The sequence below is a fragment of the Lagopus leucura genome, unplaced genomic scaffold (assembly GCF_019238085.1).
Source record: "Lagopus leucura isolate 7727_CA_CO unplaced genomic scaffold, USGS_WTPT01 Super-Scaffold_100002, whole genome shotgun sequence".
Taxonomy (NCBI): Eukaryota; Metazoa; Chordata; class Aves; order Galliformes; family Phasianidae; genus Lagopus; species Lagopus leucura.
Window position 1 is genome coordinate 77,318,365 of NW_024962263.1, and position 72,089 is coordinate 77,390,453.

At 40.3% G+C, this 72,089-nt stretch overlaps 1 protein-coding gene across 2 annotated transcripts; it reads left to right on the plus strand.

The window, feature by feature from the left end:
- The first annotated feature begins 43,022 nt into the window (after window positions 1-43,022).
- MED30 (mediator complex subunit 30) lies at window positions 43,023-58,665 on the plus strand. Of its 2 annotated transcripts, XM_042870103.1 has the most exons (5): window positions 43,023-43,102; window positions 43,570-43,775; window positions 45,916-46,074; window positions 49,245-49,355; window positions 58,243-58,665. In XM_042870103.1, exons 2-5 carry the CDS (start codon window positions 43,602-43,604, stop codon window positions 58,336-58,338), a joined length of 540 nt encoding a protein of 179 aa, XP_042726037.1. In that variant the 5' UTR covers window positions 43,023-43,102; window positions 43,570-43,601; the 3' UTR covers window positions 58,339-58,665. The 2 variants fall into 2 exon arrangements, with proteins under 2 accessions (XP_042726037.1, XP_042726039.1); XM_042870105.1 differs by lacking the exon at window positions 45,916-46,074.
- Window positions 58,666-72,089: the final 13,424 nt, after the last annotated feature.

Here is a 72,089-nt window from a genome sequence, read left to right on the forward strand (position 1 = left end):
CCAGTTTTGGCTAACACCCCCAAGTTCTTTTACTCTGTGCAGCTTTCCAGCTACTCTGCCCCTACTCTGTCTGTAGCAATGCATGGGGTTATTGTAACCAAAATGCAGGACTAGGCACTTGATCTTGGGAAAGCTCACACAGTTGACTCAACCATCCATACAGACTATCCAAACCCCTCTTTAGGGCCTTTTTGCCCTCAGGCAGGTCAACACTTTCTTCCAGCTTGCTGTCATCTACAAAGTTACGTGGGGATCCAGTTGCTCCTCATCTCCAACAGCTCTTTTGGGCATCAACATTCAGCCAGATTCTCAAAGTCACTCAACTACATCTGATCCTGTTGGTGTATACACGGACCTAGGCCTGAAGTGACCAGTAGAAAGTTTTCTGTGCTTCCCACTGGAATAGCTTATGGCTGGAGTCCTCATTTGAGATATAGGAAATCATGGTGGAACTCTTTATTCTAGCCCCCACCGTACAAGTCAGCGTGAGTCAGGGTTTCACTGTGAGACTTGCTTTCTCGTCAAGTGCACATTTAATTAATTTAGAGAGTGAGAAATTTGCAAGAATAAAGCTGGTTAGTGAGGGCAGGTTCCCTGAGACACAGGATCAATCATCCAGAACGGAGTTTTTAACCTGAGTTTCCTGTGCAAGTTAAAAACCAGGAAGCTGACTGACCTCAGCAGTATCCTCCATCCCTTAACAAACACCTCAAAGACATGTCTGAGAATCGATCTTTCAGTGTCTAAATAGCCTGGGAATTAGTCATTACAAAACTGCAATTAGGTTTAGACAAGGCCATTTAAAACTCACCTCCTCTGAGGATGGAGAGCAGGCAGGAAGAGAGGAAAACAATGATGCCCCACTGTTTCCAACACCTTTAGTTTCAGTTCCAAAAACTAATTGATTTTGGTACACAAAGGTGTTTTGCTGAAACTGTTGTCCTCACATTCCTTAGGTGTTAAACAGTCCGTTTCCTACTTTCCCTTCTGCATTTCAGCCCCTTGCATCTATTTCCAAAGGTAGATGAGAGTTTCTTATCTTAAAATGTAGTTTAAAACTGAACTCTACATCCCATTAATAATGGGAACTTCTAAAAAATGTCATAGGAGCTTATCACAGAATCACAGAACCATAGAACCATGAAGGTTGAAAAGCCCATTAAGATCGTCTAACCATCAGCCCATCTCCACCATGCCCACCAACCCATGTTCATCAGTGCCACATCTACATGTTATCTGAACACCTCCAGGGATGGCCACACAATTACTTCCTTGAGCAGCCTGTTCCAATGCCTCACCACTCTTTCTGAGAAGAAATTATTCCTAATATCCAACTTGAACCTCCCCTAGTGCAACTTAAAGCCATTACCTCTTGCGCTTTTGCTGTTACCTAGGAAAAGAGACAAACTCCCTCCTCACCACAACCTCCCTTCAGGGGGTCATAGAGAGTGATATGGTTTCCTCTGAGCTTCCTCTTCTCCTTTCCTCAGGTGTGAATGAGTGTCAGTTTTGTGTATTAAATAAACAACTGTACTCCAGTTGTACTACTTTAATTTGCGTTGTGCTCCTTAGTTCATATTTAACTCTTCCAAATATTTGTCTGACAAAGACAGAAGCTTTCCATTGCTTCAGTCCCATTGCCATCAGGGCTAGGATGAATCTAGAATTAGAAGTTCCTAACAATTTTTGACTTTTCACTGTGATTTTCTTTTTTTATTTGCAGGTAACATTTCCCATGCTCTACAGTACAAATGTGGCCAGATGAGACAGTTATTTGTCCAGATGAATCCTTTCCTGCAGTCTCAGTGGGATGCTACCTACTCACTCAGCACTGTAAATGCTGAGCTGCTCTGCAATCAGTTATTAATAGTGCCTATTAGCCCTCTGAGGTGTTTACAGCATGACTGCAGAGGTCTGTACATTAGAAAGTCTGGGACACAGTGTGAAGGAAAGCACGCCGAGCCACCTAACAGCACGCAGCTAACAGAGGCAGCAGGCTGTGCAAAGAGGAGCCAGGAGCTCAGCTTAGATCAGCAGATAGGGCAGTGGTGACACCACGAGGCATGGTTCCTGCAGCCACTGGAGCAGCTACCCTGGAACACAGGGATGGGTACCATGGGGTTGCAAACAATGGAAGTTGTGTAGAATTCTTCTGGTTTTAAGCCTTTTTCTTTTAATAAGCTCTGTTGCAATATAATTAGCAGTGTTTGTTTCTAGGAGGCTGTTTGGATGCTGTGTACAGTTGCTGCAGGATCCCTGAGAGCTGACCCTCTTAAATTCAGACCTGAAAGACGTGGAAATGATATTGAGGATAAAATAACCCTGTCCAAGAATGTGGGAACTGCAGACTTCTACCCAGAACAGGCAATGCACTGAATTTTGACATGACAGAGGACTATTATAGAGAAAAAGAAATGTTAGATTGAGCGATAAGCTCACTCTCTAACAATAAAAAAATATTTATTATTCTGTTCAGCCTGTCAGGCCATAATAGAGAGAACAAAGTTGTGTAGGTGATGCAAATCACAGGACTTCCCATTTTTGTGATGATAAGTGTATGGAATAGCACATAAAAAGGATTTAATATATATGCACATATTTGACTATCTTAATCCTCTTAACTACTTCTCAGGCCAATCTCTTCCTGCATGATCATTAAAAGCAACCAGGGAACAGAGGTCCTATTCTAAAATCTTTACTATGAAATTCTATATATATGTTGACGCTGAGATTTTTTTTAATGTACTGACTTCAGCATTAAGCCAGAAAATACGACATCACTGAATCTAAATGAATACTTTCATAGAAATATATTAACAATCTATCTTGCACCAACATACATTTTGAGGAGGAAGTATCTATGAGATACAGCTTATCAGATAGCTCCCAGCCCTGGGAACCTAAACAAATAGACTTAGTTTCTAGTTTTAGGAATTGCTACTTTGTGCCTCTGTTTTCCCATTCGTAGGGCAGATAATGAGATCTTCCTCCTATAGAAGGCATTTTAAGATCTACTGGGGCAACTCTAATTAAGAAATAGTGATATTTGTTATTGCTATTATTTAAAATAATGAAAATGAATAACCCTTTGAATTAATTTTGAATTTTCCCAGCCTTCCCATTTGGATTTCTTGTTTATTATACCAGACCTACGCAGAATCACTTAATAATGTCATATATAAACAGTGTGTTATTATCATGATTTTTAATATGTGAATAATATAGTCAGTCCACAATAAATATAAGTCAGGATCCCACACTGCTATTAAAACCACTGATAGAAATGTCTGCTTAAACTGCACATAACACAGCCTGTTCAGTAACTGCCCAAAGAACGTAATACCCCTGAAGAAGCAGAATGAGGCACGAAGATGCCAGAAACTGCTCTTTTCTGTTCACTGCATGGATCTATAATAACCCTGTGTGGAGCTGCTCTCCATTCAGCATGGCCAGAATCTTGGATGGGAGCAAGCCCAGGAGCTGCTTGCTGGCTCTTCCTCCTGAACTCATCCTCCTCTTAACCCATAAATTCACAATCCTTGGGTATCAGAAAAAGGAGGGAGGGCAAATGAAAATAATCAATTTGTAGCTTCTGATGTACAGGAGAGAAGAAAGAGGGAAAACATTTGCTCAATCTTGTGTGGCTTTGGCTCGCAGTTATTCGTATTAGTCAAAGAGGGCAATCTTACCCGCCTGAGCTCAGTGTCAGTTTTCCAAGCACAGCCCAGGGTTTCTGTACCATTTTCTGTCTGATAACTCAGGCCCTCTCTTTATTTCTCACAATTGCTGCGCATCTCTGCTCAAAGCTCTGTGTGCTGACTTTTATGTCTCTTTCCTCAGAGAGACTTTGAGAAATCAGAGCTCTTCAGCCTATCAGAAGTTCAACCTATTTTCACTAATGTGTGTTACCTGATGGTTCTCAATTATACTTTAATAGTCTCTTATGAGGGCTCTTATCAAAAAATCTTTTCAAAATCCAAGTGTGCTGTTTCCACTGGGTCACTGATATTAATACTCAAAAGAGCTCTAACAAGATTGAGAATCACATTTTTTTCCTATCGAGAAACAGCGCTGCTTTGATCCTGAGAAGCTCTGCTTGCTGGAGCATTGTGCTATTCTCGCCCTAATTGAATCCTCAATCAGGTTCCCCACTATCATAATAAAGTTCACTGATCTGTAATGCCTCAGATGGTCCTGAGCTTCGTTTGAAGATAAGCACTATGCTAATAAGTTTTAAGTTTTCAGACCTCCTCGCTGTAAAGGCTGTAATGTATCCTTGTCAGAGTTGCTCCCATTTAATGCTTTGTTTGTTTTCCAGTCGCTGGATGGGTATCAGTCAGCCTGTGTGATTTACTGCTCCTGGGTCTCACAGGCTGTTCCACAGATAACTTTCTCCTTAGGAGATTCAGTCTATTGAAGGCCATAATTTGATTTCAAACACAAAATGCTCTTTAAATAGATTTTGCCCACATTCTATCATAAAGACTGATGCACCAGTGTACATTTTGCCATTATAGCTGATAGAAAAGCAAAAATCATGAGTGGAACTTTATTAAAACATGCTTTATTTTTCTTTTTTTTTTTTTTACCACATTATAAAACTCACTGGGAAACCACAGAGGAGAATTTGCTATGGCAAGACCAAGCCCAAGAACACAGGAGCATCCCCGTGAGTTTCAGCACTTTAACCTGTGAAGAAAAAGCCCTTACAGTCGGTCTGAATTCTCATTTCAGGTGCTGTCTCTTGTCTGTAAAAGAAGCCCAAGGCAACTCCCAGCTCGGGTCTGTCAATCACATCCCTTACGGAAAGATGACTATGTGGAAGAAAAACCCCTATAGAGCTTAATTTAGAGTTCCTCGGTCAGGATTCTGCACTGAGGTGTGCCTCCTTCTCTAAGAGCCCACTACTTTCTGCTCACCATGCAGGCAGCAAGGCAGTGCCTTCCTCAGGCACCAGCTCCCCAAGGTGCACTATCCCGTATATTTAGGAAAACAGTGCTATGTCCCATTTTTATGAGTAGACTTTTTCTGGTGTTTCTTAAACGTGATACTTCTTGCTGGAAGACCCTTATGATGTTGTTGGGCTGTCACTATTTTTAAGAACCACTCAGTTTGCTTGTAATTTGTTGGTAGTGTGGCTGCACAGCTGAAGGGGAAAATATGAGCTGAAACAGATACATTGATCTTCAACATTACGTGGGAGAAATACATGCTCTTTTGTCCATAAATAAAATCTGTTAATTTTCCCTTTAAAAATACTTGGACTTTCACATTTAGAAAGTAGGACTTGGGAAAACTAGGGACACAATAATAGAATCATAGAATCATTAAGGTTCAAAAAGACCTCAAGATTATCTAGTCCAATTTTCACCTGCCACTAATACTGCCCACTGAACCATGGTCCTCAGTGACACATCTACATGTTTCCTGAACATCTTCAACTGAACTGAATGGAGATGTGAATCCAAGCTGGTGCTCCTTCCTGTCTTAGGGCATATCTCCTCAAATTTGATCAAGGAATACAAGACTTTGAGAAATTACACATCCTCAGGAAAGATGTTATTTGAATTTTATATATATCTGACGAGAAGATTTGGATATGAACAATCTTCAATCTGAGGGTAAAGACTGCTGAGCACAGTTACTGAGCACATAGGCTAGACGTGTGCCGGGCATGGATCAGTGCTGTGCAATGGCAGAAACTGGTGTTTGTCATGGTGATATCTTCCAACATCTGCAAACTGTTGCCCTGAGAAACAGCAGAAGCAGCTGCCCCAGCTGCAGTGCTCCTGTCAGTCATTGAGCAAAGCACATGGAGCAAACCTTGCAAAGCCACTAATGCTGAATTCCTCCTTTTCCAGCTGGCTGAATTTGCAGCTCTGAGGCACTGATCGTATGCACACCACTTCAGCTAAAAACAGTGGTAAATGTGATCAGAGCACATTAATTAGAGATGCTCCAAATGTTTTGGCATGACAATACTTCATCCAAGTCAAAATATTGCACAGGTGGCTTTCATGGTCTCTATTTTTGAGGAGAAGTGGGTAGAATATGTGGGTAAGGGCATGAGCACAGCACAATGGCAGGAGGGTCAAGTCCCTGATTCTGCAGAATTTGAGGTGATTGTACCACATGGAAAGTCTTGCTCCAAGGAAGGCAGCTGTGCAAGGACATCAGCCTGAGGCTGTGTCTGCATTGGCAAGGGATGTAGCATGGAGAGGATGAACCAGAAAAAAAAAAGGGTTAGTGCTGAGTGACCAAGGCCCAAGTCATGAATGTTTGCAGGGTTAACTCTAGCATAGTTTGGTGGACTTAGTGTCTGTCAGCAGGCTGGAAAGCATCAGGTATCCTCCACAGCATATTCTTCAGTCACATTTCACCCAAAAGGAATTCAGTCAATGAGGATGATCAAGAGAATCACTTCAATTTATTTCTGATTCAGTTTATCTCTGATTCGATTTATCTCTGATCAGAATTAAAACACTGTATGTACCCACAGTGTCTGGCACACCAACACATTTTCTGACAGTTCCAAGTAAAATTTCAAAGTAAAATTCGAAGAGGTTTCAACTCAGTATGGATTAGAAACAAAATCAGAATGTCAAAGGGCAGTCAGTCTGTAACAGAGATGTTGTCCTGCAGGTAGCTCTACTGAGAGCCACTTATTGTCGTCTACCATGAAAAAATAAAACAGTTCTGTTTCTCAAATTGGCTCTTATTGATAGCTGAGATGTTAAACTCCCACAGACTTGATTCCATGACTGTAAATGGAAGATAGAGTATCATCTCCTAACCTCATGGAAGTGTAGCAAAATCAATGAACATTGTATAGAGTTCAGAGACTTCAGAGCTGAGGGGGGAAAAAATGAAGCTTAATAGAATTCTACAGTGAATGAGGTCATCTACTGAATAATGAGGGAAAGACAAATTATTGTCTATTTTTTTTTGCTAAGTATAATATCTTTTGAAAGAAGTCTTGGGCTTACAGAAAACAGACATTGATGACAACAGTCTTTGGAACTATATCATCTGTATTTGCTGCACAATTTTAGAGTAAAAAGCATGCGTTCTGTGATATGCATAAGAAGACCAAAGCTCAGATATCTTTATCCTATTGTGAAATATTCATATTTACAACCTTAACAAAGGTAATGTAGTTTTATGGTGTGAGATATCTGTCTGTCTATATAAATATCTCTCTACTAGTACAGCACACCAGAGAAGTGATATCTTTCCTGATAAATGTTTGTTTACATGTGAATTAAGAAAAAGCAAACAACTGAAAGAGTAGAAAATAGTAATTCCCACACATGTAAATACATTGCTCACTTTATGCATCCATTTTTGGGAACTGAAGATGTCACTAAGCACAGACACAGAGCTAGCTGTGTGCATATGTGCAGTTCCTCCAGGGCTGGTTGGCATAGGGCTGCTCTCTCTGCAGGACAGTCACACGGCTCTGCTGCTTGGCTGCCACCTGTGCTCATGGAAACACTCTGCAGGTACCCAGAGTGCATCCCTCAGCAGGAGCTCAGTGAGAAAAAAGGAAACACACTGACTTCTGGACTCCAAAGTAAAATTCTGAATCTCCAATACAGCTTTATTCGGATTGATGTGGGGCACGAAGTAGATCTCTGTAGAGATTAGATTCCCCTTCTGTGTGGCCCCTGCTTACCCCAGGACACTCATCAAAAAGTGCACAGCCTGAACTGCTGCTTCCCAGGGAATTTAGTGACTGTCTCCAGCCTTATACTCCATGGGCTAATCCTCCTGCCCCTGAACAGGTGGGATGTGCTGGTTCTGAAGGAAGGCTGTTTCTGTGAAAACTACAATAATGGAGGACAGTTCAAATTCAGAAGAAGAAATCTTAGAGAAGTGAGGTTTGCCTGAGTTACATACGTCTTGGGAGGATGCAAGGAAAGAATTGCTGAAGTTAGCAAATGAAGTATAAGAAATGTAAGAACAAGCAAATGAAGTTATTTATGTGTTGATGATCTTAGAGGACCCTTGCAACCGAAGCCATTCTATGATGCTGTGATCCTAATTATAAGAGCAGTGAGCCTAGGGAGTCATAGAGGCTCAATACTCAGCCAGTTCTGACCCAGATCCTAACAACTTTCTGAAAGAAATCACATGGCAGAAGTGCTCTGAGAACAGAGATTGAAGGGGGCATCCCATCCATATTTCTGCTCCCAGCTCTGCTCTGCTGTGAGTGCAGTGCTTCCTTTTCACAGCCTGCGGATGGAGTATCACCCTACTGCCTCTAAGGGCTTCCAGCCCTGAGGATGTTCTGTGCTTTCAGAGACTCTCAGAGCGAAGAGTACTCTAAAACTATCACATGCTACCAAAATAAAGCATGCATTCCTTCTAACAAACTCTCAGATTAATTCAAGCTCCAAGCAGCAGCCATTCAAGTGTCCTCTAAATGTGAATGGGAGTGAGGATTTCATTTTTATCACTACAGAGCATTAGGCATTTTGTTAAGCACTAGCCAAGCTGTATGCAATACAAAACTTTCCTCAACTGGAGAACAACACAAAGTATAATTCCTGGCTCTATTTTTAACTTTTTTGAGAATTTGAGTAAAGAGCATGGCATATCTATGGAAGGAACTGAACTATTTGTGCCCTACATAGTGTTCTTGGAAAAAGCTCAGCTTCCCCTGAAGCATGGCTGTTTCTGGATTGCAAGGCCAGAGTACAGTGGACAGGTGTACCGCTGTGAAGGCAGTTCTGAAATGGCTGCTGCCTGATGTCTTAGCCCAAGTCTCAGCCACGTCAGCCTTAAAATCTGGATCAATGTAAAAATATGTAAAGATCTTTTTTTGGATAAAATGCATAGAAGATCTTGATTCTGTTTCTTACTTGGAGAATTGGCTAGCAAACCCTTAAGCCTCATGATGATGCATTGATTTAGTGGTTAGTATGGATGAAAAAATAAAAGACTCAATAGATCAACAATTCGGTCTCCTGTCATTAGTAGGGGTGTGTTTAGAACAAGGACAAAGACTTCAAATGGTGCAGAAGCAAGCAGAAACAGTGACAGCAGCTTCAATATAGACAGTAATGCTAATAATAATGTCAACATTGAAGCTGCAGTTGCTTGGATTGCTGTGTGTGCTAGACAGGTCCATGGGGCATCCTGAGTAGCCATGCTGCTAGCTGCCAAGCTGGCTACTTTGGGTATTTCTGTCTTTGCTGCTGTCATGCATCTTATTGCAATACTTCTGGGAGTCTCAAAGTCCAGCACCGAGGCCCTTTGCTCAGAATATGAAAACTGCTGCTTGACATACAAACGGCACCTTAAAAAGAGAAAGCCAAGAAACAAGGTCAGCATGGTCAACAGACCCATGGAAGTTCATCAAGATGGCTAGGAGGATCATGCTCAGGAGGTTCCGCTGGCTGTGTGAGGCTGCCCAAGAACTACCTCTGCTGGAGCTGCTGTGTCTTTGCAGAACGATTAACTCCGTTTCTGCTACATGACAAACACAACTCCAGAATGTCCCGGGGCAATGTATGCTGCTTTTTACGCAGCTAAACAGTGCAGAATGGTTCACTACAAGATTTCCATTGAGACACCACCAAAGCTGTAATGTACAATCAATATTATTGACTGCTGCCTGGTTCCTGGCCCATCCCTAGGGTCCATGAAAGGAAGGAAGACCTGGTGGGCAAAAAGCCATCATAAAAAGCTTTTCATTTTTACACGTTGTCAAAAGAAAAGCATCTGCAGGCAACAAAATTCTTGCTATGCTTGCTTCCTTGCCATGCTGTTTTTTTCAGTGCAGATAAACTGAAGCCATGGTTATCACAAGTGTCTGGAGGAGTACATGATGGCTTCAGGGCTCAGGCAGTCTGGAGCACTGGTTCAAGTGCCTGAGGCAGGAGCCCATGGAGTTGGTTTTGTCAGAGCCAAATGAAACCTGGCCCAACACTGCCTTGGGCAGTGGCTCCTGCTTTGGATCTGGGACCAGAATCTCCACTTTCATGAGTGTTCCACACTTACATTTGTGGGGCTGGGTCTCAATTTGACTTCCTGTACATGTTTTGTATACAGTCCCACTGGGTATGGAAGAAAAATTTTAAAGCCTCTTCCTTGCTTAATGTATTTAATGCTAATCTCAAGAAAGACTGTTTTATCCCTGCAGCTGCCTAGATGTTAGGACACGCCTGCCATATGGCAGACTAAAGTCCCATCCAAGTGTTTTGAGTACCATTTAATTGCTTTTAATCATCAACCAAAAAGACACATCAAAAGGCCTTCCTTTGAAACAGAAAACTCTAAAATCTCAAATTGTTTCCTACCCAGACCGAGATGTGAGACTGCAGACTCACTGCAGACAGCAATTGGACTTTTTTTCTGCAGTCGGTTACTCTGGCTCCATGCAAGCCCTAGCAGTTGGATTTTCTCTCCAGGTGGCTGCGGGATCCTGAACAAACTGTAACACTATTCATGGGCACAGGAGTTAACAAGCTTACAACCAGGGTTTACAGGAGGGCTTTCTTCTTTTTCTATCAGAGCCAAAATTAACTGAGTTCTTCAGGTGTAACTGATTGGGACAGAAATTGCTGCAGCTCTATCAGAGAGAAAAGGGCATTGGAAACTTTTCTGCACTGTTTCTAAGGTCAAAAGACCCCAGCATTTGCACCATCCACTTGTAAAGGTGGTGAGGTTTTTCATATTGGAAGGTCTGAAGACTGCTGATCACCTCCCAGGGGCTTAAAGCATCGGCAGGGATGCAGCTCCCCAGAAAGGTTCAGGGGTGGCATTAACAGCACACAGATCGCAGCCCAAACACGGAACCCCACACACTGCCCTCTGCCGCGAGCCTTTCTTCATCTTTGAAAAACAACTGCAACATCATTTTGCAGAGAGGCAAAAGCCACTCTCAAACTCTCTCAGACCGCTGGGCATGGTGTCGGCATGGCTGCAAAGCACAGATCATTTGCTGCAGCAATTAAAGCTGGAGAAGGAGGAGGTCAGCGGATCAGTCAATAACCGGTGCACCTTTTCCTCGCAGCTGATACGCGGTGCTGCTTAAGCTTGGTGCTTAACGAAGGGCTGGAGTTTTCGGTAGAGCACTTCTGCCATCTAGAGGCTCATTGCCATTCCGAAATCTCTACCAGGGCGGATTTGTATATTCCAAACGTCCCTAATCAGGTATCAAAGCCGAGCAGAAAATGACAAGGTTAAGGCTATATCACATAAGACAAAACTAGAATGAAGAATTAGTTGGGAATGGGAAAGAGGTGTTCTGTGGATCACAGTTTCGTTGGACTGAAGATTTTATCTGTCAAGTATATTTCTTCATAATCTCTAATAGGAAACATTTTGAAGCAGGGAGGATAATACCTGAATCAATACCTAAGATATAGCATTCTGGGGGAAAAAAATAATAATAAGAAAAAAAAAAAAAAAAGAAACAGCATAAGACTCTGATCCCTTTTAGAGCTCTCTAAGACTGGGAAAGAACAATCCTTCTACTTATTGCCCACAAATTAATTTGACTTCTAATGAAGGCTGATCCTGTGATTAATAGAAGCCTCATACAAAATGCACAGCCAGCACACCACAATTAAATATCTCTCAGCACTTGAAAGTAAAGTACGGGGATTTACATAATGACTGCACCCAGCCTGCAGATCTCTCCTCATGCCCAGGCTCATGCTGCCATCAAGTTGTCACCTGGCGTCTTGACTCTGACCTTCAAGACATCCTCAGAACTTCTTTCAGCATGCCCAGCTCCTTATGCAGGTTTCAAACACTTCACAAGAGGGACAAGAATCATGTTAACTGAGCTGACGTATCTTTGCCCTGCAATCTGATGATGCCGATAGCACCAGAGTCGCCACTACAGCAGCAGACAGGAAAGCTAAGCTGCAGAAAGAGGTAAGACCTGTCTTCTATGCTTTTTGTGTGCAAAATACACCTGACAGGGTGTTGCCAAGCGTATCCAGAAAGCTTGTGTTTGGGCTATGCATGAGATAGCTTCTTGGTCTGAAGGCAAGTGGATCATGAGCCTATATGCTCATACCTGCTCTTGTGCATCCATCAAACTCATCCATCCATCACATGTAAGGCACTGCAGCCAGTCAACTGTCAGCTATCTCAGTTTAAAGTACAACCTCAACATTCATTTTCAACAGCTGCCACTTGCTTAAAGCCTGAAAGTTCACCAGGAAGATGCAGACCTGGTGATCTGTGCCAACAAACCTCCAGCTCCTGCTGGAACCTCAGAGCTGCTGTGGAGCAGTGCCCATGTCCCTCAGAAGCAGCTGACAGATGTGATTGGCACACACCTGATGTACAACAATAGGATCCACCTGCTAATGATGTAGCATTACAGATTTTTTTTCTTAGTTGAGTGGGTGAAGGATCCTGCTTGAATTTTTAGCATAGTGTTGGCTTATTGTAAACAGCATGGCAGGAAGACTCAAGGCACCATGTCATCTTCTTGGGAATGTGTTGAGCACTAAAGAACAAAAATCCTTAGTGCTTTACCATTGAGCTTGATTCTGCTTTTGAGAGAAGTTCATGCTCGCTGTCAGGAGCCAGGGGCCCTGGCCTCTCTCTTACCATGCAGGGCTCCAAGGGGAACAGATTTTGGGAACATTCCTGTGTTACCGTTCCCGGTGGCTTGTTTGGCATTCCTCATTGCTCTGCACAAGTCCTTTTCAATAACTTATCAATAACTGTACAGGATTTATATATAGTTATATACCCTAGCACTGTCTGTGGGCTTCAGCTCCTGCGTGTTCCATACAATCACCTATGCTCCAGGTCCTATAGATTCAGATGAAGTCTTTGAAGGTCTGAAGGAGTACTGATCATTAGCCATTTCTGCCACCCCAGGAACAGACTTAGTCATCAAGCACAGACACTGCCTTGAAGTTTGTAAGAGCTGAGAGGAAAACATGGGGGAGAGAAGAAGAGCATGGGGTGGCAGAGCTTGAGCCATCAATGTGCTTCCACACAATGCATCTGCCATCATTTGGTACATCAAGTCTAAGCCAGCTCACATCAGGGAAGAAACTCAAGTGCCAGAGAAGGACCTTGCCATTTGTGATGTGATCATGGATGCTGCAGAAGGCTCAGCAAGTACAAAGCGCATGTATTTCAGCAGCCTTGAGGAGCAAAGTCTCTGAGATTTCTCTCTTTTGAAGACATCAGGGACTCTTCTGGCAAGTGGTTAAACTAATCTACTTTGTCAGCCTTTAAAGAATTCACTGTGGGATCGGGCTACCTCCTAGTGCTCAGGGCCTGACCCTACTGAGTGCTTTAAAGTTTTAGGAAAATTCAACTTCCACCTCCACCAGATAAGCATTTCAGCTCTTCTGCCAAGCAGGAATCCCACTGCTGCTACCCAGGGAATAAAGGCCATAAACAAGCAGTGGAAATGTCCTGCAGAGAAACCTTTTTGTTCAGTGTTCAGAGAGTAGCTGACACAGTGGGGTAGCAGCAACACAAATCATCATTATTATCATCCTGAAAGACAGAGGGAAAAATGCAGACAGAAACTAAATGAAAAGGGAAGCCTGTTTCCAGGTCAGATTTAAACCAGAGGCTGCACTTGAACAAGCAGTGACTTAACTGCCAGAAGTTTTTGTCCTCTGCATGTTATAAAGCACACAGTTCAGATGTAATTGAACAGATGTAACACAAACTCCTCCAGGGCAGCAGAAGGAAGGTGCTGTATTACAAACACCAGCTGAAGACAACGAGTTGGATTTCAAGGCCTGTGTTCTAAGTCATAATGTATTGAATTATGCTATTGTCATTAGTATTGACTTGAAGTGATTACTTTCACCAAATTCAGTGATTCATACAAATAGTAGTGACAGTGACTTAATTCAGTATGCCTTCAGTGTACTTCAGAATGTAAAAAAATTGGGTATTAAAAAATACTGAAATCAAAGTCTGCTCACTCCATTTGGTTTATATCTGTCTGTGAGCAGACACATGTAAAAGCCTGTACACCATACCTGTGCAAACAGCACCAGCTCTGCTGGGAACATTCTTCCTTGTCTGACTCCAGCCCAGTTTTATTGCCTTCCCAATTGTGTTGAAAACATCATGCTTCTCATCAGATCCTTGCACTGGCTTGCTCTTACTTAAGTTTTCCTCTGGTTTCTTCCATACTGTGCCATTTTCAGCTGTGCAAAGAAAAAGCCCTCCCATGTGTGGTCACTTGTCATTCACTATCAAAGAAATAGACTAGGCAGCGTGATTAATTTTTCGTTTCATCTTTCAACCTTTATGCTGTTAAAACTTGGTAGGTATTCATGGCCCATCTAAGGTATGATTCCCCCAGATAACTGCACCTGACACAAGCTGGTTCCCTGGCTTCGTATCATGCTTTATTTCATGTCAGGTCCCGCAGAGAACAACATCTGAGGTATAGAGAAGATTTGAGAAGTCAGGGGGTGCTGCCCCCGGCTCAAAGCACTGTCAACACTGATATTACAACAAAGCTCCTTTCAAACAGAAAGGTGAGCTGTGCTTGCTGCCATGGCTTGTGTTTGCAGTCCCTGTCCTTGTTCTTTGTTTGAGGCCAGAGGACCAGGGAGTCCTCAGAGGGAAAAGAGGAAGAGCCATCGTGCTCAGCATGCCAGGAGCTGGTGGCTGATCTGAGTTCAACAGCTGAAGCAGATATTATGATTTAAACGAACCCTGTGCTTAGGAACAAATTAAACCAGAAAATGTATTACAGGCCCTGCTCTTCCATTTGATGAACTGCATGTCTATTGATTTAAATATATATTTTTCTTTCTCATTATCAGTTAAATGTATGAGGATGGTGACTGATTCATAAAGAAGCAGGTATTGGTTCTTTTACATTTGATGGTAATTACTTTTATTTAATGAATAAGGTCCAGGTTCAATAAAAGACCCATCTGGCTTCATGTAATAAATTGATTTTATGGGGCTGCTGTGAAGCGGAAGCCAGAGAGAATTTTTATTGAATCTAGGCCCTAACACAATATATCACAACTCTCATTTTCAGCTCATTTCATCTATTAATAAAACTCCATTTAATATCTTTGGATATTTTTCAAAGGTTTGTCCTTTATCCTCTTTGTCGTAATTAGCACAGAGGGTAATTAGTTTTTACATAGGCGTTCTCCTTCATCTAGATATAAGTCATCTAAATTATTTTCATTTGCTTATGGAAATGAGAGCACCACAATTTTATTTCTCCTTCAATTGCTCCCTGGCGATTACCTTAATTGGACTTACTATTTCTATGCTGCTATCATGGAGTTTAACTCTTCAGGCATTGTTGTGATGGACAACTACCTCTGACCTTTCCACAGAGGTTTTGGTGGATGGCTAAATCTGGCTCTGTGTGGAAACGCAGTGTGACACCACGGCCACCATACAACATAAGGCCTCCAGCCTCCATACCAAATACCCATGAGGAAGGTTGAGGGCAGCGGGGTCGAGGCCCGCAGATGTTCTGGAGAAGGTTTTGGTCAAGGAAACAGCAGAAATAAGATGTTAGAAGCATGATGGTGTATAATTTGGCACTGCTGATGATTGAGGCACATTTCTTTGGAAAAGGACATTAGAACTTCAATGACTATAACTGGTGCTGTCATTCCTGTAGGTATCAAAGCCTAAGCAGGTGTTCAAGAAAGGTCTGAAGGTGGAAAGCACAACGACTTCACCCACTCACAGAACGCGGCTGATGCTGCAACTGCAGCACTCCTGCCCTCTGCTGAGGATCCTGCAAAGCCATTTTGGCCATGCCTAAGCACAGCTCTGACCTCTGACCCTGTGTGGATCCTGATCCTGGCCTGCATCCCCATGTTCTTAGGCTACAGGGTGACCTTCACGAGCCCCACGTTGTTACAGCCCTTCAGCTCTGCCTGAGTGAGCACACATCCTCATCCCACTTGGATGATGCTGGCCATCAGGCTATATAAATCTATATTAGCATCCCATTAAATATGTTCTATAAAATTAATATTAAACTTCAAAATACAATAATACAATAATAATAACATACTATTTATTTAGCAAAAATAATATCTTAATTTTTATTCCAGTTTCTAAAGTAAATGGAGGAAAAAAGGTATTCAGACCGCAGAAGTTTTCCTCTCTTCTTCATTTGCTGCTGTCTTCATCTTCATGGCACTCTGCAGTATGCTTACCTCCAGGAGATAGGGAAGGACTGCAGGAAAAATGGAATGGAAAATATGAAACCATTTTAAAATTACTTTCCAATTCTCTAAAAGAACAATTCATTTTAAACAGCATGAGATGCAACATTTTCTGTCATTTCGGAATAAATATTGTTTAATCTTAAATATTTCTAGGAGTGCTTACTCTCATCCTTGCTGTGAAACACTCTAAGACTTCACAAAGATATTTTATTACTTTTTTAATTCTTGGATTCACACGTAAGAGTTTTTAAAAGACCTGAGAGCTTATTCAAAGTGTTTTGATTAATTATAAAGGAGCAAGTAACTTTCTGTTCCAGCTGAATAAAATAGACAATAAAACCTTACTTAGTATGACTGCATTTAATATCTACTCGACATCTTTATGTCACACATCCAGTGGCATATTATTTTAAATAATAAGGTTATTAGAAATACTCAGCTTGACTGTTCTCACATCAGGAGAAACACTTTCAAAGCTAATGTAGTAAAACTAAAAGTGCAAGGAAAAATAAAGAGCTATAAAATGAAATCCAAAATTAAAAATATGGGCAAGCTCATTCATTCAGGTATCATCTCTGGGTGTGTGTACCCAAAAATATATCTAAGAAAGGAAAAGATTCCCAGCTGATGTAGTGTTTAACAAAGCTAGCTATGATGCATCTGCAACCATGCTGGTATGGTCAACACACTGAGCTCAAGTTATGAATGACTGTAACTCACCAACTTCATTGCTGAGAAGGCAGAAAAGCCCCGTATGTCAAATATTCAAATCTCAGGTGATTCACTTCAGATGTAATGCTGAAGGGGGGAAACATTTGAAAGCAGATGCAAACTCAGTACAGAAAGCCATGGAGATCTAAAAATGAATATGAGATAAGAATTCAGTTACCCCTCAGAGCCAAACCTCACTTTCTGGAACTGTCTGTTCACTTAAAATTGAAAAATCTGAACAATTCTCCAAGACCAACTTTAGATACCAAATATTTATGTTGTGTGATCAATAGAATATCCTCCTGTGGATTCCTGCACGTTGCTTTGGGAATCAATTAAAGGCTCAGCATCTTCCTTCCAGTCCTGCAGGTTTCATCTCTCAGCCAGGGGGGCCAGGGATTGCCAGATGCCAGAAGTACAAAGCTGAAGATTAGTGGAGATACGAAGGGCAGAATGGCAAGAGAGGAGGTGGGGAGATCTGTTTCCTGCAACTATTCATACAATAAAGCATTATCGTGCCCTTATTCAGAACAAGAATGAAATGTATGCTGATGAAATTGCTGAAAAATAATACCATGGTTCAGTATGAACTAAGGAAGTAAGGGACCAGTGTTAAATTCCCCATACCCTTGGGTATGAACAGGTGCATGTGGAGTGGTACTGTGTCAAGCACTAAGGGTGGTGATTAGTGGCACAGACTCTAGTTGGAATCCAGTAAATAGTGGTGTACCTCAGGGGTCAGTACTGGGTCCAGCACTGCTTGATACCTTCATGAACGATCTGGACGATGGAGAAAAGGGTACCCTCAGCAAGTCTGCAGGTGACACAAAGCTGTGAGGAGTGGTGGGTACACCAAAGTGTCATGCTGCCACACAGAGACTCAGATAGGCTGGAGAAATGGGCTGAATCTCACAAAGTTCAGCAAGGGGAAGGACAAAATCCTGAACCCAGTACAAGCTGGGGGCCACCCAGATAGAAAGGAGGTTTGTAGAAAAAAAATCAGAAGTCTTGGTGAACACTAAGTTGACCATGAGCCAGCAAAGTGTCCTTGTTGTAAAGAAGGTTAATGGTATTCTTGGCAGCATTAGGAACAGTATGGTCAGCACGTTTGAGGGAGGTGATCTAGAGCCTTGTGCCCAGTTCTAGGCCTCCCAGTACAAGAAACCCATGGACATACTGGAGAGTCTAGGAAAATGCCACAAAAATGGTCAAGGGTCTGGAACATCTATCAAACAAAAGTGGAGAGAAGTGGGCCCATTCAGCCTGGAAAAGAGGAGGCTTAGAGGGGACCTTATCAATGTCCATAAATACTGGAAGGAAAGGTGCAGAGGATGGAGCCAATCTCTTTTCAGTGGTTCTCAGTGCCAGGACAAGAGGCAATGGACACTAACTGGAACAAAGGAGGTTTCCCCTGAACACCAGGAAACACTTCTGTGGTGGAGCGCTAGCACAGGTTGCCCAGAGGCTGTGGAGTTCTCCAAAAGCCACCTGGACGTGGTACTGGCCGCCCTGCTCTAGGTGCCCTGTTTGTGCAAGGGTTTGGGCTACAGGGACCCAGAAGTCCCTGACAATCTCAGTCATGCTGGGATTCTGTAAAGAAGAGTTCAAGTGAAAAGATCCTGTTCCCTGTAATAACAATTTTTTTCATCTCAACTATTTTTGCCACAAAAAATGAAGGAACTGTGACTTGGACCTACTGGAGAAGAGAAACCAACTGATAATTGTGCAAGAGGTATCCTATGTGTTACAGTTCTTGGACAAGGCAAGTTTACATGAGACAAGGTTTGGGTAGTGAGATACTACAGAAAATACTTTATGAGATGACTAGAGACCAGCACCTGGGACAGGGGTTGAGATGGAAAGAGACGAACTAATTTCAGAGACATACTATGGGCTCAGAATTTTAGTAGGAATTTAGCTTGGGGGAGTGAAAAGGTTTGGAGGCAGGAAAAAGAAGCAGATCTGAGATGACATCAATTCAAGGGTACTTTTCAAAGATATCTGCAGGGTCGTCAGCCTGGATACCCACAAGAGCTCCCAGATGAGACATCCCATTCCTCTTCTTATTAAAATTTTAAAAAACATTGTTTTCTAAGGATTTCTATTATAAAAACAATGTCACAAAGTAGGAATGAGTTCTTACTGCGTGAATCTATGTCCGTAAAACTAGTTCCCAGTGCTCTCAGATTGCTAATGGAGCTGGGCTTCTTGTGAAGGACTCAGCAGAAATGCACCACATATGCTCTGATTTCCCTTTGCAGGTGCTTACAGATGGAAGTTAGATGAGTAGCATAGAGTGGCTACCTTTTAGATAACTAATATATGTAGGTAGAAGCAGATTGAAGCAAATACCTCAAGATGAATTGATGAATTGAGTGTTAAGGCTTAGCATGTGATCAGGCTAGAAAAGGCAGTGAGACCAGCTTCCTGCACGCTGCACTTGCCTGGAGTCAGCCAATCTGGATAAGCAGTACAGTTCCAGTGATGGCAATGGATCGCCTTCTGTCAAACATGTCATTTCTTAAACTCATGGGTCGCTGCATAACTTTATCTTCAGATAATTTACTTTGCAGTACTTCTAAAATGTCACAAATTATTTTGATACAAGACAAAATCTTACTCAGAGCCAATCAAATGTCTATTATTTCCATTAATCTTCATGGAACACCCTTCACACAGGTGCATCCTTGTGCACTTCATAACAAAAATCAATTTCAATTGCAGTATCTACTAATGAATCTTCTTTAATTGCTGACAGTGGGATAAGCAACATCAGCTTCTTCTATGAAGCTGTGTCCAGCTGTTGCACAGTCTTCCTAGCTGCAAAAGTAATTGGCAAATACAGCAGCCTCAATGGCCTGGTACATCAGGTTTAAGCTGATGGCCCAGGTGTTTTCCCATTGCAGCTAAGCTGGTATTTTCCTGCTCCTGACTAAAAGCCTGACATTCCTTAGATTTCTGTGTACTAACGCTACTGTATGGAGGATGCTCTGGATGGCCAGTCAGTGACAAGACAACTGGTGCTCTGCAGTTTCTAGGCAATATGTGCTGGTATACTGATAGCTGAATATGAAGGCTTTTAGGCCCATCTCCCCTGTCAGTCTGCTGCACACACCTAACACCTAACAGTAAAATTGCAACAGGATGAGGCTCTTAAAAAAATACTTGGGTAAATCTAATGTAAAATTCATATACTGTAATGCATGAGAAGATATTGAGTCACCACATAATATAATAGTAAGGCTCATGGCCTTTTAAAAATGATCCTGTTTCTTTTTCCCTCCTCTGCTAGTTCAATTACTTAGCTCTCTGACCCAGCATATTAATTTCTTGTGGTCTTCTTTTCTGTCTTACTGCTTTACGCAGTTCAATTCCTAATTGTCCACATTACCATCACTTGTTACCAGTCCCACTTTCCCAGTTTTCTGCCATAAAAAAATGCTGATTTTGTTTAGACATGAGGGATGCTCCAAAAGTAACGCCTCCTATATTATGATGTTGGCCCGTGATGTCAGAGGTGGATGCTGGTGGTATGGCAATAGAGGCTGAACCTTCTCAACAATATTCCGTTACATTTTGTTGCCATCTGACAGATGGCAGCAGAGGAGCAGTCTGACAAAATGCCATCTGACCTGGAAGTGCGTATGAAGCAAAAGTGTGTCAATGGATTCCTCCATACAGAAAAAATGGCACCCACTGACATTCATTGATGTTTGCTGAATATTTATGGATACCAAACAGTGGATGCGAGCACAGTGAGGTGGATGGTGCACTTCAGCAGTGGTGATAGCAACAGTAGGCCACCTCTGCTGGTGCAGAATTTTATTAGCATGGCATGCAGGCTCCTGTTCATGACTGGTGAAAATACACAGCTAATGGTGGCAGCTATGGTAAAAAAAAAAAAGTTTTGTAGCTAAGAATTTGGTATATCAAATCATATTATTGTGCTCTTTGTGTATCTCTTGTAGTTTTCATGGAAATAAATGGAATCATAGAATCATTTGAGTTGGGTGAGACACTTAAAGGCAATCTAATCCAACTCCCCTGCAATGAACAAGGACACCTGCAGCTAGAGCAGGGTGCTCATGGCCCTGTCCAGCCTGACCTTGAACATCTGCAGGGATGGAACATCCATCACCTCTCCGGGCAACCTGTTCCAGTGCCTAACCACCCTCACTGTAAAAAATGTCTACCTTATATCCAGTGTAAATCTCTCCTTTAAGTTTGAAACCATTTCCCCTTGCCCTATCACAGCAAACACAGTCTTAAGAGTCTGTCCTATTCTTTCTTACAGTCCCCCTTTACCTACTGAAAGGATGCTATCAGGTCTTCCCAAAGCCTTCTCTTCTCCACGCTGAACAGCCCCAGCTCTCTCAACTTGTCCTCATAGGAGAGGTGTTCCTTCCCTTGAATCATTTTCATGGCCCTCCTCTGGATGCAATCCAACAGGTCTGTTCTCTCCTGCACTGAGGACTTCACAACTGGATGCGGTAACTCCAGGTGAGGCCTCACCAGCACAGAGCAGAGGGGCAGGATCACCTCCCTCGCCCTGCTGGCCATGTTTCTTTTGATGCAGCCCAGCATTCAGTTGGCTTTCTGGGCTGTGAGGGCACATTGCTGGTTCACGTCCAGCTTCCCATCCACCAGTATCCCTAGGTCCTTTTCAGCAATGTTGTGTCCAATCCTTTCATCCCCCAACTGGTATTGATAGTATATAGGAGGCATTACTTCTGGATCAATCTACATAAATTAAAACATTAAAAATCTTGGAATACTCTCACTGCAAAGAAATGCCTGTGCAGACATGCAAGCTGGTCCAACTAACTGAGATCAACATGCTCTGGTTTTGTGAGTCATCAATAGCTGTTACAGAAATATTACAGTGATAAGTAATACATGCTATTAGTGTGTCTGATCACATTATTGGCAGGCAGTCACATTCATGGTAGGTTATCAGAGGATGAAATTTCTATTCTGTGGGGAAAATCAGTATTTCTGAATTTGCTTTCATATTAAGTGAGAATAGAGATAAAACACAGACTTTCTTGGGAAGAAAATGTCAGAAAAGAAAAGATTTAGAAGTATATAAAAAAATTACTGAGAATGTTCTTCAGTGAATTATTTCAATATCGGTGAAGTGGCCTTCTCCCCTTCTGTTTAACCTTTTCTAATGTATAACGATATATAAATATTTTGACGAGTCTGATATAAAATATTTCACCTCTTCCAGAATTTGATCTTTCAATATTTTTTCATTACACGTTGAATAACCAATACATCTAATTAGCATTTTTATATCTTCAAATCAGAATTTTGTGATAAAAGTTATTGGCCAACTTACTACATTTACAATTACCCTGTTGATGTGTTGTCAATAGCAACAGTAATTTATTCTCCTTTAGAAATGGCAGCTGCAACCTGAATACCAGGTATTGAACTTGACTCACCCATGACCCCTCAGGTGAAGCTGGAAAACATGCACGTTCTGTAATTTTCCAGACCCAATCAACCTCTTAGAAGAGATGGATGACAACATTCAGAACAATTCTCATATTCCTCAGCTGTTCGCTTGCTTAATTGGTGTCAAGTCAACTTCGCTTAAAAAAAAACCCTGACATCAGAGAGTGGGAGGTAGAGATTACTTTTAACAATCTTCTTTGTTTCAAGCCTTAAACATATCAACTTCAAAATAGGTTGGAAACTGTTTATCTCAGTGAAAAGCCTTTCCTAGCTTGGATGAAGAAGAGGCAGTCCCTACCACTAAAAATAATAATAATAATTCAGAGGCTTTGGACTTCTTGACAGCAGTGAGATTCTTTATATTTTGTTTTAGGGAATTTATTTTTATTGGTTAATACAAGCCTGACGGTGATTTACAGAAAGTTCCACATCCTCTTTAGCTGCTGAGGCATTTGTTTCCTTGCCAGGCTGCAGTGCGAGCACCAGGTGGCACTCACATCTTGCTGTTCTCAAGGCAACCACCGGGAGAGGAGCAAAAGCTCTGCCAGGGTGGGCAGAGCCCTGGGGAAACTTCTGGGCAGGTTTGTGGGAGTTCTTGCCCTGCAAATGACATTTATATTCTGGAAAGGCGATCGGATAGAAACCTGTATTTTAACTCATATTGCTACGCCATCCCATGGTGAGGGCACAAGACAAAGTAGATAGCTTGGAAAGATGTGTCAGTGCATAGGACTTGATCGTTATTACGACTGCTATTTCTTTTTGCATTACTTTTAAAGATCATCTTCCCTAGAGAAAAGAAACAGACTAACAGTTTTCAGATATGTATGAAATTCTTTCCAAGTACAGCGCTCTTTGTATTCATCCCGAATAAGACAAAAAAGTAATGAGCTTAAATTGCCACAAGGTCAGACAATAGATAAAATGCTGTAGCAAAGAGAGTGAAGCACTAGAAATGAGTGCATGAGGTGGCTCTGGAGAGCTCATCACACCCTGTTCAGGAACAAATGGGACAACAAACTGGTTAAGGAGGAAGGGCAGTAGAGGAAGGATAGAGCACGCATCAGGGTTCCTCCTACAGCCATTTTCTCTGGCTAGGTGAGATAAAGACTGTACTCAGGTTCTCCAACAGCACATTGCACAATTATACTAGCTACATCATGTTGGATAAAATTCTTTATAATAAACACTTGGTAACTACAGCTCCTCAGATCCAAACTTGCTCAGTTAACTCCAATACATCCATACTAAAGGCAATCAAACCTTTGCATTGTATCCCATTCATAATATATCCTTAGAATTTGCATTCAGAGGACAGACTGGGATAAAGAAGCAGCTCCTTTATCTTGTAAATAATTTTTGTTTTTCCCTTTGGATACGTTCTGTTTAATATTTGAAAACATCTACTAGCCTGGTTGGCTTGATCTGTTTCTTCTGGCCCTTGGAAATTGCTCAGAAACAGATTCTGTTGTATATATGTGCAACAGCTTCCCACACTGTGGGCCGTAAGGATAAAACTCAACTTGAACTAAAAGAGAAAATAATCGTATTTCATGAACACCATAGTCTAACACTCCTATCACACAATCACAACATCACACAAGTGAACATTTTTCATATAATAACAAACATGGAAATTGTGAGATTATTTTCAGAGACTGGTCAGGTAAAACTATTTTTCTTTTACTAGATGACCATGATGCTTCTGAATGGAAATATAGAATTCACTGAGACATCAATAAAATCCTTATTCTTGGCATTATTTAAAATGTCTGTTGATGGATCCTATTAAAACTTGGCAGAGCCTTTCAAATTGAGATCGTTGTCAACTTTTTTGCATTGTTGGTGACTTTTGTTAAGTAAGAGCTTAATTATCCTTTCAGTGAAGAGAATTCTCCTTTTTCATACAGCAGGTTTCCAGTGTTAGGCTTTTCCTGGCACAGAAACTTCCAGTTCCAGATGTACATTCCCTGTGCTGGCTGCTCTGTTGTATATGCACAGCCTTCGGAATGAACCTGATGGCGAAGTGGCTGTTTGGGACTGCCACCTCTTTAAAAATGACTGAAAGGGAATGAGATAAAATGATACAACATGAAGCTACAAGTAGTGAAATGATCCCCAGTCTGAGACATTTGGAATGCTGGTAGTACAAAATGCCTTCGAGATATTAACTAATGCACACACAGCTTCATGGTACAGGCAGAGACTCTTCTTAACAAGCTGTAAGCCCAAGGCTACCTGGATTAAAAGTCACTCCAGGCTCTCTGTGCAGTTACACCATGTAGAGCTATGCTGAGTACAAGAAATCAAACCTGTACAAGTGCACCCTTCATCTATGCCATCAGCAGGGGAATGTGTCAAACTATTCATGTGAAGTGGAAAAACAGCTGTTCCTCATCATTTCTTTCCCTACAAACATACATATGCAAGGAAGCACACGCTAAAACTATCTCCTATTGAAGACACCAATTCTCATGCTATGTTTCAGTTTTACACATTGATTTTCTGATGTGTGTCTCTCTGATTTCCGCTGTGTAAACTGGTCACTATTATGGCTTATTGTGCTATGAATCAGCTCAAGGTTGACTGGAAAGCTGTAATAAAAAGTATGAGCGGCATTTACTTGTATTATGAATAATAAAGCTTTCATTAAAATTCTTCCCATCTCTCTCAGTTCCCTTCTGGCTGGATTAACCACATCACCCATATAGACTGCTGATTCGTTGGCTCTGATGTCTGAAGGAGGAAGAAATGGAATCAAGCGGTCCCAGGGAAGTACTTGACTGCAGTAAAGTGGCAGATTACGGCCATCAAGAGATTTTTCCATCAGACGCTGTAACCAACCATCTTAAAAATGGTTAATAAAAAGACTTGACAACAAACCCACCTTAGTTTTTGGAGAAGCAAACAAATTTTCTTGTATTCCTACAACCATTTTAGCCTTCCTTCTGAAGTTCCCACATTCTGGTACAGCATCCCTCACTAACATTCATCTATCTTTTAAGAATTCCATCTCTCTTTCTCACCTTTCTTAACACCAGTCATCCCATTTATCACACAGAGAAAACTGTAACGGTTTTATGAACAGCATACTAGTTTAGATTTTTAAATATATATGTTACCCACATCCATCACTGAATCAGCTTGAAAGAAGATGCAACATTTCATTAGACCAGATGGCGCAATTAAGAAAAAAAGAGAAGCCTGGATAGGGTGTAAAAATTGAACTTTTCCCATTTGGAGCAATAAATGCATTAGTTCCACTTTTCAACCCACTTTGATCTTTAAACACATTTTATTTTCTAATTTTGGAGAATTAAGAAAGTCAAAAAAGACATCAAATTTTTGAATTCATTGGAAAAAAAAAGCGCCAGCTGACCAAGAAGACAATGTTTTAATTAATGATCTTTTTCTTAATTTGCCATTCTGTTTTATTCAAATTTCAAAAGGAAAATTAAAATCTGCAGTAATTCTGTTCCTGTAATTTTCTAGTTATGCTAATTTAACAGCAGCAGGCAATTTATAGACAACAGCCACTAAAGCTGAGCTCATTCGGCTCACCATTCTTAAACAGTAAGTTCTACTTCAGCTTATCTTGAGACAGAATTGAAGCAATGTCTGTCGTTACTTTTTAATTAAAGCAAAGTAAAAAGAGAACACTGAGAGAGCTTGGCACCGGGATTCTCAAGTCTGTTTGCTGCACGAGGGCAGGAGAAGCTGTATGGAAGTGGGCAGTAAAAGTAGAAGTGAAGTGATAAACTGCATTCTGAAACAGTGCCTGCATCAGATAGCAAAGTGATAAGGACAAATATGACATTCATGGCATCAGACTTCTCAGGAAATTTTGGAAGATCTGAAAACTGATGGTGCCGTAATATGAAGTATATATATGAAGTAATATGAAAATGAGAATATTAAAAACAAACAGGAATAGAAGGTGGGGAATTTCAGCTGACATTTTCAGAAATGCATTTAGTTGGGGAAAGAGTCCCTTTGGATTAGAAAGTAACCAACATAACCTTTTAGAAAAAGAGTCAAGGGATCCGACAGGAAAATACAGAGTAGTCAAACTCACAATCTACTTTCAGAGATCAAAAGGAAGAATAGTTAAAATAGCCAGGCTCCTCTTGCCTCCAAATGCATCCTTTGTTAAGATTTCTTTGAAGATCTCTCTGACATGCTACTCCAGAGAGATGCATCCCTTAGCTAAGATGTCCTGGAGCACTTGATAACACAGCCCACCAGCAATGAATGTCTAATGTGAAGAAAGAAGCATAAACAGATAAGGCAGAAAGTGGAACAATGGGATAATAATAACAGGTTGTCATAAACGAATCCTTTGCCTGCTGAAAAGAATGTCTGCATACCTTAGAGATCAGTGTTAGAGATGGCTCATTGCTTTGTCAACAAGTCAAGAGGAAAAAAAATGGGAATTGAAATGATGCATCTTGTACAATAACAGAACAAAATGCATTTTAAGGCTGAAAAACATAACATATGTTATTCTCCAACATACCTCTCCTGGATACAGTATTCACCTTATACTGCCAGATAAAGAACAAACAAACCCTGGTGACATCAGATTAAACAGCAAAAGAATTTGCAGCCATCCCCTCAGAACCCAGCTAAGGTGGGAAGCCAGTGAGATTTTTATTTTTAGGGATGAATCCTCAGCTGATGCAAGTTGGCACAGGGCCACTGAAATCAAGATGCCAAACGTGAAAATGAAGAGCACAGTTAACACCTTATTTTGAAGCAGTACAGCAGTTCACAGTATGTGCACTGTTAAGCCCTAGATGACTTGAACAGGACTCAGCTGTTGAATTCAGCTCTCTGGAGCTGCAACACAGAGACTTTAACACAGTCACCATGAAGCACGTCCTTAAAGCCACCAGTGTTAAATCTCTGCTGCTTTCACAGAGCCTTATATGACTCAGTTCCTCTTCGCTGCTATTTGCTTGCATGTGTTCACTAATATTTTATACATCATCGCAACCTAAATTAGCCCGTAAGTGGCTTGGTGCAGGGAGTTCATCTCCTCTTTGTTAGTAAAGTGCCACATATACCCACAGTACAATATAAATAAATAATAAGGCTAACAAGGCTGACTCTATATGTAGGGACTTAGCAGTCAGACAACCTTAACATCAATCCGCCACTTTATTAGCAGCCAGTGAAGCTTGCAGATTCCTGGCCTAATGTGCACATGCCAGCCAGTTTCAGTTGGCAGCTTAGCTCCAGGTGACAAAACATCTTTTCTGACTTGCATAAAAATATGTGTGGAAGCAAAGAGAAAGCCCAGAAAATAATATCCACTCGAAAGAAAAATGATACAAGACAACAAAGGGATTTAGAAACTGGGGGAGGGAGAGATCTATAAAGCCCATGATGATTTGAAAGCGCAGAAAGATGTTGAATTCAGTGATGCTGATGGTGATGGATTGGGCATTTGGCAATATGCATCTCTTGTTGTTCCAAGCTGCTTGTCTGAATTCTTGTTCCCTTTTCTTTGTCTCTTTCATCTGTCAATACAGGGAGCATGAGAATGGAAACTGAATCCTTACCTGTCCAGGACTGAAAGCACACAGCAGGGAGGCAAGGCGGGAGATGAAGTGCCAGCTTTTGCCATGCCTATCTGCTAAATAATGCAAACACGTTAAGTAACACAAACTGTATCCTTTGTTTAGCATCCAATGCCCTCAACTCAGAGGTCCTGTTCCAAATTTTTGAAACTGACTAAAGGCAGAACTCTCAAAAGTGATTTAGCTTTTAGAATTACCTGATTTCAGGAACTCCAACCGCTGGCATTTTTCACAGAATGATGGTATGTTTAGAGAAGAGCACTTGGCACCTCTTGAAAGAGACCTTGGGCTGGGTATATGGCAGTGGAATCAGATCATATCATTAGTCACCTTAGGATCCCCTTGAGACAGATTAAGCATTAAAATGTCCCATAAATGAGACAAGATGGGGGAATTGAAACAAAGCTTGGACAAGATATTAGTGACGACCCTGATAAAAACAAGACCTTCATGTCCAGATGCTCAGTGAGGCTATTCCAGTCACTAGTGTCTATATCTCTTCTACACTAGAAGGTTGTACTGAGGCAGTTTTGCTGGCAATTTGCTTTCACATATTAGAGAGTCATCATAGAATCTTTTGAGTTGGAAGAGACCCTTAAAGGTCATCCAGTCCAACTCCCCTGCAATGAACAGGGAGTCCAAGTGGACTTTCTAATATGGATTCCACTGTCTCCGTGAAGATTTCCTTGAAAATACTATTTTTCATGTCAGAGTAATGCAGACTTACCTACACACTCTCATCCTCTAACAGTGCAAGAGCAGGGAAGGACCTGCACTGGCTGTAAAGGCCACAGTGGATATCTCAAATTGAAGTCTCTGCTTGTGTTATGAATGAAGGGTTTGAAAAAGCTGCCGGTGACAGGCTGTAAAGGGAATATTGTGTTTAAGGATCTTTGCTGGAATGAAGCAGAGTACTCATGTATTTATCTGTGCTTCATACAAGGACCATCAGCAGTTTATTAAGGGAAACGTTTATGGCACAAGTAGTGAAGAAGTTATTCTACATAGAACGAAATACAGCGTATGTGCATGGCAAGACAGACAGCACCAGAAAACAGAACAAAACAGAAGTATCACAGAAAATGCCCCTGTAGAAAAAATCAAATCTCACTCAGATACAAGTCCTGTTAACTTCAACTCATGCAGGACTATACAATTTTTCAGATTAAAGAGGATTGCTGTAGATATTTCTGTAAATAGGTTCTATTACACAGCAAATGAACCTAAATGTTTTTACACTTTTTCTTTTTCTTGTACTGACAATCTACTTTTTCACATCTTTACTCTTCTTTCTCTTGCCTAAAATTCATCCTGAGAACAAAAACTTAATAGCAAAATGTCATTTTTTCTTCAGCATGAGGGCATTTCACCTTTGCTATCCTTTAGCACCACCAAACCTTCTATTTAAATCACTAATCCCCTCTGGAGGAGGTCTTGCTTTCTCAGAGGCTTCATCAGTCAGACAACAAAGAGACTGCTTCTCAATTTATATCATTTTAAATGAGATGCCTTTAACTGTCATTGTCGCACGGCACAGTAAGCCATCTTTGCAAGATGAGGGGGATGGTCTGTTTTGTCACTTTCAGCTCCCTACTGCAATTAGAACCTGCTTGCCTGCTAACCAATCACACTTTGTCTGGCTCACAGCCACATTTTCACTTTTTTACATTCTCAACTGGCTTCAGCTGCATTTCAAATCTCTGAAATTGACATGATTTCTCAGTTACAAGCTCTAGACCTACATCAACAACTCTCAGTTTTGTCTCAGCAGGAAAATTCCCCTTCCATCTTTCTTTGTCACCTAGCATTCATCTTTCAAAACAAAGAACAGCGTTGCACTTATGACATTAGACTTTGGACGTCTGCTTCCAATTTTTAGCTATGCCTCACACTTCTCTGGTAGATTTGCCACTATCACTGGAAATAAGACCTTCCTGACTCAGCTGTCCACTCCAAGCTATTCTCTAGTGCATCTTCAGCGACCTTGGGGACATCTTTTCCTGCAGGTTTCTTTCAAGTTCCTGTGGCTAATGGGAAAGTCTGGACAACAAGCTTGTTCTGCACACCACAGCTTTCAGATGACAAATACTTACAAGGAAATCCTTTCACCACCTACTCTCCATCCCAGATCTTTAATGTGCTAATAGCAATGATGCCCTTCTTCCATCTGTTACCAGCCATCTCTGTTCAGAATATAAAATGTTAAAACACTCTTATTGTGTGTTTGAAGAGCGTACAGTCCGATAAAAGAGAGAGTACAAGTCCCTCCAGTGCAGGAAAGGTTAATGCCACAACAATCAGGAACACCAAGAGTTTTGGCCTGAGCTGAACTCTAGTCTTGATCCAAAGTTGAGAAGACTTACAGATCCAGAAGCAGCAATTATCACTGTAACAAAGTTTAAGGCATCAGGAACAACATAATGAAGAGAGGCTGCTGAAGTAATTCGCTCACTTTTCGCCAGGAAGCCAATCTGTTCCTGGCTCTCAGGCTCATATGAAGGCTGTGTTCAAATTTAGGTCTCGCCATATATGGCCAAATAAGGCTCATATCTGTGCCTATGGAACGTTTCATTTGAAGTTATTTTCTACTTTTTCCTTCTCCTTCAGCTAGGGAACACTTCAGTTAAGTTCATTCTGAAAATGTTCTTCTCATTATAAACACACCAGTATACACTGACACGTTCTTGTGGTATATAAGGGAACACTACCAGCAGTAGCACGATTGCTGCAGATCAATCAAGCTGCTGACATTTATTAAATAATCAACAGACAAGACAAGACACAAGTTGGTATCATTTTCCCAGTGGTAAAACAGATGGGCACAGTCTTGTTCAGATAATTCTTTGAATTTCAAAGAGTCAAAATACATAAGGGGTCAGAAAGACTCATTTGCTTCCTCTACATTTTGAATATAATGATCTACAGTATAAAGATGACAGGGCAGATTTATATGTTTCATAGAGATACAGGTATGTACAAACAGATACAGATACATACAAACATTAACATGCAATACAGCATATGTAATACATCACAGGTGGTTCATAAGTCTTCATAAGTTCACTCTCCTGAACATAGATTTGTGTTGGATACATTGTTAAGACGTGATATTCAGCTGCACATAATTCATTTTAAATGTATTTATGTAGTTGGTCTCTTCAGTTTTTCAGAAATCATTTGTGTGCTGAATGACTTTCTAACATCCCTTATTTAGAAGGGTCAATACTAATCCGATTTTTGTGTCAACCTTAGAGCACAAAGCACAGCAATTTCAATAATAAAATTAGTTATTATTTTGACAGCTCTCAAAAGTGTGGTGCTGGCCTGAGTCTGGAATGTCAATAAGCTCAAAGCTAAGCACATGCTTAAGTACTTCCCTGGATCAGAGCCCATAAAACCAGCTGAGATGAGGGATTCATTAAAGGTAGACTTATGAATCATTAGCATGGAAATGGTCACTGAATCTTTTTAAGCAGATTACATGGAGAAGCTGGATACAAACAAAGAGAAGAAAAGGGACACTGTTAACTACCCCTGTTGGACGTGGCAGGAAGCTGAGGTCAGCAGAAGGATCTGCCAAAAGCATCCCAGTAAGAACCTGACTCTGTTTCTTCAGACAGTGTGTAAAAATAAAACTGCTAGTGCTTTTCAATGACCTTAGTGTGGCCCCAAACAATGAGGAAAGGTGCAGAGCGGGGAGACAGGTGAAGTCCTGAGTATTAGCTATCTGTATGAGTTTACGGCCATCACTTACATCCACACTAAGACACTGATAAAACGTTCTCATGCTGATGGAAACCAATTTGGAGTTTCTTCTAAAAACAACATGGTGCAGATGTACAGCTGGAATGATGCAGGATCATCTGTAGGATCATCTGTTAATCAATAAGCAATTTTGTACATGTACAGTGTAAGAATATATGCAACACATAATCATGAGAGTTAAACTCTAACGCTGAAACCAAGGCATCATAAATTACTGACTCCTTGGTATATTCACTCTGGAGGATGTTGGTCCCTCTGGAATTATGAGTCTGAGAAGCACAGTTATTTCAGACCTGATATTTAGATCAATAAAGACTCAATTCAGCCTTATTCTTTACTTCAGTATCAGTAGTCCTGTTTCTAATGTCATTTTTTTGCATTTAGTATGTGGATTTGATATGATTAACAACTAAAATACATTGCCTGAGCTTGAGTTAATTAATTTGGCCAATACATTACAACTTTTAAACTATGTTGGTCACGGAAGGGTGAACTGTAGGGTTAATTAATTCTGGAGAATTTTAAACAGAAACAAAAATGTAAAATAAATGAATAAATTAATTAATTAATAGAGAGGTATCTTATGTTATTAGTATCCATACCAGTGGTTAGGTGTCCTGTGAAGAAGCCACAATTCTTCCACTGTGCTTGTGTTAGCTAGACTTTACAAGAAGAACGTACTATCAGTCTGAATTTCAAAGAGTTACCCAGCAAAAATATATATTTTATAAACAGCCCCTTATTTATTCTGAGCTGGACCAAGCTCATCAATTCCACATTCCAAAATTTCCCAAACCATGATTTTGGTTCTGAAGATCACACTTTGAATCTGCGAGAATCCAGTCTTTAATTATTGGCCTCATTAGCTTTCAGTCAGGATTGTCAGTTAATAAAATGCAGGATGGCACAGATCCTCAACTCATGTAAACTTGCCCTGCCACTTGATAGCTGGCTCTTTGACATCAGTGGAAACAGGACAATTCCCATCAACCCCAATATACATTTTTTCCTTCTGTTATCCACTTCCCCGAAGACATTAATCACAAGATAGTGCCACTGCTGTCCTATACTGCCATATAGACAAAAGATAAGTCACTTAGAAATCTTCACACTTCATGCTATCAGAGGATATGGATTTAAAAAAACAGTTCAACTTAAATGACAAACGATGAAACACTGACTTGACCTTTGCACTGTAGTTTTCTTCTTTGCGTGCTTGAAGATAAGCTTTTAATTCTCCTCATGCCTGCAGCTATTACTCAGCAGATATCAGATGCTGAAGGACCTCTTCCCACGCTCTCTTAATACTGTATGTTTGCTCTACCACTTCTGGCACTAAAGGAAGCAGCATCCCTAAATACATTTCTATCATTGAATATTAAGATGAAGAAGAAAGTTGGGATGATTGAGTTGCATCTCTGTTGGGAAGATGTGCTCAGGCTGAGAGAACAAAAAGGAGTACTTGAAAGCATTGTATTTACTGGTCAAAAGGAAGGATTTTCCTATAATGTGTGGAGCTTATAACAGTAAACTATAATCGTTTTAAATGAAACTAAATATTCTTTTCTTCTCAACTGCAGGAGTAGTAACACGGCACCGACTTTTACCTGTAAGCACTCTTTCTATACTCAGACTTTCTTCCTCTTAAAGCTGCAAAATGAATTTGACAGATTTTTCTGAATTAAAAAAATAACTTTTCAATGTTGTATTTACATACAATAATTTGGCATCTGCACATGAGAAATAAAGACATGTGGCTCTGAAGATCCTCAGCTCATGCAGTGAAACCTAGAGGTAATATCTGCTGAAGTTAAAAATGGAAAAATAATTCTACACAATAAAGTACTGCTTTTCTATACATTTATATCTCTTTGGTCTTAGAACTATGCATGAACTGTTACTGTTAGAAGCACCATATGAAGAGATCACCTTTGTTTTAATGTCCGAGCCTTTCTTAAGTCAATTACCGCACAGGTGGCATTTCCTAATGCTTTTTGAAAGGGCTTCTCTTAAAAGGTTAGTGTTACCATAACATTTTTAAAAGTTCCAGTTCCTATCCCTAAGCTACAATACTTGCCACATGTGCCAATAACACTCTAATAGCATTCTGTTAGCTTGTTTTATCATGTTGGTTTTTTTTTGTTTTCCTTGGAGCGATCAAACTAATTAGCTTATTTTCATGCTGCTATTTTCTGGTCTGCTTCACAATGATAGTTTTTTACTTTTATTGTTATTACAAATCTATGTGATATGTCATTGAAATAGTGGACAGAAACTTTCCATCCAAAACTTTCATTTAATGAAAAGCTTCTTTTCTGTTGAATGTCTTCAGTTATACCTCCCATCATGTACCAAAAGATGAGTGCTTTCAGAAAGACATTTTCCCCTGATTTCAGAAGTTAAAAATAAATGAAAAACAAGAAGAATATGGTTTCTGACCAACTCTATTTGGTTTACTCCACATTTGCAGTTCTCACTGAATACTGAAAATAGGCAATTGAAACATCTTCATCTTCTGGCATATACTTTTTATAAGACCTACATTTATGGCCTTTTATTTTTACATTTTTAATAGTGACTTCTAAAATCCAAACCAAACCTTCTAGATATTGCAAGAAGCATGCAGTTTGAGCTAAATGGACCCATGATGGCTGCTCTGAACTTGAAGATACACCACAGTACCATCCAATGCAACAGTCACAGCATTCAGTGTTGGAGTCAAGATGATTCGTCAGCATTGACAGGGTATGTGAAAACAGTATTGTGTCACTCAGGAAAGCAGCAATATTTCAGCCAGTTCTGTAGAGCAGCTAAGATCCAACTGGAGGAGGAGGAGTAAGGCTGAACACCAATGCAGGACTTGTGCTTTTCTGTTTTTCATTTCCTTTGATAATACATTGGATCTTCAAATATCTTGAGTAGGAAGTGATTCACAAAACAGTTGCATTTTCTCAGAATGCTTTGCTATGGTACCATGTAATTTTAAATAATTTTGCATCTTTCTATCCTTAAAATTTGTCTGCTTGCATCCTTGCTTTTTGCATATCCATAAAGACACATTAAGCCATGAGTCTTTTTAAGGTTGAGGCAGCTCCTCTACTGCCCCTATTGAAGCAACGTCAACAGCACATCTATGGCAAAGGTACAACACAGTACTGCTTATCCACAACATCTTGATAAAGAAGCAGAGAAATTGATATTTGAGCCCTGTGCGGCTGAGAGATTCCTTTTTTCCTTTTATCATCATTTCCAGCAGAAGTATTGCTACTGGCAGGGGTTGAGCCTTTGCACAAATGACTGGAAATATGCTTCCTCCATCCAAAGGAGGAATCCTCTGAATACTCTGGATATTATTAGCACATTCAGAGACCCTCATGCTATCACACTGTATGTGACAGTATGCTCACTCTTCTAATAAGCCTTTCTGAGTTGTAATCTTAGAATCTTAGAACAAGATCTCAGGTCATTAATTATCATCTGCATTCCAAAAAGAATCCTTCCTCCAGACACTGACAAACTTCTGAAACTGAAGTAACATAAGATTTCTCGCTCACTTCACACAGCTCAGAAATGCTGTGCTCCTTCATGCTACATTTCATGTTAAAGACCTTCTAAAATAATAAAAACAACAGAACTCAAACTCCTCTATATTCCTTTTTTTTTTTTTTTTCTCCTTTTTAAAATGCTATGGATTACAAGATTATGAGATTTCCTCTTTAATAGTCTTCTCCTCTTCCATTTCATTTTGCATTTCAAAGATACTGGTTATAAGAACAAATTTTAAAAATGTTTATTATAGGTTCATTTTAAGGTGAGACTGCATTTCATAAAGAAGAGTAGACTGGAGTGCATTTATGAAAGTATGGCCAGAGGTCAAGGGAGGTTCACTCCCTCTAGTCTGCCCTGGTCAGGCCACATCTGGAGTACTGTCTCCAATTCTGAAGTCCCAGTCCAAGAAAGACAGGTAACCTACAGAGGGAGTCCAGTGGAGGGCCACAAGGATAATGAGGGGACTCAAGCATCTCCTGTGTGAGGAGAGGCTGGAACTGCTCAGCCTGGTGGAGACTGAGAAGAAGTCCTATCAATACTTACAAATATTAAAGGGTGAGTGTCAAGTGGATATGGCCAGGCTCTTTCTGGTGACAGGACAAGGGGTACGGGCACAAACTGGAACACAAGAAGTTCAATCTGAACATGAGAAAGAATTCTTACTCTGAGGGTGACAGAGCACTGGAACAGGCTGCCCAGAGAGGTTGTGGAGTCTCCTCTGCAGATACTCGAAACTCACTTGGATGCTTTCCTGTGAAACCTACTGTAGGGAACCTGCTTTACTAGGAGACTGGACAAAACAATCCCCAGAGGTCCTTTCCAGTTCCTTTAATTCTGCAAATCTGTGATTCTGTGTCTGCCCTGCTCAGCCAGCACTCTACTACCAACTGTCTGGAAGTTAACATGAGACAGTGATCATTCCCAGTAGGTAGTACATCTGTTGCTACTCTTTTCCAAAGTTTAGAGTCAAACAGCGTGCATGTGGCCTGTTCCATGCCAACTGGCCTCGCACCAGAGAGAAGCCCAATAAACATTTATTAGGACAGTTGCAGCCATATAGAGTCTACTGAACATCTGTTTCACACACAGTATGTGCTGCAAGCTACAAAACAATTTCCAACACTTCACAATAAAATTGGAATATACAATGTTAAAGAAGAAAAGCCTAAAATCTCGTGTGCAATTACTATAGACCAGGCAAGATGATGAGTTTTGCAATTGTCTAAGACTGCAATAGCTGGGAATGTGGTCAGTAAAAATGGCGAGGTGTTGCAATTAGCTTCCACGCTACCATAGGAAAACTACTGCTTTGAGTAATTATGAGATACATCTAGAAGGCTGTATGGGAACAAGATAGAAAACTCTAGAGAAATATAAGAAATTCACTCAATTCTGTAATGTATCACTTGAAATACACTACACAGAGGAAACATGGCCAGAAGTTTTTGCATAAATAATGTCAATGAGTCAATCCAGGAACCCTGCAATAGTGCATCAGCCTGGAGGGATGATTTGTATTCAAACATCTGCCTCCAGCTATGCTTTTTTTCTATCCGTTGTTCCATTTCCTAGTTAGCATAGTCTTATATCACTGGGAAGACACAAGTGGCATTTGACTTACATTGAGAGATGATGGCCTTTGTGGACAGGATCCGCACTACATATCTTTCATGTCCTTATAACTTTTCCTGTAACACCATCTATACTGCTGACTTCTTTCGTGGTAAATTAGGACACTCCAAACAACTTACCCAGAAGCTATCAGATCCTTCCTTTATCTATCTTCATCGCTGTTAAATACACAATCTCTGAATTGCAAACTGTTTAGGACAGGGACTGTTCCCTGCATTCATACAGTAGAATGATGTTATGCTTCTCCCTGGAGTCTTCTACTGCTACCATAATGTACTTGCCATTACTAAATAACATGTCATTTTCTTTTTAAATCATTCTAAAGCTACCAATAAGAAAATAAGATGAGCACAGTGCATCTTGTGGTGAATAGATTATGTGAATGAATGTCCAAATGAGGATGTAACAGAGGCAGAATGATTCAATGAATGATTATATGCATACGCATGGAGCTACAGAATGCAAAAGTCGCCCAGGACTAGATTTGTAGCACTAGACCAGACAATCTCACCGCTTTTAATATCTGTTTTACATGCCATCCAAATTTGCAGGCAATATCTGATTCTCATGCAGGAACAGTTGTAGAACATGTAAGAAAAGAAGCCACAGAATCTAAACAGATTGACACAGAATAAAATACAATTAATTTTGCTGATAAAAATGAAGTTACAGATGAAAGAAAACATATCTTGCCAGAGATAAAAGAAACAATGATGAGGCTTACAGTACCGTAAGAATACAAATACTTTTTTCAGGTGATGGACAGGGGGTTCCCCTTTCTCCCCCCGCCTGGAGGGGCCCCCAACTGACAGTGGCACGGGGTTGTTTCTGTAAAGTCAGAAAGTTTTCACCTGTTACTAGTGGTTTACAATCAGAGGAAGAAATAAACCATTAAAAGCAGATGAAGAAACCCCAGGTTGCTGCGTCTCTCAGAGTCTAGGACAAAACGTCACCTACTACAGAGCACAGCATGGATATTTTACACAACAAGGACATATTTTGTGAAATAGTACATGATCCTTCTCTATGTCTATGGAGTGAGACACAGGAATATAATCTGTCATCACCTTAATGAGAACTGTGGCTCCAACTGTAGAGGGTCAGTGGGAAACTGCATGCTAGCAGTGACCCCTGAAGAGAAAAGTCACCCTTGCACACCTGATTATAATGCTAATAGCACATAAGCAGTCAAACCACAGTGTACACTAGCTTTTCTCCTATATTAACTACTGTGCTGTCCACCACAAAGTCATTTGTCACCAACATACTTCCAGCATTGGTGTAACAGCTGCAAAAATATAATTAGTCCCTCCACCTCTGTCGCACTGGGTACCAGTCACTGCTTCAGGAGTCTCTTTGGATAGGTTTCTGTCCTCTGCTGGACAGAGGTCAAGTTTTCCAGAAGCTAGTTGCCTGTATAAATTACAGTGCACATATTTTACATCTCACTGTAATGCTTTCTTTTGCCAGCATCTGCTTCTTTGCAAATGTTCCATTTCCAAGCCATTTTTGTGCAAGCCCCAGGAGAAGCCATCAGACAAGCATGCTGAAAATCCAACCACAGGCATCATTAATGCACATCTGGCTGATGAAGACATACAGTTTATATAAACTGCAATTTGGAAAAACTCCTTGTCCAAACAGTTAGTCCCACAAGATACCATTTGCTCAGGAAAAAATAGTACCAGGGAAAATATCTGAATGTCTATCACAAGGCAAAAGAAAAAAAAAAAAAAATGATGCTGTTGTGCTTGCATACATCGCAGTGTTAGCATTTAGAGCACCGATATAGCTATAGGCTGTGGAAGAGGAGCTGGATAGAGAGAGACCAAAGGAGACAGGATAGGCCTGCTGGTAGGTTTGGGTCACAATATTGAGATTATGTTGGGAATCCAAGATGTCTCTTCAAAGACAAGCAACTGAATGGTTGCAAAATAAACGGGCACTTCCTTTTAATCCTTTCTTTACTCTTCCGTCACTATCACACTGAGAATACAACTGTTTACAAGGGTGGATAGTGATAGGACAAGGGGGAATGGTCTTAAACTGAGAGGGGAGGTTTAGGTTAGATATTAGGAGGAAGTTTTTCACACAGAGGGTGGTGACGCACTGGAACAGGTTGCCCAAGGAGGTTGTGGATGCCCCATCCCTGGAGGCATTCAGGGCCAGGTTGGATGTTTCTTTGGGCAGCCTGGTCTGGTGATTGGCGACCCTGCACATAGCAGGGGGGTTGAAACTAGATGATCATTGTGGCCCTTTTCAACCCAGGCCATTCTATGATTCTGTGACTGATTCTATGATTCTTTGATTCTCTGATAATACAGACTACTGGGCATAATGGTCTACCGTGTAAACATTCTTCATACCAAAACTGGAAGATGAAACTAGTTCTTAGGTGTTGTGAACAACCAGTAAAAACACTTTCTGACTTTTTGTGGCATGATTACAAGTGTTAAAAGAAGCATGAAATAGACCAAGGATGATATTTCTGAAGTGAAAGTCAAAAAGAAAACTTTGAAGAGGTAGAGAATATATGATGTAATGAACCTGCTAGGATCAAGAAATGGAACTGCAGTACCTGCTACAAAAGGACAAAAAGAAAGCAAGCTACATCATCTGTTAAGCTCACCAAATGTACACTGAACTATCACACTTACCTGACAGCTGTAATCTGACAAAGCTCCTAAAGTCTACCATGTTTTCATAGTGTGGGAAATGGATGTGACTTAGTTATGCAGGTAATGCAGGTCCTGACGATATCTAAGAGAACATCATAAGGCCTTTCTGAAATTCAGTTTTACAAATCATTCTGTGTACTCTGTGAACATGCAGAGTCTTGGCTATGGCAAAGCACTGAATTTGGTTACTGCCTGCATCTCTCACCCTCAGCAGAATGCACCATCAACACAGGGCAAATACAGATAAACTTGTTCATTGAAGTTGCTTCCATGAACACACAGGATACTATGGGGAAGAAGGAGAAGAAGCAAGCAGGGAGGCTTCCACATTGATCTCTTCCAGTCCTTTTACCATCCGCAGCACCAAAGAGTTGCACGACAGAATCACACAATGGTAGAGTTGTTATAACTGCGCGATCCACAGCTTCTCCTCCATCCAGATAACTGCTGCATCAATCCTCTATCAGACAGTCATGGATTACACCCTGTGCTCTGATGCTTTGGACTTCCAGCTGATGTGATTTATCTCATCCAGTCTAGCACTATCACGGATGGTCCTGGTTCCCTCTAAACTGCTGCCTTCACAGTTGATGGAGATGCTTGTTTGGCTGGGGAAAACAACACTACGGGAAAAACAACCAACACTCCAAGCCCACATGACACACAAAAACCCCACAGTCCATCTCACCTAATCACAGTCCTTAAATGCTTCCTTTGTCCTATAAATGCAATCTTTGTTGAATTAAACTCCACCCAGTTTTACTGTCTGTGTTGGCCACAAACACACTAAAAAATTTATGTGCTGTGCTGTTATCTATCACAGCTTGGTAACAATAAAATTGTGCCTTGCCTGTTTATTGTTGGCTAAGGTTCCAGAAAGTCCCATTATTTTTTCTTGAATCCACACATAAACACAGAATGGGACAGGACTGAGAATGAAAGTCCTTTCCTGGTTAACACTTTTCCCCAAAGCCCATCTGTCGCTCTGGAAGCAGTATCAAAGCACTGCTGCTAAGAAATACCATGAGGGGAACCTGAGAGTGAGCATACTTTTCTTTACACAAGCAAAACAAATGATGATCCAGGAATTCCAATACTTCTGTTTGTTTTTAAATAGAATGATTCATGCTGCCTTGCAAGCGCACTGACTGTTTTACAGAAAACTGAAAGAAAACAAAATATTCTCTTACCTCTCTATTGAGTATTTTTGCTTTGTTGATAAAACACAGCCGCACAAACTTTGTAGTTACTCATGGTTTGAGTTAGAATCTCTTAAAAATACTACAGTATCATAACTTATTATTACTTTGAAAATGATAACGTCTGAACTAGTTACTGTTCAAAAAGTTATAATTAGAAATTTGGTTTAAACTTCAGAGGACTAGAAGATCCTGTGTAGATGCATGCTCTCTGTTAGTTTTTTGTTAGCTTCTCTACAACCCTGTGTAGGAAGAGAGAAAACAAGGACTTGATACTGTGTAGTAGTTGGCAGCATCCTAAGACACTGGTTGAACTGATGCCACAGAAACTGAAACGGATGTGAAAGATGAGCTGTCTGATTTGGACACCTTCCAGATGAAAGTAGTTTGGTCCAAGACCAAACTGAAGACACACAAAGACAGCTTAACTGATTTTTTTAGAAAGCAAAATGTATATTCATCTTTTTCTCATCCAAACATAAAAACATTCCTTATCTGAAAGGAGATTCCTTCTCCTAGTAGTGAAAAATCAGACTTAGATGGCTCCATAGATCGGCAGTGAAGAACGTGAAGGTCCCCTAGCAACATTCTTCAGCACTCTTTGCATGCAGACTTGGCTCTACATTTCAACTGCCTACTGCAAGTAGCAGTCATATACTTTAGTATTTGACTGTACATGGAGCCTGTGTCTGGCAGCACTGAACAGTAGGTGGTCTGAATCGCTCATTACTCTCTGGAACTTAAGATGCCATTGGATTTGGAGCAGCAAGTTAAGCAGTGTGAACAGAGCTCTTGGGCACACAATCAAAAAAGGAAAACATTACCCTTTGTGCTCAGCTCTTGAACAGTTCTTGCATCATTTCCTTAATGTACAGTAAACTGAGATGCAAGCCTTCACATAAGCCCTCAGAAATTCTCTGGGGGCTGCTTTTCCCATGCGTTGTCTAGCCAGACACAGTGGGATATTCTTTTGCTGTCTGAAAATATCTCCCTCTCATTTTTATGAGCAATTTTTTTTTCAGTCAGTTTAAGACACTCCTTTTGCTGTTATTCTTTTTTTTTTTTTTTATGTTAAAATTTTGTTAAAATACTTCATAATTATTTACATTGTGCCTTGGCTAAAAGAGCATGCTACAAAGAGAATGCAGCCAGGCAACAAAACCTTCAGTTTAAGCAATGGGGTGGTGTTTCCCCTCATTAATCTGAAGGAAAAAGAAATGCTTTCTGCAGCAAAATGTCTCTGACATTGTACAGTTCTGTCCCTGAATGTTCCTTCTTTCTTAAACAAGGGTGGTATATTATGAGTCATTTCTGGCTTTTTATTGTTTTTGTTTTTTACAGCACTACAAACGCAATGCATTTTGTACAAAAGATCATTCATAACATCATTTTTATTACAGCTACTACAGTACAACTACTTTAAATGCCCTCTTCTGCATTTCAGGTTCTTATCAAAACCAGAGTTTTAGGTAAGACATTAACGCAAAAAGACAAACTTTGACCCCATTTTTTGCTTGTGAAGAAATTTACTTTCAATTATAAAGACAGACAATAAACACCATGTAGTGCAGTAATTACTGAATACCTACCAGCCCTCACAAACTTTACCCTATGCCTTTTAGATGGAGTTTCTTTTTCATTGCACAGGAATCACTGTTCGTGCTTTGAAACAGCACCAACTCAACTACTTGTTTTGATAGGAAAAAGGAAAATTAGTTTCAACCTAAAAGATGGGAAATTTCAATCGGATATAAGGAGGAAGGTTGTTATGACAAGTGTGGTGAGACACTGGGACAGGTTGCACGGAGAGGTGGCAGACGCTCCATCCCTGGAGACAAACTGGGCTGTGCTCTGAGCACCTGATGGAGCTGTAGGTGTCCCTGCTCATAGCAGGGGAGCTGCAATAGATGGGCTTTAAGGCTCCCTTCCAACTCAAATGATTCTACGATTCTATGAACTACCTTAGCATAGCCTAAGCAGCCAGGGCAGACAACAGAGAAGCATCTTACATGCATTCAAATACTGTGAAACCAGAAGGCGTTTCTATACGGGTGAAAATATACCTACACAAGAAGTGCAGTGGTACACATATAAACGGATAGTACGTAACCAGCAATTTCCCAACGTGACCAGCCAAAAGCAGTTTGCCCAGCCGCTCCCCTTTGATACAAAACCTGCGCCACAAGCGTGAACCCACCCAGCCTCAGCCACCTGCCCAATGCCACAGCCGCAGCCAGCCAGCCCCGCCCCGCTGCCGTGACGTCACTTCCGCCTCGTATGGCCCGCTCTTCCGGGCGCCGCACACTGCTTCCGTCTCCGCGTTTCCACGGCGACGCGGCGCCCCGGCTTTCTCCGGTCCTGTGAGTAACGGTCGCCGCTCGGCGCCGAGGGTGGCCTTAGCGCTGTGTCTGTCTCGATCCGCCCGCGCGGTTCCTCGCGTACCGCCTGGGCGGCCGCCGGCTGGCCTGCTTGTCCAGGACGGGCCTGTAGCTGCCGAGCGATGCCAGGACAGCGGCCCGCAGGCTGCGGTTTGGGTCGAGGGGCGGGAGAGCCGAGAGCTGCGCGTATGAAATCGGGCAGCCCTGCGTATCGCCATGTAGCACTGGGGCAGGACCCCGCGTGCAGCTCCGTGAGGCCCGGAAAACCTTGATGATTTAAGGAGCCCTGTCCGAAGCCAAGGGATGTCACAGAGCCCTCTAATTTTTGTTGAATGATTTTGTCTCAGACAAGACGACCTGTTGAGCAGAGGAGGTATAGCCACGGTAAGAAGTTTGTTTGTTAGAATAGTCTCAGACAAATACTTCATCGTTGTCTTATCTGTGTGCAGGTTGGTTCAGTGGGACCCGTTGGCATCCAGAGATGTCAACCCCACCTCTGGCCGGGGCGGGGATGCCTCCCGGTGCATTCTCAGGAACGCAGGCTCAGGCAGCTAGGGAGGTCAATACAGCATCTCTGTGCCGTATTGGCCAGGAAACCGTGCAGGACATTGTGTTTCGAACCATGGAAATCTTCCAGTTACTGAGGAACATGCAGGTGAGAAAACTTCTTTTTTATTTCTAATTTGGTGATCATCAGTTCCCTTCTTGTGTTTTTACTACTAAGTGATTGTGTGCACATGAAGATAGTTTGGGACATTTAAATACATGAATAGGCGAAACTGCCTTGAAAAAGGGGTTTGTTGGAGACACATATACAACTCTGAATACATTTGGCTGTTCCTGTGTATTTAGTAAACATGGAGAACATTCACAAATGCTGAATTGTCATTTCTACCGCAGTAAATATATTCCAAATGTACTTAATGACTGTTTCACAGAATTATATTAATCACAGAATCACAAAATGGCCAGGGTTGGAAGGGACCTCAAAGATGATGAATCTCCAACCCCCCTGCCACATGCAGGGCCATCAACCTCCCCATTTAATACTAGACCAGGCTGCTCAGGGCCCCATCCAGTCTGGCCTTGAACACTTCCAGGGACAGGGCATCCACAACCTCTCTGGGCAGCCTGTTCCAGCACCTCACCACTCTCTCTGTAAAGAATTTCCCCCTGACATCCAACCTAAATCTCCCCTCCCTCAACTTAAAACCATTTCCCCTTGTCCTGCAGTTATCAACCCTTTCAAAGAGTTGACTCCCCTCCTGTTTTAAGGCTCCCTTTAGGTACTGAAAGGCTGCAATGAGGTCACCCCGCAGCCTTCTCTCCTCCAGGCTGAACAAGCCCAGCTCCCTCAGCCTGTCTTCATAGGGGAGGTGCTCCAGTCCCCTGATCATCTTTGTGGTTCTCCTCTGGACCCTCTCCAACAGCTCCCTGTCTTTCTTGTACTGGGGGCTCCAGACCTGGACTCAGTACTCCAGATGGGGCCTCACAAGAGCAGAGTAGAGGGGGACAATCACCTCCCTGTCCCTGCTGGTCACCCCTCTTCTGATGGAGTCCAGGATACCATTTGCCTTCCGAGCTGGAAGAGCACACGGCTGGCTCATGTTGAGTTTTTCATCCATCAGGACCCCCAGATCCTTCTCCTCAGGGCTGCTCTCAAGGACCTCTCCTTCCAGTCTGTATGGATGCCTGGGATTCTTCCGGCCCAAGTGCAAAACTTTGCACTTTGCCGTGTTGAACCTCATCAGGTTCACCTGAGCCCAGCTTTCTGGCCTGTTGAGGTCCCTCTGAATGTCATTCCTTCCTTCTACCGTGTCCACTGCACCACTCAGCTTGGTGTTGTCAGCAAACTTGCTGAGGGTGCACTTGATTCTGTCATCGATGTCATTGATAAAGATGTTAGAGAGCACCGGTCCCAAGACAGACCCCTGGGGGATGCTGCTCATTACCAGCCTCCACCTGGACATAGAGCCATTGATGACCACCCTCTGTCTGCGGCCTTTCAACCAGTTTTTTTATGCGCTGAGTGGTCCATCCATCAAATCCACATCCCTCCAATTTGGAGATAAGGGGAAGATAACTGTTTAGTGAATAGTGAAGTGTATTTATATGATGTTTATGTTTCTCTGTTTTTGTTAACCTCTACGGAGTAATTTTAAAGGAGTTGTCATTGATCAGTGATATCATTCTTCTGTAGTATTTTCCACTTAAAATGTTGTGACATTCTATTCATTATTAAAGTGGACAGAATCCTCTTGATTACGTACTGAAGAGAATGTACAAACTTCTTTCGTGTTTCTCTGTTGACAGCAGAAGTGCATGCTCTCAACTTCAGAGACAAACATGCAAGTAATCACTCCAATTCCCTTTTTCCCTGTATTTTCATGTCTCCTGAAATTTCCTTCTGTAAATATTTTATGTAGATACACAGAGTATTACATTGAATTCGCATTGATTGTCTGAAATGTGACCTGGGTTCAGGCAGAAAGTTTCTCAGATGGCAACAGCAGCCATGCTTAAGCATGGATTAAGGCATTCACTGAAAGTTACAGTGATCGATAATGACCAGGATGTGGAAGACATGAAGCTGTTTGAGAGCAGTGATTTGGCACATGAGATGGGCAAATAAGATTCAGATTTTTACAGATAAAGAAAATAGAAATTTCAGACTGTGAGAATATTGTGATGGTCTTATAGTAGAATGCACAAAAAATCTCTCATTTGTCTTAGATTTTTTTATTTCCTATAAGAGAAAATAATATTTATCACTGTTGTGTTTTGGTTCTCTGAAGTTGCCAAATGGTGTAACTTATCATACTGGAACATATCAAGACAGACTGGGAAAACTACAGGAGCATCTCCGTCAGCTATCAATACTCTTCAGAAAACTGAGATTAGTCTATGACAAATGTAATGAAAACTGTGCTGGACTCGATCCTATTCCCATAGAAGTGAGTATCTTTCTGTATCTACAAATTACAGGTCAGACTTCGTTTAAAATCCTAGCTGTTTACCTCAGGCTGTGTGCACTCACCAGTTTTTTTCCTCTAGGGGAAAAAATGGGTCAGGGGAAGTTTTTCTTTTAAGAGGTTGTTTTAGTGGAGTAAGTCTGTGGTGAAACAATTGCAGTAGTTGCAATTCTTTTTCCTTTTAGTGACTTAGTATTTGTTGCTGTGAAGTTAACAAAATGCTCACTTTCCTCGTGTCAGGGTGAATGAAAGTGTCACATCATTTCTCTTATTATGTTTCTTAAATTCTTATTTCAAATTTTCACTGATATTCTCAATCATATTGTTAAATGACTTGACATTCTAACCTTATCTTTAACGAATATAGACAAACTTCTTTTTTAAACAGTCAAATTACTTAATGGCTTTTTTCTTTTACTTAACTGACTCCCGGTTTCTAAGTCATTAGTGGAATGTATGTACACTGCTCTTCCCTCCTTACTGCCAATTGTTAGCCTTCTTAATGATACTGCACTGAACAAGACAGGCAGTTATTCTGTGGCTCATGATCTAATTCTGTAGTAATTCATAAAATCATAAAATCCTTAGAGTTGGAATGGACCTCTAAGGGCCATCTAGTCCAGCTCCCTTGCAGTGAACAGGGACATCCACAGCCAGGCCAGGTTGCCCAGTCCTGATCCAGCTTCACCTTGAATGTCTCCAGGAATGGGGCATCTACCATATCTCTGGGCAACCTGTTCCAGTTCCTTATCACCCTCACTGTAAAAAGAATTTTTTCTGTATATCTAACTTAAATCTCCCCTCTTTGAGCTTGAAGTCGTTTCCCCTTCTTCTGTCACCACAGACCCTGCTTCAGAGTCTGTCCCCTTCTTTCCTGTAGCTCCTCTTTAGATACTGAAAGGCTGCTATCAGGTCTTCCCAGAGCCTTCTGTTCTCCAGCCCCAGCTCTCTCAGCCTGTCCTCATAGGAGAGGTGTTCCATCCCTTGAATCATTTTTGTGGCCCTCCTCAGGATGCACTCCAACAAGTCCACATCTCTCCTGGACTGAGGATTCCTCATCTGGATGCAGGTGAGACCTCACCAGTGCAGAGCAGAAAGGCAGGATCACCTCCCTTGCACTGCTGGCCATGCTTCTTTTTTCGTAGCCTAGGACATGGTTGGCTTTCTGGGCTGCAAGAGCATGACTGATGTCTGAAAACATGTGCAATTCCATTGTCACCGATCCACTTGTCTTAAATACTTCAATTTTTGCTTAGATTTTGTTGCTTTTAAAATATATATACATCCATAGCTACTCAGCCTGTCTTCTTCCCTGACACTGGGAAGTGATTTTGAACATCACTGCTGCTAATCAGTGACAATGTTGTCACTGTACTTTATTCTGAGTAGTCAGTAGTAAATGCTAAGTTAGATACCCACTTCAGTAATTATTTTAAGATTAGGAAGGTAACTCCTTACTTTCTATGAGATAGCATTGGGATAGATTTATCTGCATGTTATCTGCAGTATTACAAAGGGTGTGCAGCAGTTTGTTAGTTTGCTGCCACTTAAGGCAGAAACCCCAAGGTGAGTCCATTGAATTCCCAGGCTATAAAATTTAGGTTGATGTTACACGTTTCTTAACTCGCACTACCAAAACCACTTTGTTGTTCTGTCTCTTTTTTCCTGTTTGCTTCTTGTTTATGGCAAGAAATTGTGTCATTACCTTCCATCAATTAAGTTAGTGTCTACTAACAGTATAAAAATATTATATTTCTTTCATTAATGTGTACTGCTAGTTTAATAGGTGATCTTATCAACTTCCTTTTAGCCAACATAATAAGCTGTAAGATTGTTGTGAAGGAGATACAGTTACAGAATTCTCTCACTAGAGAGAACTGCTTTATTTGTGTGTTAGGTGTAGTTCTTTATTTGAATTCAGAGCTTTTCTTACAGATGGGAGGTTTTCAAAGGAGACATTCTATTCAGGGCATTATTTTTCCTTAAGAAAGAGGAGGAGCTTTTTCCAAGAGTGTTTAATAGCTATGCTATTTTGCTTTACAGGGCAGAGGGTAACACGGCATTCTTTGTCCATTTCAATAAGTTTAATGAGCGTGGCCTCCAAAAGCTTATGTGGAAGAAAATATGATTTTCAGAGCAAGTCAGAGTTTTCAGCAGAATGCTGAAGGTTGCTGCTGAATGCTTCGTATTACACCTCAACCTGAGTAACAAGTTAATATGCGTTATATCAGCAACCTGTTCCCTGACTTTTGAACTGTCTTGCTCATTTGCATCACTTACTAATATTTCATTTGTCTGTAGTATGTAGATTTGATCAAGGGTGTACTTTTGCTACCAGCTTTAGCTTTTCTCAGTTAAGGACAGAAAATTCAACAGACTCCATGTGTGCATGTGATGTTTAAATTGTAAGTACGTTATAACTATTTTTGAACAAGGTGTTACTTTGGAAGAGTTTGGCACCATCCATGTATGTGTTTTGTAGCTAGTACATTTCCTGAGTCTTTAAAAAATTTTTTTTGATCAAGAGCATACTGATATTCATTTAGAAACTCTTTACTGAAGATCTTGACTTCTCAAAAGCTTACAAAAAAATGCAGTGCATTATGCGCTTGAGGAGATTACAGTGGAAAATCGCTATGGAGAAATTCCTATTAGATAACTGTGGGCCTGATCTTAAGAACAGCCAAACAGAAAACCAATAAAATAGAAAGTCATAATTAGGATATTAACCAAGTATTTAATCTCCATGTGTAAAGTCTGTCATAAATTATGTTTGGGACATCACTGAAATACTTGATAATAATGATAACTTCGTGTTTGTGTTATTTCATAGTGTGGAGTAGTAAGCTTTAAAATCACAGTCTATAGAGTTCAAAAATCCAAGGTTACCTGTGATTGACCTCTTAAAATGCTAATACTGAGCTCTGCCTGCAGTCTAGGTGTGACAATATGTGCTGTCGTATTTTTTTGAAGCACAGAAATGTCTGAGGCCATTGTGAGGCTGTTGGTTTTGAGGTGATGAAGTATGCCTGTCTGCATTTCTTTCTGTTCAGGATGTTTGAACCTTTGAAGGAAACTGTTAGTACCTCCCCTTTTCAGGTTTTTTTTCCTTTTTTCTTCTTTTTAAAAGCTGACCTTTTTTGTCTTCTTAGCAACTTATTCCATATGTTGAAGAAGATGGCTCCAAGCATGATGATCGTGGTGCTGCTAGTCAGCTTCGTTTTGCTAGTGAAGAGAGAAGGGAAATCATGGAAGTAAATAAGGTAAGGAAGTTGAAATTAATTTGTGTAATACAGGAAACGTCACTTTGACATTACAAAGCCTAGGTTTCTAGACTGCTGTACTAAAGACCATATGTGCCACATAACTATTTTAGAATTAGTTTTGTTAAACAATTTTTTTTTTTGCTGCAGCACTGGCTACTGTCGATTTTAGGTACTGTAACAATTTTAACTTATGACTCCTTTTAAAACAGTATGTATTCTTCTGAGTATTCACAGAATCATAGAACGGCTTAGGTTGGAAGGGACCTAAGAGCATCCACTTGCAGCCCTCCTGCCATGGCAGGGTTGCCACCCACTAGATCAGGATGCTCAGGGCCCCGTTCAGTCTGGCCTCCATGGAAGGAACATCTATAGATTCTTTGGGCAACCTGTGCCAGTGCCTCACCACTCTCTGAGTTAAGAATTTCTTAGTAACATCTAACCTAATTTTTCCCTTTTTAGTTTAAAGCTATTCCCCCTTGTTCTGTCACTATTAGACTGGTAAAAAAAATTGGGCTCCCTCCTGCTTATAAGCACCCTTTGAATACTGGAAGGCTGCAGTGAGGTCTGCTCAGAGCTCGTCCTCTTCCGAGCTAAACAAGCCCAGCTCCCTCAGTCTTTCTTCATAGTAGAGGTGCTTTGATCATCTTTGTGGACCTGCTCCTACAACGCTCCATTCTTCCTGCAGTGCTGCAATTCAGACCCTTGTTATGGCAAAGTAGAGGGGGGCAATCAATGTTTTATATCGAGGTCATGGTTAACCCAGTAGATGCAGGCAATACAGATGGAGATAAGGTAGCTTACTTGAATTCTAAATATGCATTAGGCAAATGCATTAATAAATGGATATAAGACATCAGATGTGTAAGTATTATTACAATTATGATGTGTGTTGGTAGAGGATTTTCTGGGCTACTTCCTGTATTTTGACAATGTGAGGAAGTGCATTTCTTTTGTGAAGTACAGCATTTATTGAATCTTGACACGTTCAGAAAAAATGTACTATATGATAAAGAGGCTGTTAAATTTTCAGTTTGAGTGGCAGTTTGCAATTGAGTACAATTAATATAGACAGATATAAATCTAAAAATAAATATGCTGTAGTAAGTGATAATATTGCATTGAGATTAAATATAAGTCATTTTAACAGATCATAACATTAAACATTGTTCCTGCCATCTGTAAAGTACAAAGATAAGATTAACTAAGTATTTGTGTGGCAGTAATATCTGTAAGTGCTTGGTAAAAAGCAGCCATAGTCTACAAAAAGAACTGAACAAAACAGGTGACTGTCTAAAATATTTTTGGAGAGAATTATCACTGGATTTACAGCTTTTGAATTATTTTCAACATTTGCATTTGTCTTCAACAGTTAAAGATGTACCAAACTCTTCATAACCCATTCATTTAGAAAAATTCATGTATATTGTACAGGCAAAAATGAGTACTATGTGAATTTGGAGAAAAGCAGTTGTCTGCTTTCCTGTTGTGTTCTTTCTGTTCAGTGCTGATGTAGCAGGGTGGTATGCATTATATTGTATGTAATGTTACCCTGAGAATTTATGCACATTTATTTGCAATCTTTAAGTGCTAATAAGCTTAACTGTCCATATTTGATATGTTTTTGATAGTTTTATGACATGTTTTGCCCTTGTTGTTGTACTTGTATGCTAATGTGTTTTTAAACCTCGCTGGCGTGATCTTGGGAAGTGAATTTCATAAATGTTTATGATGGGTTTTAAATCTTAAGAAGGTTAATGATGTTACAGGAGCATTAGTAGTAAGTTAGCAATTAAAAATGTATTCAAGCCATCACATAAATCTGGACTGAAATCCAGTATTTGCTTGTAAGTGCCTAAACATAATTTTCAGATTTTCAACAGTAAATTTTAAGAAGATAGTTGAACATTCAGTAGTATTTTTGTGGAAAAAATGCTTATGTGCTGCAAGGGAAATTGAAGCCTCTTGTTTTTAAGCTGCACTTTTAAAAATTATTATTTTCTTTTTCCAATTTCAAAATTCAAATTGTAATATACTGCAGTTTGGGGAAATGCGAAATGTTTTATGACTAGAAATAACGCAAACCATATTTTCACACACAGGAAAAAAAAAAAAGGTAGAATCATATTAATCTAATTTCTGATTCTGGCTGCTTAAATAGCCTTCTCTGTTGCTTTACTGGCATTCCTGATAGCTTTTCAGTCCTGTGTAATTGTAGCATTCATCTCCAATTCAATTTTGGTTAATTTCTTTCAACAAAATTTCAGTAACATAAAGCGTTGATGAAAATGCTGGGACATGAAAACCAATTGACAGATGAAGAAGCTTTTTACATCTTCACTCACTATCTTTTCTCCCTTCAGCTGCTTGTCCTGATCGCATCTCGCTCTGTTTGCTGTGAACAGCATAACCCAGTGCTTTAGCATTATTGAGACTTCGGAATTGTTGGGCCTTCCATGGGTTGCTTAAGTCCTGGCTTGACTTCCCAGGCAGTCTGGTCTTTCTAGTGATACCTATGTGTGTTTGAAGAACACCACCTTCCAGTGAGAAGCACAAACAAAACTAGTAGATAATATAAAGGTTTGTTTCATGCTCACACAAAAACTTACCCCCTTTCAGGAATCACTGACTTGAAACTGTATAGTTCTGGTTTGCTCCGGCAGCTCTCTGGAAAGAGGGGCAGCCTCACTTAAGGAAGTGGGAACCATCCCATGCTTTCTGTACTTACCATTCACTCTTAGGGTAGAAGAACCTGTTGATGTAGCAGAGTACCAAAACTGCAGTTGTTTTTGATATCAGTTTAACACAGTGACATCTTATTTATTTAATCTGCTGTATTACACTTAACTTTTAGGTCAGAATATTTAATCACCTAATATTGGCTAAGAAGTACTTGTCCATTAATTAAAAGTATTGATCAGTTTACAAGGTAATGAATTTCTGTCCTAGCAATTCAATAATATCTAACAACTGTAACTTAAGATGAAACCTATTAAATGTAAATTGAGAGAGACTTTAGCCATACAAGAACAGAATGCTTATAACTGTGCACAACTATTGTAAGAAAAACAAAAAATGTATATTGTTTGTACCCACTAACTCTACCTTTTGTATGAAACAATTATTTCCTGCACTTCCCACAACTCTTGGTTATTTCTTTATAATAGAGTCATAGAATGGCTTTGGAAGGAATGATGAAGATCATCTAGGTCCAACCTCCTGCCATGGGCAGGGCTGCCACTCACTAGGATCAGGCTGCCCAGGGCCCCATCCAACCTGGCCCTGAATGCTTCCATGGGTGGTATATTCACAACTTCCTTGGGCAGCCTGTGCCAGTGCCTCATTATTCTCTGAGTTAAGAATTTCTTCCTAACATCTAACCTATTTTTTTCCCTTTTTAATTTAAAGTGACTCCCCCTTGTTCTGTCACTATTAGACCACGTAAAAGTCAGGCTCCCTCCTGCTTGTGAGCTCCTTTAAAATACTGGAAGGCTGGAGTGAGGTCTCCTAATAAACTTCTCCAAACTAAACAAGCCCAGCTCCTTCAACCCTTTTTCATAGTACAGGTGCTCCAGCCCCTTTGTGATCTGGCTGGATGGGGCTTTGAGCAGTGTGGTCTTGTGGGAGGCGTCCCTGCCTGTAGCAGGGGAGCTGGAACTAGATGAACCAGTGCCTTCCAACCCACTCTATGATTTGTAGCCCTCCTCTGGGCTCACTCCTACAACTCTGCATCCTTCCTGTGCTGGGAGCCCCAAGCCTGAACACAGTACTCCAGGTATCAGTATTTGCTTTCCAGTTGGAAATTGGTGAGGAATTTCACTCTTTTTCTGTAATAAATAGTTTACAGTTCCAGTATCAATGTAGTATTTGCACTGTTTTGCTAGTAGAATTCCTGTAAGTTTTTAGTGAATATAATTACAAATGGCAAATGGCAATTTAGCTGCTATTGCAAATTTTTTCTCTATTGCCTTCATATTTTTTTTTTTTATAGTCTGTATATAATATTATACCTACAGGTTTCTTGCCTTCACAATACAGCATCGTCTGTAATATTTTTGAGATGTCAGGCTCAAGTTTTGTAGTATATTTGATAGGAGAGACAGCAGAAAATATCAAATCACAGACTGAGAATGTTGTAATCTGTATTGCTGCATTATGGACAGTCTTTTTTTACTGCTTGTTTTTAGAAATGGAGCAAATACAGCTTTGGGCTTTTTTAGATTCTGCAGGTGGCCCTTTTGAAAATAATCACGCTAGATATTTTTAATTAATCTTTGCTAACTGGCTAACCATGATCTTGCTAGGAGTGGGAAAGACAATCTGCAACCTTTTGAGTTAAGTTGCTATGAATTTACCTCAGGGCTTTTTTGATAATGAAACCCTTGTGCACTGGAACCAATGTTGTTTTGTGGAGTCCTTTCATATGACAGCAGTTTGCAACTATCCTATCTCTTCACAGGGAAGAATTTTGCCTGAAAACTACTTCTGCCTATGTAGAAACTTGATTTCTTTTAAAACTATCTGTCACAGTATTTACCTTTATTTGTATTTCTTATTTTGTAGTTGTGGGATCCTTTTCACCCCAGATATGAGTGTGTACCAAAGAACACTTCAGCAAGAGAGGAAGAATTGTTTCTTTGGACACTGTCTCAGCACATCAGTCTGCACTGAGCATGTTTTCCTGCTGTTTTGGGTACCAAAATGGCTGTCTGCAAGGACAGAGAATTTAGGCTTAGTGTCTAGTTCAATCCCTAGGTCAAAGCAGGGCCAACTATTATAGATCCAGTTACTCAGGTGGATATCCAGTAGCTTTGTGAATTTTTGCCTACTGCCCCTCATCCTTTTGCTGTGCACATTTAAGAAGAATCTAGCTTTGTCTTTTCTATAATCTTCATTAGGTAGTTAATTAGTGTGAAGGAAACGTTAAACTGTTTTAATGGACACTCTTATCTCTCTTTGAGCAGCAGAGCAATGGATACATGGCTTTGCTGTATGGCTCAATACGTGTAGCGTGTTGAGCATGGAGTGGAACACAGGCTGTCACTGTTGTCCCTGCTGTTGTCAGGAGCGTGAGCCATTTTCCTACTCACTGTAAGGCTAGAGAGAGACTGAAAACTCAGTTTCTCATTTCCAGGAAGGATAGAACAGTTGTCTGAGAACAAGATCAGAAAAAGTTGCAGATAATGAATGATGAATACATTGTATTTAATTGCCCAGAAATTAGTGTGTTAACAATGAGTACTCTTCTAAACCACTTGAAAAATACATGAATAGCCATATGTGTGTATTTATTATGATCGAAAGTGTTCTTTAATATAAATTGAATGGCCATAATTTAGAACATCACCTGAAAGCTTCAAGAGAGTTGGAGCAAAGTACTGATTCACTTTTTCCCTTACAGCTTTTTTCTGCCCTTTACACATAGTGTTGTGAGTCTTTTGACTACAAAACTGTTTTCCCACCTCCTTGCCTTAGAGATTTCATTGTGAAGGGCTCTTTTGAAAAAGGTTTCTGACAAAGCTGGAATAAACTATGGCTGGCATAGTATTTTTTTGTCAAGCAGAAGAGATGCCTTTAAAGCACAAACACATACGTTTGATGTCTTTACAGGTGTCAGCTGGAATGTAGTCTTACTCTTCCACATCATTATCTTAGGCTGAAGAAGAAGAGAATTTTAACAAATAAATTAGGTACAGAATAATGACTCATAGTGATGTTTAGGTTAAAATGTGAAAGATAACTGAGCTTAATATGAAGAGAGATGGGATCAGTGATTTCACAAATAAAAGTTTTGATACATCTCTGATAGAAATTTGCAGATTAGCCTAGACAGCTTTGATTTCCAATGAAATGAATGTGAACCAAAAATGAGTTTTAGTCAAAAATGGATTTTGGTCAAAGCTGAATTTACTGAATCCAAATCTGTACAAAACGCATCAAGTTCTTTATTGTGAATTCCTGGAAAGATAGGTACTGTCTGGGTGGATATTATGGTTCTCCCTCTTCTTTTCACCTACTGCTTTTTGTGCTTACATTCATGTTTTCAAAACTGCTCTACCTGGCCTAAGGACTGAGGTCCATATTGCTGCTAAAGGGTGTAATCCTTGTCAACTGCCTCATGCTGGCACTGGTATTTGCCATCAGTCAAAGCGGAGAGGTAATCATGCTGGAAATAAGTATCACTGGAGAAAACCCCTCAGGACTGTTTTTTTGGTCAGATCACCTTTCTAATAGGTGAACAGCAGAAACATGCCTGTCAGATATAAGGTGAATGTGCCTAAGTTACAAACTACCTCAAATAAGATAATTTTTATGTGCTGTCTTAAAACAGATAAAGGCAGAAGCTGTAGCATTTATGTAGGATGAAGTGCCTCTTCTTGTTTCATACAACCATTAATCCTGAGAAACAGTCCAGAGATCAACTAAGTCATTTCAGGAGAAGGAGGAAAGAGTGGGAGACAACTTTGCGAGCAATCTGTTCAAATGAAAATTTGTCAGCAGCGCAGAAGCTTCTTTCAGAACTTGTAAGTTTCCCAAGAAGGCCATTTCGCCTCCTTCCACGGCAAAGTGGAGATGTCCTTCATTGGATAAGGTTAGAGCCTTAAACAGAGACCAGCACTGCCAGTGCCAGCGTAGGAAGGGCATGCTAATTATATGCCATGATCCTTGCTAGCAGGCTGTGACAGACGATGGTCCACACTGCATAGACTGCTAACAAAGATCTCTACGTGCTTTTCAGCTAGGATGCCGCGCTCTCTGAAGTGGAGCTTTTCCCCTTGCCATTTATTCTTTTCTCAGCCTTGCAATCCAGAGACGGTGCTTCACCTTAGATGTTTTTTTTGACTCTGCAAGAAGTAGAATAGAAGAGCTAAGGAAATAAAACACCAAAGAAAAGGACTTAAAGTTATCTTCAGAAAGATATAATAAAAAATATATTACTCACCTCTTTACAGACACTTTGAAATCAAATGAAATCCAGTTCAGGGGTTCACTTGTCTAGCGTAAAAATCCTGTTTCATAATAGTTGCACAAGAAATGAAAATTATTGTCTTATAGAATGAATCTTTTGAATGTAACTTATGCAAAGTTCATACGGGCATATGTACAGAAAAGCGTGTAACAGTACAGTTAAAAAGGGATGGAGAGAAAACAGTCTGCAGCACCAGAGGTTAATGGTTCTTCTTTGTCTAACACGTAATCATCACTGAATGCTCAGCCTTCATTTCTGTTGGTGAAGGCTTTGGAAAATAATGAACTGATGTGCCCTCGGTGTCAGTGAGTGACAGTTTGCATTAAGCTAGTTGTTTGGATGTTACATTTCTTGATTTCTCTGAGATTAAATGTTGAGGGTGGGAAATGGAAATGCGTTTTTAAATGCCACAGGTATGAACGTGCTTGTTTATCTCATCTCTTGTAGTCTGTAAAGCATCGAAATCTTATGTCATTATGTTTTGCAGGGAAGCAAAATTATGTCATTTAAGTATTGTCATAGCTACATCCTTCTCTCAGTTCTCCCTCTTATCTTTCGGTAAGGAATCCTTGCTCTATATAGTGCAGTTTTCAATTAGCAAATGGAAAAAGATTAGAGAAATGCACGTTGTAACTTAAAATGGTTTTTAGTCAATCAAATGCTTGCTTAGAATTTCCAAATCAGTTCCAAACCTACATCTGTTTTACCTTCTTCTGAGGTGTCAGAAAGGAGTCAGAGTGTGGGCTCTGCTTCCAGGGAACGTGTCCACTGAAATGTGTTCAGAAATGTTTCCCTTTCTCAAAGCACAGTGTTCTGTGCTACTGTCCTGCTGGACGCTTAAAAAACATTGGTTTGTTTTTCACCTGAAAAGACAGGGCTCTGATTTTCAGTATGCTGCTTCTTTTGTTGCTTCTTTTTGTCACTGTTACAATTACTTTAGTTACTGAGCTGAGCTATTCCTTTAATGTATTGCTGTTTGTGTAGTACAGAAGAAACAAAGTGATGTAAAACCTGAGACATTTTGAATGGCAGCAAGTCTTTCCTGTGCTTTGGCTTTACTTAGAAATCTGGGCTTCCCTTATGAATTCTATCTCTGATGTGATGAGGCTGACTTTATATCAAATTTGAACGGAATGAAGGGCATGGGCTTGTTGTTAACAATACACACTAACTTATTACTTGGCAGCTTTGATTTGAGCAGGAAAATGGATAAATTGGATAATAAATATGTGTATTACTGTGAAACATGAACAGTTAGGAATATTCTGCATTGGCTTAATGCACTGATCTTCTGTAGACATCATTTTTAAGTTCTGGTTCCTCAGATGAAAGTGCATTTTCTACTCTTCTGTCCCTTCAGATGTTTTTGCAGCAAGTACACAGTTGTATAGCATTCAGCATACTTGGGAGGACAGCATCACGTAGCTCATCAGAATTGACCAATGTAGGCAGAAGGTGTAGAAAAGCTTGATTGACTTTGTGGTTTTTCAGACTTTGACTTTTAATACCTTGCTTTTCTGAGCACCCAGCTTATACAGTGCATATTAGCATAAATTTAGCTGTTCCCTGAGCTCTTCTGGTCTCAAATTTCACTTCCTTCTCTTTGCATCAAGTGCTGTCCTTTGGACTTTGGTTAGAGGGCCAATGGCCACAAGCTTGCTCTTGTTGAAGGGATCAAGTGTTTTGATAAAAGAGCGCTGTGAAAAGAAACAGCATTCCTCTCTAACAAAGGTCTTTAACTTCTGAGTCTTTCTTGTATTTTAAGAGTGTGCTTTCAAGAAGATGTATTATCTAATATTGCTCACAGACAGCTGACAAAAAGATACATATAGCATTTCGTAACACTAACTTTTCTTGAAATCCTGAGTGTACTGTTTCAACTGATGACAAAAATCTTCTCATAAAATCTTCCCACAGAAACTGAAACTGAAGAATCAGCAACTGAAGCAGATCATGGATCAGTTACGGAATCTCATTTGGGACATAAATGCCATGTTGGCAATGAGGAACTGAACAAGGAAAATCAAACTCCATAACAGAAAATATGCAAATATGTTCGAGTATGCTTCATTTTAAGAATAAATATTTTTTCCTACAACTATATGGAAACAGTACCTTCAAGTTCAAAATGTTTTTTTGTGTGTGTGTGTGATGACTTATATGGTGTTGGCTTTGTTTTCATAAGAGTCATCCTGCAGATTGTACCTGAACAATTTGCTTAGGTTGATTATAATACATTTTGTAACTTAGAGTAATTTGAATTGCTGTGCAAGTTAGATCTGTGTAAAATAAGCATTTCTGGATTTTTTAAATAATACATTAAAATACATTTTAAATATATAATCTGCTTGCATTCAGTCTGTAGTGCAAACAACCTATACAGAATGGGAAAGTTGCAGTGCAGAACAGTAGCTTCATTAAACTACAGAACTGAAATAAATTATCAGATCTTGTGATGCAATATGTTTCCCTATTGTAGGAACATGAATTACAAGGTACTGCACCTCAGAAGTTCATCTTATCCTATTGTTGTTATGTTGGTAGCATTAGATAAATCAGAGCAAAATCAAAACCTACGTTAAAATTACTCATCTTCTCATGGATATTATTAAGTAATGAAGTGTCTGTTATATATCCTTGACCTTAGCTCCTTCTGTAACTGTATGTTATCGTCTCTTGAATACTGCTCCAACTGTTGTCTGTCCAGTATTCTTGTAGCTTTCTGTATGTTTGCAGTACTTTGGTTTTGTGCGATTTTCATTAATCCTTCTCCTGTGAATTCCAGTCCCAAAAAACGTTGGAGTGTATGAGCAGTTTATTATTATCTTGAGTTATTCTTCTAACTTTCATCTTTTATTGTTCTACTCTGGTGCTGTTATTGTCCATAGATGCTGCGAGCGCGCAGTGCCTCTCTTTACAGATTAACAAATATCTGAAGTAATACTGTTTCAATATAAATCCTTAGGGCAATTGATTTTTAATGCAGGCTGAAAGCTGACCATTCTCATGACTTGCTTCATGCACATAACTTTAAATTCTCATTCCATGCCCAATTAGATTCCTTAATAGTTATGTTTGGAGGGTTTGCACAGAACCTTCTGAAGAGCCCAGTTAAATGAATTTTTTTTTGAGAAATGTGGGTTTTGGTACTGAATTCTTACAGACTACAGATACATGGTTTTAAAAGTTTTAGGCTGATCTGTTCTATCAGTCTTTTATTTTGGTTTTTAATAATTTCAACCAATTTGCTTACTCCTTGAGGTAAAAAATCACTGACATGCAATGAGTTATATCAGCTATTAACAGTAAGTCTGATTACCTGGTTAATAATACACAACTTTATCCTGTCATCAAGTACAATTAGGTACAAACTTTTATTTCTTCACTTGAAGGCCTTAGATCTAACAGATGAAGGGGTGTCCAGTCTTGCCTGTATCATTGCAGGTAGGCACACTTAAAAAATGTTTTGGTTGGTTGCCTAGCGTTAAGTGATATTTGCCTGTGACAAATGCTAGGTGTAAGTCAATCTCAAAACACCCAGCAGGTAAGGTCTGTCATGTTTTGCCCATATTGCAAATGGAAGAGTGGATAGCTTGCACAGTGGCAGAGCTAGCAGCAAAACTGTTGTCCACTTAGCTTAGCCACTACAGTAATTTCTTTTTGTCAGAGATGATGGCTGATTTCTTCATCTATGAGAGATGCTGTTGCTTATAAGTAAAGCAAAAAAAAAAAAAAAAAAAAAAAACCAGGTTAAATTTTCAAAGACAGCCTTTAAAAAGGAAGTAGGGGCTTCTAGTTGAGATTTTTTTGTTGTTCTTTAAGATGCAGGCGTGTTTTTGTATATGCAAAGTGTAGTGGCAGCTTTTTGGTGTATGTATAAGCATACACTCAGACAAAGAAACATTTCACATGGACTCTGAAATGGAACCAAGAGTTTAATGGTGAGGTAAAATTCTTAATATTTTGTTCTAGCTTTGGAATAACTGTAGAAAATGGAGATTAGTCTATACTTCTCTCCACTGCCTATATAATGATTTTGTATTCTCTTTAAAAGTTTTTAGATTTTGCTGGCATTTTTATTGTGTATCAGTGGTGCAATAGCAACCTAAAATGTGGAAAAGAGTGAGAGTATGGCAAGTAGATGTCAGGCCAGTACAATATTCAGCTTACACTGTGCTGCTGCTGGCAGCAGCCAAGGTTTATACTACAATTTTTCATCTGGGAGAGATGAGAAAACACTTTAAACCACTACGAGAATAGATAGCACAGTAGCTAAATTGCAAAGCGTAGAAATTGACAGAGTTGTAAATTATCACAGGGAATACTGTCAAAACAGGAACTTTGCGAAGTGTAAGACCAAAAGCATACACTTTGACTTACACAGATGAAAGTAAAGGTAGTATACATAATTCATTTGCTACCGCATCCGTGAATAAGTATAGGATCTGATCAGGAAGATGACAGGTTTAGGAAAGGTTCTTTAACAGTGGAGCACTTGAATTATTGGTCATGAGCATGTGCTGAAAAGTAATGTTTTAGTTAATGTTAACTGAACTTTAACTGCTAGTTAATGAAATGGCGCCAAATGTAGGATTTACAAATACCAGCAAAACAATATCTATGTAGATGCTTTAAAATTGTATTTATGTGTCATTGACTGTTAGACTATTTCTGCATTCCAGGTTAGACAGAGACTGCAGACAGTCCTGGGAGCAGAACCAAAATGTAGGATGGTTCTGTTGTTGGATTATAAAAGCATTTCAGGGTTGTGGTGGGGTTTTTTAGGGCTCCAGTTTTGCCAGGAATGGAAGAGGAGCAGTGGAGATGGGATGTTGAATACTTCGTAGTGTGTTTATGGGAGCACATCAAGTTAACACGCTCTCAACAGGAAACCATTAGTTCTGCATCTTCGTATGTAATACAGCAGATACTGAACATTGTGGTCAGTAAGTGAATTGAACCCAGCACGACATGCTAGCAGTATGCGAGGGTCCAAGGTCTATTTACATAAAAAAGGCTGAGTGCAGAGCAGGTTGATGTCATGTTCAGGGAAGATGCAAAGAGTTTACCTCCTTTTGACTTCTGTAGAGGCAGCAAGGCCGCATCCAGAGTGCTTTAATAAACCATGACTGTTTCTGTTGTCCTGCAGAAAAACCTTTCCTTATCATAGTATTTCTTACTTAATGAGAAACTGGAGACTGTACACAAGTGCTATTGAAACTCATCTATGTAAATAATGGGTTTAGGTGGAGACTGTCAGTCTGATTTCATGAGAACCAAGATTTCATCACTGTGCTAGTTGGCTGCAAGAGCCAAAAAAGACTGCAGCCAAAGGATGACTGAGAACTGGTGTGGAAAACAAAGTTTCAGATGTAGATTTGAGGATTAGAAGTTAAGAAAAAATGCCAAAAAAAAAAAAAAAAAAAAAAAGGATGCAATGAAAAAAAAGGACACTGAGTCAACTGAGGTTTACAGAGGATGGATTAGTTTAATTACTTTGTGCTAACAAAGGAAATGGGGAATTATAAAGTAATTTACAGATACATCAGTGCAGAAAAATATTTGAGGAAGAAAGTGAGTAGTGCCTTCTCTTATTTAACAGCAGTGAAGTTATATGGTAGAGCAAAGAAAAGCATTTGCTGAGTTGGAAGGTTATTCTATTTTTATACATAAAAATAGCAAACTGGCTGATCTACACTGATTGATGTTAATGAAAGTGACAAAGTTATATACCAGTGCCAGTTTTTATTTAAGAAAATATAATGGATAACTGGATATAATGCAAGAGTTAGACACGGTGTAGTCAAACTTATACGTTAAATCTAGTTTCTATGTAAATTTTAAGGATTTTTCTTACATTATATTCAGGATCTGTTCTGGTATCTGTAATAACACTACATAGCCAATAACAGTACTAAGAGCTGTGAGCAGTGTTTGCATTGTGAATGTGGTCAGAAGCAGAATATGTGTTTTACAGCACTTCTCCCTGGACTTGATCCAGTAAAGATCATAGACATATTTGAGGCAAATAAACAGAGGCACATTTTTGTGTGTGTGCTTAACACTGGGACCATCTCAGGTCACCGTATGCCTTCACATTTAACTTGGAAGTTATCTAATTGCTTAGACTTCTGCTTCTGCAGATGCCCCTAGCAGCTCATATCAGATAATCACTGCTGAGGTTATATAAACTGTGCTCTTTTGCCCAAATCCTATAAGATGCCTGCTGTACTTGACCCTCTTCAGCTCCTCATGCTCTCACTTTCCCTTTTCAAATGACTGCCCTACTACAAGGCTCTGAAGTAATGTTCTGAAATAGAACTGAAGGTGAGTGGCTGAAAGGAGAGCATTACACGTCTATAACAAAATCAGAGAATCATTTAAGCTAGAAAAGATATTCAAGATCATGAAGTCCAGTCAGCAACCTAACACTGCAAGTCCACCAATAAGCCATGTCCCCAGCTGCTACATCCGCACGTCTGTTAAATATCTCCAGAGATGGCAACTCTACTGCCTCCCTGGACAGCCTGTTCCAAAGGTTGACCAACCTCTCCGCTAATGAATTCCTCCTGATACCCAGTTGAAACCTCTCCCGGTGCCACACATTCCCTTGAGTAAAGAGGCCAACAATCACCTCAGTGTAGCCTCCTTTCACGTAGTTGTAAGAAAGTGATGTAGTCTCCACTCAGCCTCCTCCAGACTGAATAAGCCCAATTCTCTCAGCTGCTTCTCACCTGGCTTGGTCCCTTTGCCAGCATCGTTGCTCTTCTGTGCACGTTTCAGTAACTCAATATCTTTCTTGTACTGAGGGGCTCAAAACTGAGTACAGTACTCAAGATGTGGCATCATCAGTGCCACATATAGGGGGACGATCACTTCCCTTGGCCTTTTGACCATGCTATTTCTGGTGCAGGCCAGGGTGCCATTGACCTTCTTGGCCCTCTGGGCACACTGCTGGCTTATGTTCAGTTGGCTGTCGACCAGCACCTTCAAGTCCTTTTCTGTCAGGCAACTTTCCAGCCACACTTCCCTGAGCTTACACCACTGCCTGGAGATGTTATCAAGCACATGGAGCACCTGGCATTTAGTCTTACTGAAGACATACAATTAAATGCAACCCATCGATTCAGCCTATGCAGATTCCTCTGCAGAGCTAACCCACCCTCAAGGAGATCAACACTCCTGCCCAACTTGGCATCATCTACAAATTTGCTGAGAGTGCACTTGACTCCCTCATCAATATCATTGATAAAGATATTAAACAAAATGCTTTCTCGTGAAATCTTGAAAAATAAATTCAGATTTGACAAAATAGAAAGAAAGATATGTGAGTTTAAAGTTGTCTCAACAGCAGTGAATAGTAATGCAGCTGTTTTTATCATCATGTAGAGGTTTTAGTGGTATTTACAGTGATGGAGAGAGGAAAGAAGATATGAAAACAGCCCATTACTGAAATACAATGTTGAAGTGAGAAAACTTTCAAATAAAAGGAAAATACAAAGAAATAGAACAGCAATAATCAAAAGTTAGGTGAGCATAAATCAGCCCTAAAATAGTGTCAGAGAAAGAGGATTTGGGAAAACACATTTTGAACTTGCATTAGAGATAATAGGGATGCAGTCAGGGGAAAAAAGCCACTGAAATTCCAGGGTGCATGACCAAATACTGCATGGTGGGGAGTATAAATGAGAGGACTCCTCTGAGTCCAGTAAATCTGCATGAAATACTGCATTAGTTTTGGGGTCAGCATGTTGCTAACACAGTGAAAGAGAAGAATACCAATGTGCTACTGTACAAAAAAAAAAGAAATCAATACAATAACTTCTGAATGCCAAAACAAGGCTCAAATTTGGAAATTCTTGGGTGAATGCGTAGAGGAGATAATTACTTAATGTGATTTGGAGTTGCTATAGCACAGAATAGTGAAAGAAGATAAGCAACTGCTTTATTTATTTCATGAAATACTAACAGGGAGATGGGGATGCAAAACTCTTGATGCTAAGATATAAAATCTTAATTTCCCCAGGAGTTTAGAAGATGTTTCTTGGGTTATGTGGAAATTTTAAAATTAAACAGCACAAAAAGACTAGCAAAATATATTGAGAAAATACAAGATCAATCAATCAATCAATCTTGCACTGGGTAAAGCAAGATGTAGACTAAACTAACCATAGTTTTCTATCTTTAGATTCTACGGTTGTAAACTAGCTGTGTATCAGATGGCTATTAGTCACATGATGAGCTCCTGACATCAGCTGCACTGGGAGCCACCTGTAAGCATTAAACAGGTTTTCGTGGCTTCTTTGTGATGATTTGTTGCTGAAATTCTTCTTCAGGTGAAGTTGTTTTCATGAAATTTCTATTACAGGGGAATCAGAGCAGAAAAGGAAATGAAGCAGTAGCTGCCCGCCTCCCTACTCCACATCCCCCACCTCCTGCCCTTAGCTTTGGTTCATTTCCTAGTGAAGAACTGCTCTGTGTTCTTGCTACAAAGCTGAAGAAGTAACTGATTCCTGATTACTGTCCATTGACCCAGCAGAACTTGTGAGGTCATTGACTGAAGTGAAATGTGAGGCTATTTATCCATCCTTCCCCAGCTGAGATCAAAAACAACTGCAGCACTTGCATGTCATGCAATGTGAGCTCTTGTCACGATCCACACTGGGAGAGCATGTTTGTTCCAGTGCAGAGACAGAGGGTGACCTGAGTATGTGTAAAATATGAGTGCATTTGGCCTCAGCTATAAAGCAGCCATCGTCGTATAAATTGTTATGTAAAACACATGCTGCTTGAACAGCATTTGCATATGCCACGTATGTTTTTTGTTCAGTGTGGGAGGCTTAAATTACTTTCTAGGAAATGACAACTTTTTTTTAAAAGGTCTTGAATAGTCTGAGCAACTGCATCTAAAATGCCCTCCAGCAATCACAGAAAGTGAGTAAAGGATGGAAATAGAAGAGGCGTTGCACTTTCCACATGGAGAAGAAAATGGCTTTTTACATGTGTTTACTATTGCCACAGTCCCAAGGTCTCATCATAATCATTTGGGAGCTTAGATTTCGTAAAAAATATTAGCCCCACTGTAGCATTTTGAAAGTAATAAGTTGATGCAAGGTAGATAAGGCAAATACAATTATATTTATTTTACAGCTCCTTGAAGTAGCAGGAACTGCTACATTTCAAATTATCTTTAGAAAAACAGAATGGAGTTGGAGTTAATTCATAGGAAGAGATTATGACTTTTAGATTTGAGCTTTTGAACTTGAACAATTTAGATATTTTTTCTGCTGAAAGGGAATAAATGTAGAGCAGCCATAAATCCTTCAGCTCTGTGTGTTCACATCACAGATGGGAGCAAGGAAAATGGGAAATTTCAGCCTGCCGATACTTCGAAATACAGCCATGGAACAGATTATGGAACGTACTGCCGTTCTGCTACCTGCTAGTACAGCACCTTCCAGAAGAGTTGTTATGCCAGAACCCAAACTGGTAGCGTAAGTCAGTAGCATGCACTCATGGTCAGACTCTGTTTTGAGGTACAAGTATTTATTCCTGAAGTTGGTTGGATCCATGCACCATATGTGTCAGTTTGTAAAAACCCTTTGCATTAAGGTCTTTGTAGTTTTCAAAAGGCACTAACCACTGACATGGAGTGAATGAAAGTTTCTTTTGATCAGGCCTATACAGGATGCCAGTAAAGGTCTCTATTTGTGCAGGCTTAGATATACAAAACTGGTGGGTGTCTCTGTTCCTGAGAAGCAAGCTAGATGCAGAGGAAGGAGTAATAATAGCAGTAGAGGAAAGAATTGCTTCTACAAAAAACTAGAGGGATTTCCTTTCCCTTTTTTCCAGATATTTTTGTTTGTCAGGCTTTTATTTGAATATGTGAGTAACTCATCACTTTTGTTGCATGCAGATTTCTACTTGCAGATCCAAGACCACCTGCACTTGGAGTTTGAATTCAGGCTGTTGAAAAACTATCTGCAGAGTGCAAATCTGAACATGGAGTGCAGCTGCCCAGGAGAACAGTCATACATCATCTCCAGGGTTTGCTGAGGCCTTATATTTTAACAGTGTCAGCCTTCCCACTCTGTTGCAAGCAAAATTTACACCCCTTCTGTCTCCTAAGAGGAAAGGAAATAGAGGCGACAGAGATGTTCCCAGAGGAGTGACTAATCTTTACCCTTCAGGAGTTCTCAAGGATAGCCACCTCTACTAATCATTACATAGTTGATTTTAAAACAAGAAAAAAATACAGTAAATGCAAAGCAGTTAATTCCATTTCCCAAGCGTTCTGCAATGTACATCATTATCTATTCAGTTTGCCGTAGTCATTACCAGGCAGAAATTAGGTCTAGCAATGAATGGTCAGTATGATGCTGTCAGCAGTATACACTTCAATTTTAAATTTAAAATGGAGTCTGTTGTCTGAGTATATCAGCTATTAACTTTACTGTCATTGTCACAAAGCCATCAATCTCAGTCTGTCCCAAATCCATTTTCTGTGTAGAGTCAGCCCATCTTCCTCATTTCCTACACATGCAGATTTTAAATCATCTTGTAATCCTTGTACTGCACCAAAGGTTTAAGGCTGTAAGAGCTGGCAGGCTGTTTTTTGTTTTTTTTTAATTTTTCCCCCCCTGACGTACACTCAGTGTCTACTACCAGATGACAGATTGCAGCTATTCTCTGGACTGGCTCGTGCCAGAAACAAACAGGAAAACAGAAAAGAAACCTTATAAGCCGATATAAAGTGGATGAAAGCTCTATTCCACTGAGGCTGATGGCAAATGAAACCTTAATTTACAGTTTGCAATTAATTGCTAGAAAAATTGTTTCTGAGGGAGTGCTCAATTTGGCCTTTGTAGGCAGGATTTTGTATATTTTAGAAATGATCTCTACTTGTATAGCATCAAAGCATATGAGATTATCAGAAATGCACTAGTTGGCTACCTTCTAGTTTAATGAGGGAGAGTTTGTTACCAGAATATTTTAAAGCTTTATGAGTCTTCAGTTCTGGATTTTGCCTCTCTTTCTGATCTAACAGTGTCCAAGAACATTGACTTTTATAGCCCATAAATTTCCTCAAACTTGCTAGAAGGGCAAAGCTTAGGAAGCATATGTATGATTGGAGAGCTGCAGCTTTGACGGATGGACTATCAAAGGGATAAGGAACTGCTAATTCCTATGGATGGCCATATTCATTGCAGTCAGTGGCTGAATGTCCAAATGGAAACCTGTAATGAGTAGTGTCCCTCAAGGGCCCATACTAGGACCGCTACTATTTAATGTCTTCATTAGTGACATGGATAGGGGGATTGAGTGCACTCTCAGCAAGACTGCAGAAGGCACCAAGCTGACTACTGCCATTGAAACACCAGTGCAAAGGGTGCCATCAAGAGGCATCTTGACAGGCTTGAGAAGTGGGCCCGTGTGAGCGTCATGAAATTCAACAAGAGTGAGCGCAAGGCCCTGCACCTGGGTTGGGGCAATCCCCAGCGTCAGTACAGACTGTGGGATGGATGGATTGACAGCAGCCCTGCAAAGAACTTGGGGCTACTGATGATTGAAAAATTGTGTATGATCTGGCAATGTGCACTTACAGACCAGAAAGCCATTGTGGAATGCATCAAAAGAAGCCAGCAGTTCAAGGGAGATCTCTCTCTCTGCTCTCTTGAGACCCTACTTGGAATTATTGTATCCATATCTGGGGAGCAGATACAAGACATGGACCTGCTAGAGCAGGTGTAGAGGAGGGCCACAAAAATGATCGGAGGGCTGGAACTTCTCTGTTACGAAGAAAAGCTGAGAGAGCTGGGGCTGTTTAGCCTACAGAAGAAAAGACTGTTGGGAGACCTTACTGTGGCCTTTCGATATATAAAAAGATGAAAAAATGAAGAGTTTTTTACCAGGGCCTGCAGAGACAGGACATGGGGTGTTGGCTTTAAACTGAAAGAGGGTAGATTCAGGTTGCATATAAGAAGAAATTTTTTATGTTGAGAGTGTTAAGACATTGGAACAGTTTCCCTGAGAAACTGTGGCTATTAGGAAAAGTTCCACACCAGAGGTTGGTGGGCATGGAGCAGCTTCTCTAGAGCAGTAGGCTCGGCCCCACGCTTCAAGAAGCATTCGGACAGTGCTCTCAAAGACCGCGTTTGAATTTTGGGTGGTTCTGTGTGGAGCCAGGAGTCTGACTTAATAATCCTTGTGAGTCCCATCCAACTCAGGGTATTCTACAATTTTATGATCCTATACTGGTTGTGATACGAAGGGTTCCTTGGATAGAAATATGTCCTGACCTCCAGTTTGCTCTACAAACACAAAATCCTTCAAGCAAGAGCCTCCTTTACAATTGCTACAGATAAATTTCTGCCTCTTTGTTCCATGACAGAAAGCTGCTTTATTAACCAGCAAATCACAGTGAAAACTGTGATGGGACAGATTTGTTAAATACAATAATTGTGATGTTGTGTTACATCAGTTCATAACAGCATTTAATGAAATATGGATAATTTTGGTCATTTACATGTGCAATTACACTCTTTTTTAGCACTGATTGAGCACACAGTGGATTGTGCTTTTGTAATGTACCAGAATGCCAAGCCAAATATTGGGTACGTGGAACCTGAGTGCCCGAAGAGCTCTTTGAGTGCTGTGTCCAACAACTAAGGTGGCAGTATTTGTTATAGATCCTGTGTTCAAATCCCATTTCACATTGTAGATATTTATATTATTGTAACGAAGTGCTGAAGTTTTGCTTACAAGAAATCACAGACTTGCTAAGCCTTAATGTCACTGGGTAGTTGTGAGCCTTAGATAGCACCTGAGTATTTCATGGAAACTGGAAGATGACACAGTATTTGCATAATTCCGCTTATTTTAATGATTTATTTATTTTTGGAAGATACAGTTTCTAAGTACAGATCAAACAGCTGCCTCCAGAAAAAGGAAGAGTACAAAACACAACACAGTGTGAACCAAGCAAGTATTCCCCTTAGCAACAGCAGCAACTGCCAAGGCATAAAGAGAGAGATGGTACTGTAAGAAGGCCCACTGAAGCAAGGTGCACTGAGTATTTGTGCCTTCAAACTCTGCCTCAAGGTACAGTGAACTGCTTCCCTGGTCAAAGAGCAGTACAGATATACTGGCCCTTAAATCTATGTTACAGCTCACATGGAAGCAGGAGCTTTTTCTACAGTCTTTGGAATATCCATTAGCATTGCACTTGGTCCTGTAACACTGCTTCTACTGTGAGAATTGATCTCCAGTTACAGGCCTGGGCCCAAGACATGGTTGCAACACCTTCTCACCAGATCTTTGCCAAACTGCCAGAAAATACTCCATTAGACAAAATACACTGCACATCCTCTGTTTTACATTTTCGTCATGCACTCTTGAACAACACATAAAAAGCTGAATCCTATAAACTCTTCAAGACAAACATAACCTGTATAGCAAGAACTGTACACATAAAATTGCAAACCTAAGCTTCTGTTATTCACATTTTGTGCAACTGGAAAAAAAAAGGAAAAAAAAAAAAGAACATCTTTCACCAGTGGAAAGAAGCATTCTTGGCTAAGCCACTAGATCTGTGATGCCTGACAGGACTCCAATAGCTGGCTGAGATTCTCCACCAGCCCTTGCAGGGATGAGCCTGCAGTGCCACGTGTCTTCTAAGTCTAAGTAAGGGAAGAAGATAGCAAGGGCCAATTATGAGAAGAGGCTCATGGCAGGAGAAGAGAAGTGTCCTGGACTTAGCCTCAGAAAGTTGGGTAGGGATTGTGGAATATTCAGGAGACCTAAATCTTCATTCCATGTTTGGTGGTTTTTGTTTTTTGTTTTTTTTCATCTGGTAAGCTTCTCTGATTTGAAAAACAGTACTGATCTATCTGTAGAATAAGAAGGATAATAGTACTTAATTGTAGGACTCTACATGTTATTAGTTGTTGAAGGTTGGCTCTGTGCAAAGCATGAAGAATGCTGCTATCTCCAGTAGCTTTAAAAAAATGAATTATAAATATAAGCCTGGAGTTCTTGAGTGGTCAGTGTGATATCACTGCCTAGTTTGAACAGTGCTTGGCCTTACCTGAATGGCAATGTCATACTGGGGCAGGAGGGATGTAAGTGCATCAGTCAACAAAGGAAGGTGTGTTGTGAGGAAGGATGTATGAAAACAGAGGTTCATTCCTTAGTGAATTGCATAAAAAAGGCATTTCAGTTGTTGAAGACGGTATGGGGCATGGAGGAGACAATAAAGATATCACTGAGGTGTGATATAATGGTTGAGTGGGAACGGGAGGAGGAAATATTGCAGCTGGTGCTATAGGTCAGAGCATTGTTCTGGAGGATCTTGAAAGAAACTATGAGTAGCTGAAATTTAATGCAGGAGGCCAAAGGAAAATGATAGAAGAATTCAGAGGTGCCAGTGTTGAGGCAGATGATTTACTGAGGCCTTTGAAATAGCTTGCAAAAAGAGCAGATGAAAATGAAGAGGAGGATCAGTAGCCTTGAGGAGAAATGATCAGGATGTGACCACAATTTTTGTTGTATAGCTGACAAGGGTGAACCTGAGAGAAGCTGCACATGGTGAAGTGATGGATCTTGTCTCAAACAGGGAGAGACAAGTCTCAGGAGGTTTAATTAATGTCTAGAAGTCCTTGTGAGAGATTGTTGCTATGCCCAGAAGTTTCTCAAGAAATAGAAAAGAAAAGGAAAGATGGTCACGATTCCCTGATTTCCAAAAGAAATTCAGTAAGTGTGGTAGTCTAGGCTTGCTGTCCAAGCAACGAGTATTTGCACCTATTGTCTCCCTATGAGTAGAAAGCTCCAGAGACATCAATATCTTTCTTCTTAGGCCTTTAGAGGGTTCTATCTGAATGATGTTTGAAAGCACAATAAATCAGTATGGAGAGGTAAAGTATAAATTCTGTCTTGATTTTGTATTGACTTCTTATTGACAAACAGTTCTTCCCAAACAGTTCATTCATCTCCCTTTAGTGAATGCAGTGTGACAGTTTCTGAAAAGAACAAAATTATCATGCATTATTTCTGAATGCAAGCAATTTGTGGTTAACATTACTCCATCAAAAATGTGTGCTGAACTTCTGCAACCAAAACTACCAAACCAGGCAAGTTTATTGGACAAATTTAAAGAACAGGGAAGAAATTTTCACCTCATCCAAATAATCCAGCATGTGCTGGCAGACTACAAATAAAACTGAAGCTAGAGCAGCCTAGAAGGAGAAGATGAAGAATATTAATGTAACAAAGTATCTGTAAGTCAGTGAAGTTTATGAACTAGTGGGCATTGATGAGGAAAGGTGGGCTGACTCTAGTCGATGCTTTAGATATCAGTAAAGTAGAATACAGCCTGCACAAATCAGGAGACACATGGTGACCTGGTACAGATGTTTTCTCACTGATGTGGTGGATGCAATTAGCACAAAAGGGGACCAGAGGAAATAATGAACATGATCAATACAATGTGGCATTTTTGTTCAGATCTGGGAAATTCTAAAACTCCTGTACAAAATGATATGAATTTCTTTATGATAAAAGACAATTTGAGTATTTTTGTTTAATGCAACCTCACCACTCCTTAGTGAAGCTACAGAACTGTGGATGATGTGTTTGAAAGTTAAGTGTATTCTTATGAAGTTTCCTAATTGCAATTAGCACCAGCCATGTCGTGGGCCCCCCACTTCTCTTTCCCACTTTGATGTCATCTGCTCAAGGGAAAAACATAAACAGAAGATGGACTGAAA

Excerpts from the sequence above, each read along its gene's own strand:
- MED30 (XM_042870103.1), top strand. The coding sequence starts at position 43,602 with ATGTCAACCCCACCTCTGGCCGGGGCGGGGATGCCTCCCGGTGCATTC. Across the intron at positions 46,075-49,244 it reads TCGATCCTATTCCCATAGAA|CAACTTATTCCATATGTTGA; the intron begins GTGAGTATCTTT and ends TTGTCTTCTTAG. Across the intron at positions 49,356-58,242 it reads AAATCATGGAAGTAAATAAG|AAACTGAAACTGAAGAATCA; the intron begins GTAAGGAAGTTG and ends ATCTTCCCACAG.